The following is a 72,089-nucleotide window of genomic DNA, read 5'->3' on the forward strand; positions in this document are numbered from 1 at the left end:
TTATGAACTGTTATAGAAATAATCTGCTTTCAAACGGACTCTAAATATCTATTTATGTAATGTAGCAGTTAGAAAATTTAGTATGTATTTTAAGACTGAGAGTAGCATACTGTGTTCAACATCTTTGGTTTGTACAGCAGAATATTTTTTACTTAACATATTTAAAAAAACAAAGCAAATACTAAAAGGCCTACTGTGCGCACACAGTGTATTTAAATACAAAGTTTGAGTTGCATAATGAGTCAGCTACAACCAGGGAAATACTAAATCTGACTGTTAGTAAATGTTCTCCTGTGCCTATATGTTATAAAGGTTATTTGTCAATAGATAATGCTGTATACACTACAAGTTGAATGAACTAAGACAAAAAGGTTTCTAATTGGATAAATTTTAAGAACTGGAACTACATGTCAGAGCTACAGTCTGATCCCCTTAGCGAAGCCCATGAGAGGACTCCTCTTCAGCCACACTGTTCAGTTCTGCCTACTCTGTCTGCAGAACTGTTCACAGACTTGGGTGCCTGGGAAACAAGGGCAGTGCCTGTATAGTCTTGCTTTTTTAACAGCAGTGGCTCTTAATGTTGTCCTCTTGCTTTTGAGTCCAGCTCCTGACTCTCAGTTTTGCCCTCTGGGCACTGACTCTGAACTGAGAACCTCTACCACAGCCTCTGGGTGAGGTCATGTATCCCTTGCTACCAAAAACAAATGTGCCATATGAGTGGATTTACCTCTTGTTAGACCATTAATGAATCTTGCTCCAAATGTCAAGTTTAACAGCAAAATTGCAGATTTTTAGTAGATGGTGAAATAATCTTAACATTGCTCCAGGCTTGGATTTGTGGGGTTTTCATGCAATGTACTTCTGGAATGGAGTGGAATATTGTATTCTACCTACTCATTCTTCAGTACTTCATGTAAATATATATTTAAGCATTTGCTGGAGGTAGGGATTTCTTAAATCAAACAATTTATATTTATTTAAACATGGATCTTCTATCCACTCCACCAGAGCAGGTGACAGTTCCTAAGACTGATTATTCAGGATGAACACCTCTCCCTTATTCAAAGCCTATGTGAGTGTGTCTTCTGTACATGCAGGAAAGCATTCCTTCTCATTCTGAAGCGGTCACCACTCTTGCTCACAGATTCTGTCCCTGCTGTGGCCTTGTCACATGGCTTCTTCGGGCAATGCTTGTGCCTATAGGTAGCCCTGGAATCCGTAGCCATAGTGTTGGCTTTGTCTTCATCTACAGCTTGTATGACCACACTGAGAAGCTGCTGTGTGAAATAAAGGCAATGCCTGTCCATAGTCTACCTCAAATGATCTGAGCCATCAAACGATGTGAGTCTGCTGTGTATTGGGCTTGTTACACAGAAGGAGCTGAGATGTCTCAGTGTACCTCAGCTCACCAGGACACAGTGGTGAGAACCCCATCCATATCCCCCCTGCAGGGTGAGTTTATTTCAAGGGTGGAAAGCTGTGGCTTCATATTTGAAATCTGGAGGAATAAACAGCTGAAGTATTTGTCACTGAATTGTATTTCTATTCAGTTTTGAAACGAATATATGATTCTTCAGTGATGTGCTAGCATTGCAGTCTGGGAAGATTCCTTAGGCAAAAGATCTGGCTGTTTCAAAACGATGATGGTACAGAGTAGATAAGTAGAAAATGATAGTTTCATCCTTTGGGCATGTGTCTGTGTAAGCTGAAGAACTTAGTGGAGCTGGTGTCCTGCCTCAGTTTCCTTAATGCCCTGTATGTATTTTGTACAATGTTTTGGTTTTATAAATGGTCATTCATACATCTGGTTTCTTTCTGTTCTTCTTCTGACTCTGGAAAGTTCTGCCTTGTATAATGGGTCTAGAGTTGATGAGATATTAAAGATTTAAGTTGTGAAATATCTGAAATAAAGCACATTTTTATTTAGAAACATCCTCAAAACTTAAGACTCAAGCTATTCTTTGTTTTGAGTGCCTTTTGAAGACTAACTTTCTCTATATCACTGTCTTCTAAATCTCCTGGAAGGAGGATCTGATCACTTGTAGCTTCCAGTCTGTCCTTGTACTAGGTACAGTGCTTTGAGATGCATTGAGGTCATTGGTAATCAATCCTGCATTCATTTTGTAACAAAAGAATTAATCTGACTGATTTTCAGTAGAATTTTGCATTGAGAGAGAACTGAAGAAGTAATGTGAACCATGCACTTTGGCCTTCACATTTTTAACCCCAGTTTGCCCTTGTGCACCTGTCTAATCTGTAAGCATGTGCAATACTAGAGCTTTCTGTGCAAAAAATGTCAGGCAATCACTGAACATATATATTCCCTCTGTCCTCTGCAGTGCATTATGCAAGAGTGCAACATAACTGATTTTTTTCTTGATGCTTTTTCAATTTGTTTTCGTTGAGAAAATTCCTATAGAAAAACCTAGATTGTGATGTGAGTCTTTTGTTTCATTCTGATAACTGTGAGTTTTGAGATCACAATCATATTCCGTATGTGAAGAGCTCTGCAGAAGAAGTGAAATTCTGACACCCTTTGTCACACGCATCTGCTGTAGTTGCTGGTCTTGTCTTTGGCATTTTGATCCGAGGAACACTGAGAGATTGCAGCTGCTGTGGCCATAAAGGGGCAGTTGCAGGAGAGGGTGGAACCTTCTCCCTTTGAGATTTGGAAGATCAATTTGATGTTGGGTCCTGAAACAAATATGGCATGCTGTGTCATTGGGAATATGTTCTTCTTTCCCTTAGTTATAACCTCTGTAGCTTCCTTGTCTGTCGTCTGTCCCAATGTATGGTGTATTATGGTAGTTGATCCCAAAGATGAGAAAAGATGTAGTGTGCTTTGGCCATGACTTCAAGTCATAAGTGACTTAACAGTGGAAGAAGTATTTATAATTACAGAAGCCATGTGGATATCAAGTAAAGAATCCAAAAGACATTTCAGACTGTAACAGACTACCTACCACTTGCCTTTGATTAAAAGCAATATTCACAATGTAGCAAATTCTTTGATACATTCCTTTTCAAGTGTTCACTTCTTCCTTGGCCAGACCTGGGAATCAAGATAGCTCAGTGAAAGTTTCAACTGTGTGTTTGAAATGATGGATGTACAAAGCAGAGAATTGGTTGTGTTTCACAGGAGACATAAAACCTCGTGGTGTTCACTGGAAATTTATCTTCTCTTGTTGTACAGGAGATAATTGAATCTTATCAAACTACACCAGGGAGATGTTTTCAAAGCAGAAGACTAGCTGTCTGTTCTGATCCTATGTGAATGTCTGAGAGGAATGTTTTAAGTCAGGGTAGTGCAAGCTGAGCTCTCCATGTTAAGTCTTATATTTGACTCATCATAGTCAGCTGTAAGAAATTCCACTGCCTGGCCTAGTACCTTTTATTTTGCTATTTATGCATCTACATCCAAGTCTGGTGCTATGTAAGCACACATTTTAAAGGGGCGTTAATTTTCAGATACTTACAAATCCTGTTAGTCAGCTTGAAGCCAATGGGATGGAAAGCAGCTCTGCAGAGGGAGCTTGGGGTCCTGTTGGGCAGCGAGCTGACCATGAGCCAGCAACGTGCCCTTGCAGCAAAGAAAGCCAACAGCATCCTGGACTGCATTAGGAAGAGAGAGATTGAGGCACGTTTCATGTGAGAGGCTGAGAGAGCTCAGACTGTTCAGCCTGGAGAAGAGAAGGATCAGAGGAGGTCTTACTGATGTATAAAAATAACCTGACAGGAAATGGCAAAGAAGACAGAACCAGGATCTCTTCAGTGATGCCCACTGGCAGCACAAAGGCAATGGGCACAAACTGAAACAGGAGGTTCCCTCTGAACATCAAGAAACACTTTTTCACTGTGAGGGTGACTGGGCACTGGTTACCCAGAGAGGTGGTGGAATCTCCATCTGTGGAGATATTCAAAACTTGACTGGATACAGTCCTGGGCACCCTGCTCTGCCTGATGCTGCTTGAGCTTAGGCATTGGACTAGATGATCAGAAGGTCGCTTCCAACCTCAGGAGTTCTGTTATTCTGTGATACACTACATACCAACACACATCAGAGGAAGCCTCCCTATCAGACTTGTCTATCAGTCCTATCAAGGACACAGAAGTGAGTGAGACACTCCATTTACATACATTATATAGTTGTGGAATGACTGAATATGATGCGCAGGTCACGTCCAAAGCACGTGGACTTGCAGCAAGTTGGGTGCAAGGCTGAGGTGTGCTCCTAATGTAGAGAAGCAACTGAAGATCAGACACCTGCTATTTGAATATTTTTAAGTGTATCCAAAAATATTTGTATGTACAGTACACACATGCGGACATTTTTGCTCATGTTCAAAAGCCTGAATGATTCTAGCCTGAAAATATGGCCTAAGACGTACTTAATTCTGGCACCATGTAATCTAGCTTTCCTCCCCTTTCTTTCATATCTTTTCTAACTGTAGTCCAGAATGAATGTAGTGCTTGATCAAGTTGTAACAATTTAGCAACTCTTTCAATACAGAGTTAAACATCTATAGTGCAATGTAAGTAAAGGGAATGACCATTAGAAAATAAAAAAAACTATAGAGACATTATGTATGGCAGTGCTATTTAAGCCTGTTATTACTATTATCATCACCGTTATTGCTATTATGACTCACATAGTTGTTTTTAACATAGTCTGGCTACCATCCTCGGCTGACATTAGGAAGAGTTTGTTGCTTTGGTGTCTTTATGGACACACAACATGACCGTATGCTGCCTTGGCGCCAGTAGGACCAAACTGCTAAGGCACAGCTCACATTCTTCAATGTCCTTGTGTTGCTGCTTTCATTATAGGAACAGATGGCTTAGCAGGAGTGTTCCCCGCCTGGTTTAAACAAAGATGCAGAAGGTCATATGAACTGGCTTTTATTGGAATATGCTGGCTATTGCAGTTAGGTGTTGTTTAACAATCAATCCTAAGTACTTCTCTTCCACTGCACAGATAGGATCAAAGGTCTCAAGTGTGAGAAGTGTGTACAACACAGAAATTAATTGAATGGTTTTAAGAAGTAAGATGCAAACCAGCTGATTTCATAGATGTATATGCATTTTGAGACATTTCTTCCCATATCTGATTCCGAACATGTAGAGACAACATTTTTGTTGTATAGCAATAAAATGACTGCTCTGTTGGCAGTGTCTCATAGTTGCTTACATAAAAGCCATGATGGTCTTGAAACCTTGAATCTGGACAGAGGGATAAAGAAACAGTTATATTTTAAGCTCCTGTTTCAGTGACCTTAGTTCAACAGTGACAAAAGCTTGCTGCCATCTAAATAGGTATTAAATGACCTCGCAAATGTAAAATGGATTTTTTAGTTGCTCAGGTGTCTGCATCACACATGATGTCCTCATGACCTTTCACAGTCTCAGCAGAGATGCCAGTTTTCGATGGTATCTTGGAGGCTGAACTGTGCTTGGCTGTAGAATTTAAGTACTTGTGGCTGGAGAGGTGCTGCCAGGGCCATGAAAGAAATTTGCAGTCCCCTTCTGCTAAGCATACTGTTATTTTTCTTTCTAGCACTTTACATCTATGCCAAAAGGAAAAACGCTTTTATGCTTTGTAGACTACATTCACTGATGTTTGTTTACTGTATTTTGGCCTTGTATGTATGCTACGAGATATAAGCTAATTTATGTCAGCATGTGATTTCTTGTTGTACTTGTTCCTGAAACTGGGGAGGAAAAAATGCTAGGAACGGATCTGCAAAGTGATTTTATCTCATTTTCTCCTTTATTGCTTTCACATTAGATTGATCTACTTTCTTTTCTTTGTTCTGACATGTATTTCCTGGTCTCTTAATTTTCTGCATAAAACTTAGTTACTCACTGATCTGTATATATACCAAAAGGTGAAAGGTCTGTGAAGAGACTAATGATGAGAGCAAGAGGAGAGATTCTTAGGAAAGTATGTTTCTAATTTGATTAGATTTTGGTCCTGGTTCTAAATATAAAATCTTTGCAAACTTTTAACTCCTGCAACCTTGTTAAATTGTATTCACAAACAATTGAATCTTCTGGCCAGCATGCCATTAAATGGACATTTTCTAGTTCATAATTGTAGTAGAGACAATACAGCAGACTTTGTGAGGAAGTCCTTGCATGATTGCAAAATGGTCCATTTTTGTAATTATCTTAATTGGTCTAGAAAAATATATTTCTTTTCCCTACGAATGTTGCCTTAGTGTGTCCTGAAGGCAATCACATCTACAGCAGTATTACTGCTGCTCTGAAAGTCACAGCTGAATATGTCAATGGGAGTCAAAGTAAAAGATGCAATAGAAATGTTATGAATTATTATTAAGTTACACGAGAAAGCTCTGCAGGGAAGAACTGGAACATCTTGGGAAATAGTCTGCAGTCAGCTTGCTGGGAAAGCTGGAGACAGAATGTTAATAGAAATGTTGTTTTTAAAAATCACCATGACATCAACGTTTATATCAAGTGCCTTGTGCTGGAGCTGGTTATAGAACTGTGATTATATTAGGTGTGATAAGCAGCTGTGTAGTGGGAAGGGGCTGTGCTTATGCTGGGGAAGGTGGAGTTGGTAGTGATGCCTGTAGCTAAAGCTGCTTCAGTAGGAATCCTTGTTTTCAGTCCCCTATAACTTTATAAACATTTAGCTGAAATCTTCCTTGCTTGTTTTGTCTCTGGCTTCATAGCTTTGGATTGCAGGAAATGTTAGAACAAGATTTTTAAAATACCTAATTGTGCCCAGTGTGTTACTTATTGCACTAATTAATTAATCAGAGTTTGCAAATGCTCAAAAGGCATTTAGGTGGTTGCAGAAGTATCTCAGTATTCCTATGCTGCGTGTTATCCTGCCCACACATTTGGAGCTTCAGGTTGCAGGACAGAGGTATAACCTCCCCTTTGTAACCTAAGGGAAGGAGTAACTGGGCTTGAGTCTGAGATAGGAGCTACCCTTTTGCCCAGGAGAGTGTTGGTCAGAACGGAGCCACATGAAGGAAAACATCAGTTTGCCTTCTTAAAGTCATACTCAGTTAAAGACATACTAGGAGAAGTTGAAAGAACATGGGACTGCAGAAGCCCTCGGATTACAAAACTCTGAAGTTAGGTTTGCTCCTATGGCCATTCTTCCAGTCCTCTTCTATCTGAGCCCACTATAAACAGTTGTAATCTTTCTCAAGACTATCGCTTATTTTAACCCAGGTTGCCTGTGTAGAGTTATTTCAGATATGTGAAAGAAAGAGAACTTCAAACGATCAGTGTTACCAGTATGGGTGCCAGTAGAATATTTACTTCGGTTATGAAAAAGAAAAATCCAGAACTGAAGTCCCCTAGCATTCAAGAGAAGCATCTTGAGAGAGTATGGTAAGTACTGTACATCATCTAGCAATCGGTCTGGTATTTGCTTGGCAACATTTTCTTCCATTAGTAGGAAGAGAAAGGGAAATGTCCCAGTTCCAGCCTAAGTAAATGAAAACATAAGTTCTTGTCATTGTGAAGGAAAGCGCCTTGGCTGAATTTATTAGTTAGAAGAATGATAGTTAAGAATAACAACATATATAGTCTTTATATGGCAAGTATCTTCTCAAAAGTGGCATAAGCAATTCAGAAGTAGTTCAGGGACTAGAACAAGTGATGAATATTTCAGTAAATGTACTGGGGGAGATACCAGATACAAACATACTATATCCTTTCTCATCCTCTAAGCAATATATGCTTTAAAGCAGATTTCTTCTGAAGAGCCACGGAAGGAATAGGATATAAACCACAGATGCTACTCTGTAGTAGTGTATTTTTAATATTTCATATTTTTAATGACATTTTGAAGGTCAACTGTCTAGGGAGCATAAGGAGGGTTGTGCAAGATGTTAAGAGGTCTGAGAAAGCTCTGCTGTCTTTTCTGAAAAACTGCTTTCATCCATCTGCTTGGCAGGGCAGCTGTGATACATATAAAACCTGTATACACACAGGCTTCATGCGTAGGAAACAAGCTATATGTTTTCTTTTGCAAAATCAGTTTAAAAGTTTATGTCTAGATAGTGAAAATTTGATACTATTCTACTACACTAGTGTATTTATATATTAATATCTGGTTGCAAAAGGTTGTAAAACAGTTCGTATTACTCTCTTGAGTTATATGAATTGTTTCTAGCTACTTACCAAGACTGAAGAGTTGCTGTATTTTTAGATAAAGCAACTGTTAATCAAAGTTGTTCTCATCCCAGTCTGATTCTTGCCCTTCCTCTTTTCCATATATTTTCCATGCTTTCCAGATTAAAAGAAGCCATTATGTCTTTTTACAAAACCTTACACTAAAATAGAATTTGGACTTAAGGCAAAGCTGCTGCTTCTTGGAACTCAATTTATTCACTATAATTATTTTCATTAATTTCTCTGTCACTTTCAATAGCTTTTTCTTCTCTAAAAAGATTTCAGAGGCTCCCTCTGGTGGCTACGTTAACTTAATTTGGCTTTCGGTTTGTTTTTTTTTTTTTTGAAAAAAGATGAAAAAAGCAAAGTACTCCATAAGCCTGAAAGCCCAAACCAAAAGAAACAATAATAATAATGCAACTTTTGTGCAGGAGAAGCCATGTAGATTCATACTGAAGAGAGGGAGGGTAATTTCTTGCAGGGATAGCTGAAGGAATTGCAGCACAATATGAGCTTCAATTTAACACATTCGTACACTGTTGATATTGAGCAGTATGCTCAGATAGGAACAGAACATGAGATCTAATGAGACCTCTCGATTCTCTAAAAAATTAGACCTGTTATCTCACTTAGCATGGGAAACTACTTTGACTTTTTACTTTTTTTTTTTTTTCTTATATAGAATTGTAATGTACAGAGGTTTTTTGAAATAATGAAGTCTGTTGCTCTCCAAAATGCATCATTCAGTTCCCATTAGTTACTTCTTTTGTGTTTATTTTTTCCCAGGCTTTCCAAGCATATGTAAAATAATTCAGCAGTTCAGTTCTGCTGTTTGTTAGGAATCCATCTGGCAAATAGTCTTGATGCAAGAAGTTAAAGCTAATGCATTTCATCTCACGGGTGAAGAGCGTGCAGTCTGTTGCCGCAGCTCAGCTGCCACACACTGCCTAGGTAAGCCTTGATAGATGGATTGTACAGACATTGGCTTAAACAAGGCTCCAGGCAGCCTCTGCCAGCCTAAGAGACAAGATTGACATCTCCCCCAGTTGCCAAAGCAAGGACTGGTTTTAAGTTGTGCCGTTCCCATTTGTACACAGAGCTTATGCTGTCCATCTCATCCATTTCTGTAGCTCATGAACAAATGCTTTAAAGATTTCAGGTTGAAAGCTGTGCTCCCTGCTCTTCACATTCTGCCTCTTCCCTTCCACACTGGCACTGAAAGCTGCCATAAAAGTAGCAGCCATAATTTACAGCAAAATCCCTTTAAATGGCCCACTGGGTTATGCACTTGGCAAATTTCCACTGGTTGATAGAAGTTTGAAGAAACCTAGTAACTACAACATAAATACAACCAAAATGGAGAGATGATTGTGGGTTTTTACTGGATTTATATACAGTCCTGATTCTTGTGAGGATTTCACAATTTCACTGAAGTCTATAACAGTAGGTGATACAGATTAAAATACTTCAGAAGCTTACTCCCAAAAGAGAAAATGTATCATACGATGTCATTACCAGAAAGAATATAATTCTTTATTACTGTTATAAATCACACTGAAACAATTTTCTCCCTCATTTGGGTATGCTGTATTTCAAAAGTAAGTGTAACAAGATGTAGTTTTTGGCATCAGATTAAGTTTACCTGATTACTGATCAAATGAATTTTAAAAAATGCTGATTTCATCCCAGATTGGACTATCTGTTCTTGTACTACTTCCATACCATGTAGAACAGCTGATAAAGTTGAGACAGCATCCCTTGTCACCTAAGAGAAAGCTGAGGTGTTTCAAGCCAGAAATGTGTACAGAGGCTTTGAGAAGTAGCAGTTTCCTCAGTTTCACCACAGGCTGCAGTCATTTTACCTCAGTTTTCACTCCATTTCCAAATAGGCTTATGCATGTGGTGTACTGTATGCATAATTGTATCTATGACATAGGAAACATGCTGAGTTTTAAGATGTACAAGGACATACATATATATAGTTATTTTCATTAAGATAGCTGAGTTATAAGACATTATGTCTAGTGAGGCATCAGGTAAGCTATAGAGTGGATTGTTTTATGAAGCGCTAGACATGTGAGAGCAACTTAGCTTTTGTATTTCCCTCAGAAAATCAGGAGCAATCGATAACATTGCCTAGTTGACATTTTTTCTGAGAAAGTCCCTTTTCAACTGAGTTTAAGAAGTTAAGTTTAAATTTGCAATAGAAATGAATTAGCTAGGCAGGAAGAAGGGTGAAGTCTCTAGAAGAATCCTTCCCTCTGTTTTGATTGAAGCTAAAGCCCAGGGTATGTTTATGTATGTGAATGTGTATGTGTGCATGTGGTGCGTAGGCTCTGTCCTTCATCACAGCTCCTTTCTGAGGGGCACATGGGGTACACAGGGTTGTGCTTACTGAGCCAAGCCTAATCCTAGCATAGCAAAACATTCAGGTTGCTCCTCTAGGAGACCGCTTTGACAAGGGATAGTAAGTGGACGTTTGGCTGAGTAATACCTGGGCTAAGGGGAAAGTTGCCTGTCCCATGTTAAGACAGCTATTAAACGTGAGGTTGGCATTTATCCCTTTACACTTGTATACATGTCCTTTAGCGTTTCATTTAATTTTAACTTTAAAAAAACAATATAAAGTGATCATTCCTATATTCGTGCCTAGTTTCAAGATGATGCTGATAGACAAGATACTGCATTTTATAAGAGCAGTAGGTCTAAACATGTGGAGGACAGGCACGCTTTGTGAGCGGGAAGGATCTTTAGGTCAAGCCATGCGCTTCACACCATAGTGATATCTCAGTGTGGGAACTCGTAACTACTGTGGAGGTCACTCCTGCCTGATGTTTGATGATTGATGCATCTTTGGTGAGCAGCATGTGGGCCACGAAATGGCTTGAGTCACAAATCAAGAGCAAAGGTACTTCTTTTCATACCGGGAACAAGTATTTCTTAACAATAAGACAGAGCAGATCAATGGCAGTCTCTCTGTTTTTAGGTACGGCCACATATTCACAGCAAATTAATTGCAGGTTTAGAAATTCCAGAAGGTACCTGTGGGGTTTTTCCAGGAACACAAAAAATTAATTAAAAGATGAAAATTTTCAGGCCACGATTAGGGCAGACTATGTAAGAGACCACCAAGTGTGGCAAGATGCTTTCTTGTCTTTGGATTTTATACCCTAAACTCAAAGGCCACATGAGGAACAGCCCTCAAAGTGGAAAGCAACTGTGCCTGGCAGAGGATAAATGAAATAAGTGGTGTTTTCAGAAGGGGTTTAAAAGACAACTGGATACGAATGGGGAAGAATGGAGGGATAAGGAGGTGTCATAAAAAGATAAATTCAAGCCTGAGGGAAAAACAAAGCAGCCAGAAATATATCCTGGGGAGAACGTAGAAGAAAGGGAGGGCAGAGAAAGAACCGATGTATGGTGAAAAACAGGATGAGGGGCTTGAACTTCACAAAGAAAGGAAAGGAAAGCAGTGAAGGGAACTGGGTCTGTGCCCTCACCGACCAGGGCACAGTCCCGCAGGGTCTCAGCAGAGCTGAGTGGTGTTAATGGGCTCCATCAACAGCCCCAGACACAGCCAGGGGATGAACCAGGTCCAGGGCCCACCCAGTCAGAGCAGCAGGAGATAGGGCTACAACATGGGTCATGGGTCCACGTAGAAGACGCCAGAGACAGGGTTGGAGACAGGCACACCTACAGCATAGCCCAGGCAAGGCCTGGGAGCCAAGGCCTGAGCTGCCCGGAGCTCCTGGGCCATGGGCAGAACATGTGAGGGGGAGTTCCAGGGGAAGCCAGTCAGTGCCATTAAGCTCTATCAGTGCCCCTCAGGGTCCTGGCAGAGACCGACACGAGAGCAGAGATGTTACTGGGAATAGCGAGGAGACATGGGATTCGAGGCAGTTCTAGAAAGGCAGATTTGACACCAAACGCTAGATGCCAAGTCATGGTGGGTGACTCCCATCAGGTAGAATGGAAAGGAAGAAATGAAAAGATTTTAAGAGAGATTTTTGGAAAGTGGTCCCCAACAGAGCCACAGAAGAAAGCTGGGTGAAGATAGAGGAGATATGGAAAGTAAGGGTTGTTATTGTTCTCAGGACAGTAAGGCTGGTAATGATGAAGAGCAAAAGGCTGAGATAGTGTAATGGTCAGGAAACTGGTGCAGGGCCATATCAATGTTCTTCTTCCACCAGCATTATCAACTGCCAAGTTCAGAGTTTTATTTTAAAACTGGTTTTGAGTTATTGGAGGCAAAAGATACCCATGAATTTCATGCATAACAAAAGAAGGCTATTAGTCTTGCCTAATCCAGCAAGGCCTGCAAGAATTGTCTGACCTTCCTAAAGCAGTTCATCACTTGTCTCAAATGAGGTTCAAGACAGTGTCAGATTATGAAAAAAGTCTTTATAAGGTGGTCAGAAGCTGCAAATGGCAGTATATTTAGGATCATTCAGCTCACTTTTAATCTTAATTTATCAGGCATAATGGACAAGGTACTGTCTGAGGTTTGGATTTCTAATCACCATTCTGCCATTAGCCCATGCTGTTTATGACCTACTTCTGTTTGTTTCAGTGTCCCTCATGTAAACAGGTAATATATATGCCTGTCTTCATTGTAGGGTACTCTATAGTGTGGTTATAGGAGTAAAAAATAGTTTATAATCATAAGATTAGTACTGGCATGCTATAGTCACAATAGCTACTGAAAGGCCATGCCTACTTAATAAGCTGCTTAACTAACTCAGTATTTTGGGCTACATTTATAGAAAGAGGCTATAGATGTAACGTGTAGATATAATAATTAGGAAGAACATAATTGTCTAAATAACCCAACTGCTCTTGCAAGTCAGGAAGCTTAATGTGTTGCTTGTATCAGTGAAGACTGCAATTCACTGAACATTGGAAGGCAGGCTCAAAAATCTGTGCAGTTATAAAAAGAAATGGCTGAGCCAAATATTTTGTAAAAACGAAGTAAGATTTGAAAAGAGAGACCCTGAATTAAATCAGGCAACCCATTATGTGCATGGCTGGAGTCTACAGTGTAAGGAGGGAGCCAGACTCCTGCATTTATTTAAGTCTGCTTACTATATAATTCAGGGTAGCGAGGTGAACTAAGGATGAAGGATTAGCTTCAGCATAGAATTTTTATTCTGATCACTGGAGCCTAAAGTTATTAAAAGAACAAACACAATTATGATATCCTAAGGGACTGGCACACATATAAATCTGGATATGCTGCCTGTTTCTTGCAAAGCGTATGTATGGATCTATGTACCGCCTGCTTTTTATTTTAACTGGGTTTGCTGCAGCTGTTGCTCTGAAAAGAACCATTTGACACTCTGAGGAAAGGGAAGCTGCAGAAATCCTCAGATTAATATCTATTAAGAAAAATAAGTTTTAAATAAATTGCTTGTTTATGTGGCTAAAACTCTTGTCCCTTGCATAAGAACAAAGAGCCATCACTTCGCTAGTTCTAGACCTTTCCTAGCTCCCAGGTAATCAGCTTACAATGCCATAAAGAAAATTAATAACAGCTTATTCTTCCTCTAGTCCTTCAAAATGATGAGAATCTAGTTTCATGGTGGTAGGGATGTGAATACTTTCTGAAGAACAAAAGCCCATAGTCTTTAAATTTAACCAGTATATGTGATTTTCAAATCGGCTTTTATGAAAATATTTTGAGCATCAGGTAGCTCAGCATTACCTATTATCTGTGCACATGAATGCCATAACTCTCAATCTTTCAACTGACTAATAGCGATGTGTATATATTATATAAAGTGTATTAGATTTTATTTGACAGTCTCAACTTCAGTGTTGTCAATGCAGAGTACATTACAGAGTCTGTAGTTTTTAGAGGTGTCAGCAAAAAAAAAAAAAAAAAAAATCAGGTGGTTCTGGTCCAAAAGGATGGGCCATTAACCCTTGAGAAGGTGCTCACAGCATATTGGCAGCCTCCAAAATTGTCCTGCCAGGCATCTTCCTGGCACTGCTGCCCTGTTCTGGCCTCAAGCACTGCCCACCCTCTCAGCTCTGCTGCCTGTGGCTGAGGGTTTCCCTCTTCCTTCCCTCTTGTCCCTCTCCATCTCCCCATTTTAGCCTACTGGGAACCATGTTGGGCTGCTTCTTGTGTTCCCATCTGCTTCTCTCTTACCTTCTAGTGCTTTCACCATCCAAACAGCTGTCAGTCAGCTTCCAGGCTAACATATTTTTGTATGTCACTACATCCAATCTTTGTACCTTTGCCAAGACACTCCTGCTGTTCCTGCTTTGGTTTCTTTGGTTTCTCTTCTGTCCTCAGCTTCCTTCTCTTCTGTTTAAGTTCACTGCCATATCCATAAGTGAAAGGGAGCGACTTCCAGTAGTGCCCTAAAACACTATCTGAAATACTCACAGATTAAAGAAAAAAAAAAAAAAAAAAGGAAAGGAAAGAAAACCCCATGATCTGAGCAATCGGGGACTTGGTTCTTTCACTTCAATAATTCACAGGGTTTTAGAATTTTTTAAGGTAGAGAGATTAAAAGTCTTGAAGGTATGATATAAAATAAAGCATAGATGTATTAAAGAAAGATTGTGTCAGACTAATCTGTTAATCTCCTGAGATGACAGCTGGTTTCCCAGGGAAGGGAAATGCAGCAGAGATTGTCTATCTTGACTTTTGTAAACTGCCACCAGGGAAAGTATATGTGAAAATTTGGATTAATAGAAGAATTGCAGAATTGACAGGAAGCTGGATAGAGAGGAAACAGATTGCATTGGAAGGGAAAATACTGGGCCAGAGGGGACTTTACACACCAGTGATTTTTTGATGATGCCACAAAAATTGAGAGTGTGTCAGTGAAATTTGTCATTACCATTTTTCTGGAAATTTTTTTTAGGGGTTAAATATGATGGCTCTGTAGTGGCACAACATTTTAATTATAAATGTTTCCATCTCGCTAACTAGGTCTTCTGTGACTTTGCTCCTTGAGTTGCTTATTCTGATGCTGCGAGCAGCCTACCATTGCTTTCCAGCCATTTGGAGGCCCTTCGGTAGGAATGCACCAGGAAAATGGGTACATGTGGATTTTTAGTGGAGACAGCCCTGCAACTGAATTATCTGCTGTTACAGTCCCACTTCTGACCAACTGCTTAAACAACAAATATTAGGGGAGTTTTTACCCTGTATTGGGGAATTAAATTGAACACAATTCTGAATCAAAAAGAAAGGAAAAAAAATATGCTTCTACATCATCTTAACCTACTACTGATTTTTCCAGTCTTTTCAGTACAGACAGAACAACTCACAGGACAGAGCATTTTAAATGAATAATTTAAGTACAAACTGTTTTGATATGATGACAGTGCTTCATTATCAGTGCCCAATTGGATTCCTGCTTCTTTTCTATACAACTGTGTGGGTTTGTCTCATTCTTGAAAAATAACAAGCCAACTTTAATTCATTTTTCTTCAGTGAATTCAATCCCATGAAGGGAAACAACGGACTAAAACCTGTGCTTAATGCTAACAGTACTAGCAGAACATAGGAACATATAGTTACTTTTCAATATAGAAGGAAATCAGAAGTTCTCCTTGGGTCCAGATTAGGACCCAAATCAATCAGGGTATTTTTTTCCAGTGGATATTATCTGCCTGCTTTCTAAAAGTTTTGCTTGAATGGAAGTGCTTTGTGGTGTGACCTGAAGCAAATGTGAAAGGCGCAATGGCAGTTCTCATGTGGAAAATTCCTTGTGAACCCACAAAACCACCTTGTTTTCCTTTATATCTTCTAGACCTGACGGTAAGTAATGTCCCAACTTTGGAAGGCTAACCAAATAAGTAGCAGCATGCAAAACATACACAGAGGAAGAGGCAAATAAAAAATGGATGGCTGTGATGAGATCCCCATCTAAGAGGAAAGGTCACGGTTTTATGGGTAGGTGCATATAGAGAAAAATCACTGTAGGGTGCAGGAGCTGTCAAAATATCCAATAGCGTCAGAGGATTTGTGATAAGAAGTCAAGTGCAAAAGCTGGAAGTAGTCTCTGTCTGCTCTCCTGCTTTAAGCACATACCAGCTTTTTAAATCCCTTGTGTCTCAGTCTTCTCTAGTGTGCACTTTATTTAAAAGTTTAATATTATAATATTCACACAGTAATCCAGATTGTCCCTATATCCAATTCTGCCTGTTCTTGGGAAAGTATAAAATCAATTTCTATAGCAGAGCTGAAAAGCAAAAATTGTTGCATTAACATACTGTTGCGTGTAATAAAAATATAGCATTATCTAGGGGAGTCTGTAGTTGATTAGAGCATAAATATCAACCCCCCAACTCATACCTCTGAGTATTTGATTCCTGCATCTTATAGAAACAAGGATCTCTGCTGAACAGCATGACATTTCATTACTTTAGATTTGCTATGATGAATAATATTATATGCTATTGGCCTAGAAGAAATATTACTATAGTAACTAGCCCATGATTCATTTTTTATGTTTTTTGCTATATTTCCTAAGGGATGCCTGTCTAGACTAAAAATGTTTAAACTAACTCTTGGTAACAGTAATTAATTTTTTCCAGAGTGCTAAAAATATGGGACAGATAAACAACAATACTTAGATACTGCTTTTTAAAAACACAGCAGGCCCATAACATTCTTTAAATTATGAGAGTATAGTTTTATTTTATTTGGCACTTTTTTATTAGTAGCTTTCTGTGTTGTTATTAATTCTGTTTAGTGACCTAAGGCTAGATTCCCACATTGACAATATTGCAACTCTAATGAAATCCTTAGACATATAATATATAAAATGTTACATATGAGGCTGAAAATACAAGTGGGGTTGGTTGATTTAAATAAAAGTAATAAACTCACATTAACTTAAATCAGTAAAAAAGAAATCTTTCCATAAGTGATATATTAATATTTTATATTTTGGATTTGTACATATTTAATTCCTTATGATGATTCTTATGGGTCACCAGTCAACAAGCACATGTTGGCAAATATCTTTTTTACAGTGACTTATCAGCATAAGGAATAGGAGGATGTATTAGGTATGTGCTCATTTATTGAAGCGTATATAGAGTTTAATGCGAGTTTATTGCACCTTTGTTTTTATTATGGTAAAAGATGCTGTTTGGTTTTGTTTTTTTTTTTTTAATTAGATTGCTTAAAAACTCATCATCTCTGTCAAAGTGTGTTTGTCTGCAATTAGAATTCATATATACTCGGGGTTCAGATAAGAAGTGTGGAACTACCATTTTAAAGAACTATTTTAAAGTAGCTAAAATTACCTGAAGTATAAAAATAAGTTGATTTAAGCACATTTTATATCCTAATTTCACTTAGAAATGTGAAATATTATCTGTAACAGGGAAATTCAAGAAATCATTCATTCTTACCTGCTGCTTTTTCACAGAATAGAAAAGCATAGTTCTATACTTTTTAAATTCCTTGGTAGTGTTTGCAGCTTGAATAGAACTAGTCATGAAACTGAACTAGCTGAGTAAATGGAAATGAAGAAAATATTCACCTTATATTTGCAGAAAGCTGAACAAACGCTGGCTTCAGGTTTTCAGTTGTTTCTGCCAATGTTTGATTTGAACAGGCCTCAGTTTAGGCCTCCGTGTGCAAGTGTTATCATTTTCAGTTGGCTTTGTTCAGAAACTAAATATCCAGTTTAAATGTTTAGGAACTGGGAGGAGGCTGTGGGATTTTTTTGTGTGATAAATTGGCTTTTATTCACTCTGAATCATACCCCAGGATAGGCATGGTAACTTTCTGTATTAAAAATACAGAAGAACAGAGCTCTGTCGGCAGAAGCAGCAGTAGATTTACTTTGTACTTTTTGTTTTTCATTTAAGTGATGGGAGGTTCAGAGGATCACCCGGTAGCATATGACATTTCATAAGGGTTCATAAATTATGCAGTCAGACTTGTTGGATTACAGAAGCTGGAAGCAACAAGTGCTTCTTGCATTTTAAATGAAATGGCTTATTTATGAAGATGACACATCTATATTAATTGTGAGAAGTTATGATTAAAGGGACAGACCTGAGCTGATTAAGATGTTAATTAGGAGAAACTAATTTTCAAGAAGAAACAAATGCATCTTTCTAGTTTGCTGTGGGTTTACTGAAGTGCTCCGCTGATTGTATTATAAACCATCTTCCTTTTCCAGCAATGTTAAGTGTTTTTTCCTCATGCATTAGCCTAATGTCAAGGCAATAAAAGAATCCTGTATCAAGGTTTACATTCAAAATTAAAGATGGTGATCAGATCCATGGGCAGAAAATTCAGCTTGTTCCCTGCTGTATGACACTGGTCAAGCAGCAGATGAGGTGTGCTATCATCCCTGAGTGTTGAGTGGTAATTGGAGTAACTAATTGGAGGCATGACCCCTGAAATAGAGATGCTGTTATTACATCTGCAGTCATTGATGCAGGGCCCTTGAACCTGCCCTGCTGACACTGCAGCTTTTCCTCCTTTCTCCCTGGTGAGGCTCCCAGGCAGAAGCAGCTCCAGCGTGGCTCCTGGAAGGCCCCTTCTGCCCTCCATGGGCAATTTTTCCTGCTTATGGCTTCTCATGTTCCTTCCCCTGTACCCACTCTGGAGGGAGCAGCAATCCTGAAGCTTTCCAGGGAGATGTCAGTTTGACTGAGCACAGAAGTGCCCAGGGACTTGTCACGCCTGAATAGGGATTTTAAGGTTGAGTTGACCATCACTCTTAGGAGAATCTCTGAGTGAGCGCTCCTTTCCAAGCACACACTGAGGAGAGGGGTAAGAGGTGGTGAGCATGGTGGTGGGCAAGATTTGGGAGCATGGAGGTCTTAACAGGAGGGTGCAAGGGCAGGTGGTGAGTTGGCTTGGGGTGAGTTGGGATGAAGGAGGATGGAAAGCACAGGTGGGAGGCCAGGGTTGGGGGAGAAGAAGGAATGAAATGGGAAGGAAAATGGGGAACTGCAAATGAGGCAGCCTTTCAGCCTTTTGAATGATCAGTTGCCTCTCTTGGAGCCTGTTGCCTTTTGTGCAGGGCTTGCATGTTCTTTTTTTATTGCAGATGGGTGATTTTGATGCTCATGAACTGCACTGCACACTGATTTTCTTCTTTTTTTTGCTATGACACTCTTGGGTTATATGAAGGAGAATGAAGCTTAATGGTGTTCTTGATTTTATAGATCAGCTTGTGGCTTAAGCAAAGTACCCACCCGCTGGAGGTCTTATTTGCTGTTCTGTTTCTCCTACAAAGTGATTTGAACTTCTCCCTTTCTTCCAGTGATTTTTTAGGCTGCCCTGGTTAAGGCTCAGCTGAGTGAGGAGGGATATCCAACAGCACTGAGAGTTGGGAGTATGTTCTGCCAGGAGAGCAAGGGAGGTTGTGATTCATATCTTAAACAGGGCAGGGTTTTACAAAGATGCTGAAGTCTCAGGGAAGCTTAAGCATTAGTGACCTTTAAGCGATTAAAGAGAGTTTAAATTTTAGCAGGCATTTCACTAATGAAATCACAGGTTTATAATCTCATTTCATTTCCAAGGCTAGATGCTAATCGAAGCACATCCTTCCTTTTCTTGTTACAGCAGTATGTGGATAGTTCAATTAACATCATCAACAACAAGGAAGCATGAACACCCAAGGGCACAAAATTCTGTGCCTGTGTGGCTTTCACAGAAACAGGGCAGAAACTCTTAAAGGGATGAAAATGACTTTTCCTTTGTAGGAGACAAGCAAGCCCTCAGCATGTTTGCACTTGTGGCCCTTCTGCTTTAGTTCTAATACAGCGTTTTACTGAGAGCTGGTGTAAGATAACCTGCTCCTGCAGTGTTTACAGACTCCTTATAAAACATGCATGCTGTCAGTCTGGTCCTGCCACAAGCTGCAAAGCCTCTGCCTCTCTCTGCCTCTGACAGATAGGAAGGACTTGCTGATTTAGTGAACCCAATGCAGGTGGTGCTGTGCAGGAAGCCTATTCTCCATCCTACTGAAGACAAATACTGAAAATACTTTATATCTTTAATATTATTACACATTATATGTCACTTTTCCTTCGCTGTGTGTATGTAACAAACTGGAGTGAGAGTGATGTCTCTGTTCAAGAATGAGTGCAGCCATTTCTGAGCTAACATGCATCAGCAGTATGTCAGTGAAATGCTGTATAGCAGTTTTAGAGGCAAAGAAGTCCATCAAATCTAGATTAGAAATCACCTCACCAGCACTATGAATTTACAAGGATCTGTAAGATATGAAGGTGAGGGAAGAGGGAAATAAGGAAAACAAAAGAGGAAACTGAGAAAAAGGTGCAGAGATATAGAGAATGATAGGAAGAGCTGAGGGATTCTTCCTTCTGCCTTTTTTTCAGGCATGTCTGAAGTTCAGTTGTGGCTATCATGATTTCTTTTCATCATAAATATGTCATTTTCCCCTGGCTTCCGATATTTCAAGCTTTTAATCGGGGACAAGATGAATCATTGTATGTTTGAGAACATATAATGCAGAATTCTAGAAATACAGTCCATTCAAATGAATTATAATGGTTCATTTTACAGCCTAAGGAGGGCATTGCTTATTTTTCAGTCTTCTGATTAATTTGACATGATTTTTATCTGATTGAAAATACCAAGTAATTTAGGTAAAATAGGAACCCGTATAAACTGCTTGTGTTTTATCCAGGTTAAGAGCATTGCTGTTTTCTGATGACCTCCTGTTGGTCCAACAGTAGAAATATGGTAAATACCACAACCAAAATATATTCTGTATCAACTGCATGTTTTACTGGTGATGATGATCTTATGTACTTATTTACCTTATCAGAAGGTGTTATTGTTCATTATATTTTACACAACATCCCATAAAGTTGCCATGATACTGAAAGTCTGAAACTTAGTCTAAGTATTAATATATTTTGATTACTGAAATAGTCAGTTCCAGCAGTAGTTTTGTAGTCTTTACTTTAGGGATTGAAAGCCATACAATAGCATCCCATAAAGTTGTTGCTGGCGATGCAGTGTTGATTATGATGGCTGCTGATCTTACTAAATTTTTAGTATATAGGTAACATGAAAATTTACTGCTTTATTTGACAAGTGTGTTGTATAGTTTTTACTAGTATGTACTGATGAATCCCCCTTCCCTCTTTATAACCATGAGAAAACGTCCAGTAGTCAAAGTAAAATTTCATTCTTTTCCCCAAAGACTCATTGAAAGGTTTATAAAGAAACAGAATCCATTGTAGTTCTAAGTTATTTTTTATCTTATTTGATATACTCTTTCCTGCAGGATAATGCCTTTCTAGTATAACCAAAAGATTAGCTTTCTCATTTATGTAACTTTTATGGTTCTTTCCAAAGACTTATCTCGTGGTTCTTCCTGAAAACTGTTTTGAGTGATTTCATCAGGTTCTAAAGGGACCAAAGTGAAAGATGTCCTGTTTATAACGTGAGATTACGCCTGCCATTAGAAAAATACTGTTTCACAACTTTGAGTAGCTACTCTTAAATGCCTAGCTTTGAGAAAGGAAAGAAACTAAAGATTGTGAGGAGAGAAGACTTAATTTACCAAGTTGTATTTCGTTGAAGATATGCATTGACTCATTTTTGATAGGGTGGATCTTACATAGATGAGATTATATGGAAAGGTTTATTATGTAAAAGTTCCAAGTCTGATATCATTAAGGACAACTGGAAGATGGCAATTTTCAGGGATGTTTCAGTATTGTTGTTCCTGAATATTGTACCAGAAGTTTCATACTTAGATTGGAAGAGACTGATGGACTTAAGTCAGCTAAATGAACTGCTGAAATACTCAGCACACCTCTTGTGTAAGAGAGGAGCAACCCTGCTGAAATTTGGAGTAGTTCCTGGCCTCTCTAGGTTGTAATGGCCCCTTCAAAACACCTGTGGTGCCCTCTGGGTGCTGGGGGAGCCCCAGCACAGTGGCCAGCCTCCCTGCACCTCCCTTGCACACGTCCATCTCAGCCAAAGCACAGGAAAAGGTGGCACAGCGCTGGCTTCACCGCTTTGTGCCTGGATCATATATGTCTTCAAAAAGAAGCTTGCTATACAAGTGACTCCCACTGATTTTAGCAGGACTAAGATTTGGGCCAAATCTACTGTTGATATCTACAGAGAAAAGCTGGAGCTAGGGTTTTGTTTGCTTTTCCTTTATGATATGACCATGAGAAGTTACCATATTGCATGTGTAATCTGCCTAACCGGGTATTCCCTGGGACATTGTCCTTATTCCTTGCTTCAGGGAAAGGAAATGGAAATGCTGCATGGAAGCAGTGATCTTGTGCTGATTCCATGTGTCATCTCTTATTCAGTAGCTGAATAACAGCTGGCTACCAGCTTTGTAGAAACTAGAGGGTACATAATTCAATTTTTCCATGTATGTTCCAGTTCCTTATTGGGAATTCCCCTTGGGGATAGATGTGTCTGCTCACAAACTGCACTCAAGAATAAGAACCTAAGAGACCAACTTACTGCAAAATGATCCTTGGGAGGAATGGAAGTCTTTGTTTGTGAAAGGTCACCATAGAAGTGGCAGTAGGGTCACAGAACTAGGCTGCACCAGGGAACAAAACATTTTTGCCTTCTGTACTGACGGTCCCAACATCTCTAACTTTGCATATTTGATTTAATGAAATCTGAGAAATGAGCTTGGCTTATTTTTTTACCAGGCAAATTGTATGTGACCTCAGGACCTCTCTCTTTTCTGTTGTTGCTGAGGCATAGTAGTAGGCAGTTGTGTACTTTTCCCTGATGCAGCTAGTGAGAAAGGACACATATTTCAAGGCGGGTTATAATATTCCTTGCCTGACTGCAAATTCTGAGATTACCAAATGTCACCACAACACCAAAGTAACAAAATTGAGCTAAATGTCATGTTATCCCTTGGATTAGTGGAAAATAGTTAAGGTCATCACTGACTTTATTGAAGGATGTGGGTTTGATGCCTGAAGCATAAGAAGCTTCTTTTTTATCTCCCCTAAAAATGGACAGCCCTTCTCTGTTATTAAGTATTGCCTACAGTGTGTAATCCCATGAACATAATGACTGTATTTCTCCTTGTTCGTCATGTTAGCAAATGATAGTGAGTTTTGAGCAATTTGCACTGGAGGTCTTGAGCCATGCGGCAGATGAGCAGGTGTGAAGTTCAGAGATTTTTTTGACTTGGCTACTGCACTAACACTTCAGTTCTCATGATAAACTTCACTGGATGGAGGAGTAAAACTTCATAAGATCAGATGCTTTGCTGTTCTCGTTCTGCTTCAGCAGAGAGAGGGGAACACTAGTCAAGTCTCTTTAGGTGTAGTGCCCCGGGTATCTGAGCACTGCAGAGGGGCAGAGGCTGGGTGTAGGTGATGGCTCTCTCCAGCATGCATGGTGCTTAATTATTCAGGCTGGGTTCTTGGCCACCAGGTCACCTTCTGGAGATTGTAGCTTGGTGGGGGAGTTCAGCGCAGTGACCTGGACTGGCATAAAAACAGCTGTGTATGGAGTCAGGAAAATGCAGTCCTCTCCAGTGACCCGACGGTGTGTGCTGCTGAGGCTAGTGGGGCAGGTCGTTGGACATACAACGCAGTGGCTTGGTGAGTGCTTCTTGTATTCTCCACTATCAGCCTTCAGCCAAGGGGCTGAAGGGAGAAATTCAGTGTTCAAATGCGAGAGCCCTTTACCACCTTCAGCACTCTCCATTTAGCACAGCGTTACACTGAGCCTTTCAGTGGAGGGAATGATTTGGCCTCAGGAAACGGAGATTTATTTTGAAAAGTCTTCTACTGTAATATCTTCCTTCTCTCTGACTGTACCACGGAGGCATTTCATCCTTATCATGCAGGAAGTAGCTGAGGCTCTCTGATACTATTCTTTTAAAATCAAAACATTAAAGCTACAATGCGATGATTTTCAAATTTTCCAGGCATCCCTCCCGCAGGCATTAATTGCCCTCCTGCAGTTCCTGTTGCAAAGCTATTTGCTCTTTCAGTATGCAGTACTTGTTCAGTGCTGCACTAAACCTTTGTTGCTTTGCAATAAAAAAAGCTGCAGTTTATGCAAATGACATTGAAATGAGTTTGATAAAGTGCTAAACAGTCACATTTTATGATTGCGACTGTTGGGTTTTTGTTTGTTATTTTACAGTTAATTCTGGGGAAGTAAAAGACTTTACAAACTCCCTTCTGGCGTCAATGCAGTAATACAGTACTCTCATAACAGTGTTTTAAGAATTTGGTAGAGCCAACAAGCCAACGTGATAGGGGGATCACATCCATCCAACATCATAATGTCCTTTTTCCCCTGTGGTACAGATCCCTCCCAGCTCAAAATCCCCCCGTACCTAGCAGCCCATCTTTGGTTTTGTTTATTATGTCTTTGGACGGCACTTGGGTTTCATGCCCTTTTCTTTATTTCTTTTTCCTCTCTGCTTCTGACACATTATTATTCTTTCCAGTGACTGTGCCAGACCTCCAAAATCCCATAGTCCACAAGAGTAATTACAGATGCATTACTGTGCAATCCCCACTGGTAGGTTGGGTCAAGTGCTTTATTTTTATCCGGGTCAGCTGCTGAGGAGTGTGGTTGACTTTGCTTCCTTAGTAGCTGCACGACAAGACAGCAGTGTTTCTGTCACCTGAGTATTTCTGCTGTAGCAGGAGGTTGGTCTTCTCCCGAGTCCGGAGTACCCAGTAACCAGGTAGGGTTGCTAGTGGTCATTAGTGGAAGATATGAGGCCCCCATGAAGATTAAACATCAAATGGAAAAACCTAGAAAAAAAGTGCGACTATGGCTCCACGAGGAATAAATGAATACAGTTTGATTGTATCTTTGTCTGACACAGGGTTTGATGACCTACATGCCTGTGCTGATCCTGGAGCTCCTGAACACGGATACAAGACACCCAGTGCAGGTGTTTTCTTTGAAAGTGTGGTAGTCCGGTTTCATTGCCAAGAAGGATACAGGCTTAACGGTACTTCAAAAAAACTTTGTGTGAGACACTTTAATGGCTCCCTGAGCTGGAAACCAAGTGATAAACCTGTGTGCCTACAAGAAGGTAAGTCAGTTTTCTTAAAACAGTTCACCAGTGTCAATTCTTCTCACTTGGCCATGTACCATGTCTTTGTGTCTCAGCACAAAACACACAAGACTGGAGTCCATTTCACTGTGTCCCATTTGATGCATACTTTAGTTTCCTATCCGTTCCATCCATAATCCCCATTTGTCAGTTAAATTTATACTGTGAGAGGTTTTGTGTGTGCATGCATGCATGTGTTGAAAGGGACATAAGAAATCTGAAGAAAAAAAGATATTACATTCCTCCTTTTAACTACTTACAAATTGATGCAGAGAGGAAAAAAAAACCAACCTCCAGTATATGTAAACTGTGTGCAATGCTTTATACAAGCTGCCCATTTAAAACTCCTTTCCACAATATTTCACTAGGAAAATATGATTAATTTCCAATGCTAATCAGGAGTTTTAAACAATTCTATTTTATGACATGTGCATGTTTCAAGTAGGAAAATCAAATATGGATGGACTGCAGAAATTTAAAGTCACAGTAGAAATTTACTTTGAGATAATTCAGACTATTATGACATAAACCAATTTATTTTTGTTATATTGCACTTTTGAAATTGTATTTGGGTTTAAAGAATTAGGATGTTAAATTATTTTCTTCTTCTAGACATGAAATAGAGCAGGATTAATCTTAACGTCATAAGTGTGAATTTTGGCCAAAATATATCCAAGCAGCACAAACTAATTATTTCACCAAGTATTTTAAAGATTTAACTTGTTCTTTTTGTTGATTTATTTTTTGGTCAACAGAGCTATTGAAATCAACAGGCATGAAAAGCATTAGTTGAATCAAGTGTATACATTTTAGTGTTTTGACTTCTCCACTGTAGTCATTAGCCATTGCCTTGTTGTCTTCAAGGTGGAGCAAGATAAATTCTATTTCAGAATGCCTTCCATCATTTAAAATCAGATAAATATATGGACTTCATTCAAAAGTAGTCAAAGACCTACATGACTCATGAACACACTTACTGCAGAGGATCATGCATCACTCAGTGTGTATAAAAGTTGCAAGTACTTTTTTATGGTGATGGAGGATGGGTATGAGAATCCTGTGCCAGGACAGGGGTGCATGGAGGGATGTGCCATGACAGGAGCAAGCGGGGCCTGGGAGGGCCACACTCGGAAGATACATGTGAAGGGAACAACCCTAAACAGTGGTCTGTGTGGAAATGGTGCGTGAAATACTGGTGAGAGTAGCCAGAGGCAGCTGGTGAGTGGTCCATGGTCTTTCAGGTAGCTGCCCTGTTGGCAGGAGAGGTCTTGGCAAAAGAAGGACTCCTGGACATGTGTGAGGCCACAGGCTCCAGGGCTGTGAGGGGCACAGTCGTGCACTGCCTCATGGTATGCACTGAGACCACAGCTGATGTGCAGCACGTAAGGGCAGTGGGGGCCAGTAACACCTGGTCGTAATGATGGCATGGGTCAGCTTCAAGGAAACAACCTGATGCCTGTAAAAATAATGTATGTGTTAAAATCATGCCCTCTCCTGTTACAGCCACCTTTCATAAATGCCCTTGTCTCTCATCTCATGGTTATTTCAGAAAAATACATGTACAGTGACAGCAGCATATGTATAAAATGGGTATTTGATCTACCAGAAAAAGCTATAATGCTTGGAAAATCTGTTTTCTTAAACACTGCAGGTAGCTTCTAGGATTTTCAATGTGCATCTTTGAAATAGTATCTGTATCATATACTGCAGTTGTTAAAATAAGCATTAACATTTGTTGAATATTCAAACCTCTTCCCACGCCCCCCAGTCCACTGGAAATCTGTGGAGGAAATTTCTGATCACAATACCATCAACAGTGAAACTGCCACTGATGTCAGTGTGATCAACACTCGAGCCAGGTGTTTTCAAAAAAGAAATAAATTGGAAGATGAGAATGTGATGGATGATGTGACAACAGTTGCTAAAGAGATAATCATTACTTTACAGCACAGAACACTTAAAAAGGATTGCTAGCCAATGCTCTGATCAAGCAAAGCACTTAAGCTTGAGCATAACTGTAATTATGTGATTAGTCTTGTTAAAGTTCTGTGCTCAAAATTAGGCATACGCAAAAATGCTTTTTATTATTTGGACTGAAGAGTAGGACCCTGATTTAGGATTTAGTGAAGCAAGTGCTTAAGTACTTTCCTGATTAAAGGTATAATGATACTTTAGGTATTATTAAAACAATCCTAGGGTTTAGCAATAGGAAAAAAATAGTTAGATGACAGAAATAATTCTTCTTTCCAGTGCACAATATAACCACTGATTCAGAAGAAATACAAAGCAAAGGTTCAGTGGCAATCTATGAGACCTAAGCATTTGCTTAAGTGCTTTTTAGAGTGATCCTTTTGTGTACTGGGAGCAGAATCATGAGCGAGGGGAGGTAGGCTGTGTAGGAACGTGGCACATCTGGAGAACAGTTAAGGAGAAATTATAACAGGGTTTATAATTCTCAGCTGTCTAATGACATACATAAAAGTCCTCCTTGCAGAAATTCTGTAATGATATATAAAAAGAAATTTTAAATTTGTAGTGTCTACTGGAGAAGTAAGAAGTTAATGTTTTACCATTCATCATTAGCTATCACAAGGTGAAATAAACTTTATGTTGCATTTACCCATTTAAGGCAGGGGCTGGCTGCCATGTGTGTTGTGGTGTGCTATACACGCCTCTCATCCTACTGTATGTAAATGTCAGATACTGCCAGCTTGAACAGTAAAAATGCTCAATACTTTGGAGTTCATTTTAAGTTAGTCTGAGGAGTTTCTATTCAACTAAGGATGGTTACATATAATTTTATGTCTGTATGTTATGTACATTTAGTTGTTGTTACGTGTTTACTAGGACAATCTCCAACCACAAATGAATGCTATTTACCAAAGGAAGTAAAGCAACCTGTTTCAGAATGTAATTGTTTTTGAAGCTAATGCATCTGCCTGGAGCTCTTCATCCAATCAATTTGATTTTATAGGTCTGTCATTTCTTGTTAAGAGGCAGGAGATTCTAAGTGTCAGCATGAGAATGAAGTTGCATGACTAGGTGCCCAACAAATGCCCTGTCAAAAATCTGTGTGGTTAAAGTTATGTTCTCATGTTGATATACAGCATGTTGTGACTGTAACTTCCATCAATTCTAATACGGTTATGCTCATAAATACCAAATCTCTAAGTTAGGAATTTTGTATTTACTGTTTAAGAGCAATATGTCATGTTGTTCACTTTAATCTAATCTTCTCCCACTGTGATAATGTGGCTGCTGAGACTGTTGCCCTGCTTGGAACAAATGCTACCTCTTTCCTATGAGATTGAATTTAAATTTACAGTCTACATGGAGGTGGCAACCAAGCGGAGAGCTGTGCCCTTCTCTCCTGGTGTGTCTGCAGGCAGACGCCTTCGAGATGTCCTCTGTGCCTCATTCTCCCACTAACAGGGATAATAAGCCTGCAGTGAAAGTAGTGGACTAGTACACAGTTTGGCTACAGGTTTTCTGTAGGACATTTAGCACTCAGTTCTCTTTGCCTTTATCCCCGCATCTGTGAGATGACTGAAGTTGTCTTATTTCTCCATCTCTTATCTGTCTTGCCCAGTGTTTGCTGATTCTTAAGCTTGGTTACAAGCACTGTATGATGTTTGCAACCTGTGCTTAGCACAGCGGCCACAGATCTTAGGCAAAGTCTCTGTACACTGTTGTAATACAAGCAAAAACAATAAAGAGAAAGTGCTATTTAATATGCACTGAAATACTGTGTTTGCCATCCACAGAACTATCTTACTAACACAGTACTATGGATCTAACACTAGTGAAAAAGCCCAGGCAATATTGATTAGATGTTTGCTTTCAAGAGGACAGGGTCCAGATGAGCTGTCCCTGCATTCGAGTCATTCTTCATGATGTTCTTTTCATCCTTTCTCCCTGTTCCTCTCCGTTCCAGCCTGTCAGTGTTGTGGCTAGGTGTAGTCTGGGCTAATTCAGAGGCTGCTCCGCAGTGAGATACATAGGAGCACTGGACCTCTGCATTTGAGTTTACATACAGACTAGTAACCAAAACAGTGCCAGAGCATGGGCCAGGGCGCTGCTCTGCAACTGCACATACTGTTACTGTGTTAGAAAGGTCCCTGACGTGGTTTTGGCTGATGTCAGGTAGTACTCCGCGAGCAATTCCTACAAGCACCTTCTGAATTAGCACGGAGTGGGGACAGTTCTGACAGGTGAAAGTTCACCTGCAATAGACACAAGCCATGCCAAGTGAGCTGGTACCCATGGATGGCGTGGCTATCTCCATAGTGTCCACGTCATGCTTTCCTTCTGAGTTGCCTTTATGGTCCAGGTGATCTTGGGAGGAAGGGGGGTGGTCCTCCTTCCCCATGGGCTGGAATAAACTGTTTGGAGAGTCGATGCATGGTTTGCACATAAACTAAAGCACTATAACTATGGTGTTTATCAAATTTTACTCTTCAGACCAGTCTTCCTGTGATGGGGGACACACTCAGTTTGCTAAAGCCAAGAATTCCTAATGTACAAAGCTGCATCTTCATGAGAGTTAGGTCAAGATGAGTCCTTGCACCTGGCTGCACCCCACATCTTTGTGCCTCTGCAAGATAAGAAATATGTTAGTTTGGCTGCCCCATTTTAATATTCACACAGTTGATATAAGCAGATCTTGTAAAACTGCCAGAAAGGAGTGTAAATCATAGCCGTTGCTGTTCCATGCTGGTTAAAGACTGGGTATTCCCTTAAATGGTTTATCAGCTTCCACGGATTTGCTGAGAAGTACTTAGAATAAAGCAGTTTATTTTCTAGGACAGGACATTTTAAAACCAAGACACTTATTCTCAGCTTTTCCAAGCAGAAATTGTGCCAGAAAATGCAATTGTTCGCAGCGAGGCGACTACTGCAATTTATGCCTGACTAAGTGCTAAACAATACAGATTCAGCCAGTGGGAAAGCATTTGCTCACAAGGCATCAGGAAAAAGAGCTGTAATACTGTGGTCCATTGGTCTTGCGTTTAGCCAGGGTTTATAATAGGCCTGTTATCAAAGTCAGCCAGGATGTCGCAGGCGGAGGATGATACAGTGAGCAACTTATCACTGTTCTCTGCCAACATCTAGCTGATTAAAATGATTCGATCTATAGCTGTTACTTGGAATAATGGGGATGAAGTCTCTGTAATAGATCATTGTTACAGAATCAATTTTCCCCCGCTTTGAAAGTGAAATCTCATATTTTACTGCAGTGTATGTATACACATCTCTCTTATTTGTATAGCAACAGAAAGCTGTTATGCCAAGCGAGTGAGCTGTTCATTGACGTTATCTTCTGGCATCCATCTCCAACCTCCTCCTGCGTGGCCATGGAGCAGGATCCCCATCTATCTCATCCCATCCTCGGGAGTGCCCAGGTCAGCCTCTTTGTGACAGCATTCAGGGCTTAGTGTCAGGCGTTTCTTAAGGGGCATCCTCTGCTGTCTCCTCTGCTGATTAACTCACCAGAGAGAGAGAGAAAATGGTCCACTCTTGGAAGGTGATGCCTGCATCTTCCGCCCAGTGCATTTTTATAACCTTCTGTTAGGGTACACATCCTCTCAGACTCAGGCATTTATAAATGAATAAGTTCTACGAAAATGTCTTGCTGCAGGTTCTCAGCCCACCTGGCAGACTGCCAGCCCTTCCTGCTACAAGCGCAACAGGAGGTACCTGCAGCAGCGGCCAAGGAGCTAAAGTAACAAGAGAAATAGGGGAATTTTTGACTAGGAATGTGTCCAGGCCCCATACTAAAAGTACAATGTGTTTTAGAAAACATCCCTATAATGGGGAGGTACACAGGAAAATATGTTTTAACTGGGGAAGCAACACTCTTCCACTTCATATTAGTAAAATTTAGTGGTGGAGTCTCAGAATAATAGATCCCCTAGTTTAGCTAAATAAATAAATGCGTTATGAAATGCATTTGCTCATAGTAGTTTGCGTGTGCTATGCTAAATGACATTTTATCTTGCTTCTAGCTGAGCTTCTAAGCAAACAAGCAAGCAAGCTGTTGCCATCACTTTACTTTGTGCATGCTCACAGTTAATTGCTAAATACAGAGTTTCCTCTTTAGTGAGAATTACCCATGAAAATGGCAGAAACTTTCTCTTTTATGCAAGTCTCAAGGGACTTCTGAAACTTCTTTTTTTTACATATAAATATTGCATTCATAAATGAAGAATATTCTCTCTTGCAGTAGAAGTGTTGGGAAAAAAAAACAGCATAAAACAGGCTTATAATATTTTTACTGTCTTGCTTTTATTTGAAATACTTTGTGAGTTTTGATACCTGGAAACTTTTATTACCATCTCTGTCATGGATTGACTGCTGGCAGACAAACAGATAATTTTGATTATATTTTCCCAATATTTAATCTTTTCCTTTCTTCTGTTTAATGTCACTTTGCATTTATGAGGAGAATGAATGTTGAGTCACCTGGACTATTCCTTCCTATCTTCTTGGCTTGTCTCCTAATTATTCAGTATTAGCAGAGGGATTTTTACCCTGCCTCACCCTTTCCTTCCACTTTCCACATCATCTTTCATTTTTTTAGTCTTCTGGGGTTTATTTTGTATTAAGATGTCTTTGGCACTGGTATATGCAGTGAGATAGATAGAGGACTGTCCTATACATGTATCATAGACAGGTAATAGGGCCCATGCCTGTGTATTGCTAGAGGTTTGCAGTCATTTCCCTTGTTGAAAGTCTTCTACAAGCACTTGAAATGCTGCTCAGGGCCTTAGAAATCATGCCCTCTAAAGGCATATGAATTCAGGCACATAAAATTATCTGATTTAAACCAGAATCAATGAGCTTAAAGTGAAGACATTCTCATAACGAACTCTGTGGAATGGAGCTGAATAAACCCATGTAAATGTACCTGATTTTCATCTGTCTCTGCTAAAACTGCAGTTTTTCTGTGTTCCTCATGCCATATCTGTATTTTATCTTTTCTTTCGTCCTGTCCTTAGTGCTGTCAAAGTCTGCCTTCACATGGGACTTCGGGGTAGTCAGACTGTGTGGTGTAATTTCCACACATGATGAATAGAAGGACAAAGTTAAAAACAGTCTTCCTAAATGCTCTTAATTTTGTTTGTTTAAAAATGTCTGGGGGAATGATCCATTATTGTAGCACATCAGCTTCTACTCCAGTGCTATAGACTTTGTAATGGATGGTTAAATAGGGAAAGGACATATTTACTGAATGCATGCATTTTCAAAATGGTTTAAGGAGAGCACTTACATTAACTAATAACTTTTGATTAAGAGATTGATTATTGAATAGCTAGCCATGTTTTTTTAATTAAGTTACTATCTTTTTTTTCATGAAGTCACAGATTGCCTTGTTCCACATGTTGAAGATGCAGAGATTCATAACAAGACATACAGGACTGGCGATAAGTTAATAATCAGCTGTCATGAAGGATTCCAGATCCGTTACCCTGACTTAGACAACATGGTTTCAATATGTCAAGACGATGGAACATGGGATAATCTGCCCATTTGTCAAGGTTTAGTACACCAGCACATCCTTTTTTATAGCTCATGCACCTTGTGATAGTTTGCCAATTTTTTTTACAGTTGTAAGGTTGTCAGTGATCTGATCAGCTCTACTGTACAGTATTTGAATAGTGATGCTGCTAAGATATTTTTTTTATTTCTCTTCCCTATTGCTCACTGCAGGAAAGAAGATGCAACTTTCTGAAAATACCAATACTTAAAATACTAATTTAAGTACTGCTTTTTGTTTGCTAGTCTAAATCTGGCACAGATACATTGCATTTAAAAAAAAAAAATCAGGATTAAATCAGTCAGAAGTTCAGCAAAAGATCTGATGGACAACTGACATTTTTGCACCAATTAATTTCTGGAAAGATTTAAGCTTCCAACTACAATTTACCTTTCTTTTCCTTGTGCAGTGGGCAGGGGTAGAGGAGAGAAGCTGGAACCTGTTCTTCTATCAGAGTTTTCAGCAGAGTTGTTGATCAGGTTCACAGTCCATTAAACCCATAGGTATTGACTGAAAATACAGGGTGTGCGCAGGAATTAGTAGCATGTGCACATGCTACTAATGCTTGTATTGGTAGTGTGGGATCCCAGCTTTGCTTAGACTGTGAGAAATGGCTGGGGGTAAGCCAGTGTTAATGAATTGAAATTCAGTAACCCTGAGCTGCTATTGCCTTTACATTTTTAACATGCATGTGTTAGTACCACTGTCTTGGTTTTAACCAATTCACATCTTGGTAACAAACCTGACCAGCTGAAAAGCATCAAGAGATTTTAACTGTCTTTGCTAAGAAGACTGGGTTAGTATTAACTTTCCTCAAGCCCATCTGTTGTCTCCTAAAGCTGACACTTCTCTGTAGGGACTTAATTGCACCGTCACATCAATTTGCAGGGTCGGGGCAGGCAGGCAAGGGAGCTGGGATGCTTCTCAGGAGTGATGGTGTCAGGTCGAGACACAAACGTTGGGGCTTGGTGTTTCTGCGGTAAAGCGGTGAGACTGGTGGGCGCCAGAGTCAGAGGTTACAGGAGCTGTTTGTGTGGGTCTCCCCAGTTAGGACACTCGATTTGGGCACATCAAACTGTCCCCCAAGGTCTTGTCTTAGATTATGGCGCAGACATGTGAAAATTTAGGTACATTACAGGCCTAGCTCAGTGTTTTAGATGCACACATTGAATCTGAATAGGGCTAACAGAAAGGGGAGTTTTCACAAACCCATAAAAAAGTGGACACTAGTTTTGAGGTATCTTATCAGCAAAGACATTGTTTGTGGCAGTATGAAGTATACAGCCTATTTTTGCAAATGGGTGCACCTCACACCTAAGTGAGGTAGATTAAGACTCTTGCAGTTAGGTGAGATGAGTACTCAGAAGATTGATTTGCAGGTACTGTATTTGCCAAAAATCCAGGTGGAAATTTTGTGACAGCCAGCATTAACTGGGTAAGGAAAAGTACCCCAAGTACCCCTTGGCTTGTTACTTTCTTTTGTTGCTGTACTTATACTATGAAATACAATTAATTTCTGCTACTCAGTATTTGATATTAAATGCTTTTCAAAATGAAAGCAGTGCTAATAAAAGTTAAGAAATCAATTGCACAAGAGCCGAGTGCTATAGCTACCAGACAGGAAGAGAATAGGCAAGTCAGATTCAAATATCTGCTATATTTTGCCAAAGTCTATAAACCTCTTCCAAAATTGTCTCCATAATTTTCTTTTTGCTGTGTCAAGGACTAATATCAAAGCCTCTTGTCTACTTGCACTAGGTGGGCTGTCAATTACATTTCTATGACGCTTTGATTACAACAAGCAGGGGAGTCTCATGACACTAAGATGCCTTTTTTTCTGCCAGAGCAGTGGAAGGAATTGTACAACATAAAAGATTCCAACCTCAAACTATTTTTGCCACAAGATAATAATGATAATTACTAATCTGAGGTGATGTGAACTAAGCAAAAAAATGTCAGAATTAAGTTTTTGGGGGTCTTGAGATCTTTGGAGACCTAGGGATTTTCATAAACACTTGGCTCATACAAATTTAAGTAAATCTCAGTCCTGCCGTACAAGCAACGCAATGAGCATTAAAATTCTGAGCCAGCAGGACAAAATTTTCCCTGATACAGATCAGAAAAGAGTAAGCTCGGTCTTGCTCGGGCAGTCTGGGCTCTTTCTGTCCCACTGGAGGGTACTTATATCGTCCTGCTCAGTGGGCTGCTCTGCTTGCAGGAACCCTGTTACTTGTGGGGCATACTTGATCAGGGGCACAAGCAGGAGCCAGTAGATAGGATGCTTGAAGCTTTATTTGAGCAGGGAGATAACCAGCTAGTAAAACAGCTATCAAAACCATTGTTCTAGTAGTACAGTGTGCTGTAAAAAGCTTTCAAGCTTTTTCTGTTGCTTTCTTTTACTTTTGTCCCTCTCGCTCAAAAGACCACTGCAAGGAAATAACCACTTGAAGTGCTGCTGGGACTTTTTCTTTTAGATGCCAGTATCTTACAAGAAGTTCTCAGATTGATTTTAGTTTCCCCTTCAGACTTTAAATTATGAGAGTAGTATGAACATCCTTCACAAATTCCTAGTAGTGGCAAGAGACCTATTTATGGATTGCTATAATGCAGCTCCTATTAGTCTTATAACTTTGTAGTATTATTTTTCATTCCCTGATTACTAATCATCTTTTCTCCACATTATTGCAAATTAAAAAATCAACAGTATTAAGTATTTCACAGAGGGACATTTGTAAGGCCATGAGGAATTTTTTTTTTCTCTAGTACAAACTCTTATCTAAATACCAGCCTAAACCAGACTTTGAATATATGTGAATGACAGGTTATAAAATCATTTCATATATCAAATTCACTGCTCTTTCTTGCACCAAATATGGCTGGATAGCATTTAACTGTCACCACTCAGTACCGTCCATGGTACAAATCCCTCAGGAGTAATTCCAGAAGTAGAACATAGTCTCTGACTACATTTACAATTTCTGGTGATAACAGGTACCTTAACTTTCTGATAACCTAATCTGAGACCTTGTTCAGTGTTTTATCATGGGACTGCTCATAGGAAGCCACATCCCTTTAGACGTTCTCAAACTGGAATTTCAAAATCATTGATTCTGTCTGCAAATCTTTTACAGTTGTGTGCACTTTGTCACAGGAGCAGTTTTAATATTAAAGATGGTTTATATGCCTGTCAGTTTTAAGAGGAGGAATAAAACTCATGGTTTATATAAATGACAATCTTTATTTGTTAAAGATTCTACCTCAAAACAAAATTGCCATCTGCTAAACCAGTGAATGTTTGTGAAACAAAATGCTGTCATTTTCAGTAAACCTTTCCTGGATTTGCTGAGAGTGGATCCCACGCTAGCAAAGCATGTGGGCTAAACAGTGAAAGGGTTTGAAACAGGGTAATGAAGCATATGTATCAGAGGGAGATCATGGAGGCATGTCATTCATAGTAGAGAAGATGCAAAATATCACACTCCTCAATTTAGGAATTACAACCAAGATGTGTGAAGATGACTGAGATAAGCACCTTATAATAAAAGATACCTCCCTCTTCTTAATTTGCAGGTTGCCTGAGGCCATTGGTTCTTCCTCATAGTTACATTAACATATCTGAGTTCGAGTCCTCCTTCCCCGTAGGAACAGTGGTGTATTATCAGTGTTTTCCTGGATATAAACTAGAAGGGGCAGAGTTCCTTGAGTGCATGTATAACCTTATCTGGTCAGATAGCCCACCTAGGTGCCTTGATGTGGAAGGTAAATGTCTTATTGTTTGTTTATCTTTCAATTTTGCAAAATCAGCATGCTCTATATGATTTTAACTCAGGGATATAACCACAATTTTGCTATATGTAATGTTTCTACAGGCCATGCAGAGTGTATCTGGATTTTGTTTTGTGCAACCTAATGTGGTTCACTGCACCATTAGCTCTTGGTGTTCCCTAACAAACATTTGCTCTCTTGGTGTCCAAAGTGCGAGAGGGGTAGCTCTTAGTGATGATTGCTTTGCCCTTAAAGTGTAAATTCTTTGCAGCTTTTCTAATGAAAATGCTGAGGAAGTTATGGAATTCACATTTGTGCGCAGATGGTCCGAGTTTCTGTAGATATGGTTAGATATCTATGATAAACTAAAAAATACTCCATAGAAACAGTTTGGGCTGTGCCAGCTGCAAACTTTATTCAGTGCTATGTGATGCTGCACACTTGAATATTTGTTATCTCTCATAGCAGTTAAAGAAGGATTTGCAACTAAAACGACTGAGCCAATTTATTGATTAGGAACATAAAAAACATTCAGTGCGAGACAGAGGTAAATCGTACCAAGCCAAAAGCAATAATCTCTGACGATAGCTGCAGTGCTGGAATGGAGGATATTGTAGTGCATTTATATCTGCATCTCATATATTTAAAATAAAGATACCAAATGGATTGCTTCATACACTGTCAAAACCTTGTGAACTACCTTCCTCCATCTTCGTACTGTGTCCTGAATGAAACATCCTAAGAAGTCAGCAGAATCCAAATACATCCTCTACATTTAATTCCCCTAAAAGGACTACATTTTTGCTCTATTTCAGGCCTGTAAGGAAGCTATCTATATATAGAATTTAGCTAAAAGCAATTATAGGAATTCGTATGTGATGCCTATGTCACTGAGCTAAAGGCTAAGTATTCTGGAAGTGCAATAATATGCCAACACCATCAACAAAGTGATATACTGCACAAAAATAATAAACTGATCCTTCTTTTTAACTGACAATTCAAGTCCCAAAATTCAAAATGCCTTTGCAATTTTGGAATGACATAATAAAATAACTTTTTTTTTTTTTCAGCACATCATAAGAGATTAATCCCAAATCAGCTCTATGTAAGCTGGTTTTGGAAGGTTTGTTTGTTGTTATTTATAGCACAAAAATACATTAAAAAATCAGAAGGGCCCTGTTAGGCTTAATCCAAACATCATAACTGTTTTGAAAAAAAATGGCAATTCTCCAGTTAGGAAGATAAGAGCATTAAAATACAGAAACTCAAGTGTATGAAACAGAAGAAGTTGTGTCTTAACCTCACTTAGCACTGGTGAGAATTCCAGCTCCTATCAAAATACCTGGGAAAACTCTGTGCTCATTGTTTATTGCTTGTATTATGAAGTCATGGAGAGGCTCTTTTTTCTTGACAATTTAAGATATGGGATAAGGACTGCTGCCCTGAAAGTTCTACATTTTAAGTGACTTGTCAGACGTTATCATCCCCAGTCAGCTACGATGATCTGTGATAGAGGGGACCGGTGTGTGCCAGCCGCTGAGCCAGGGCCATCTGGGAGGCCTCCTGAGTTTTGACCGAGATCCAGCCTCCCTTTTAATCGCTTTCATATTACTCTCTCTAAATCTTAAAACTCTCCGTGGTGGTTTCCTGGTGGCGTCCCACCCGTGCATGTGTTGAGCGAACCCCAGAAGACTGAAGCCCAGAGCAGAACGCTTGCACGGGCAGGTTCTGCTCAGCCTGGGGGCCGTCCCTGCTTCGGCTAGGGCGCGGGAGGGAGCAGCAGCACCGAAGGGTCACCCCTGACAAGTCCCCTTAGGAACTCCGGTGCAGGGATGCTTCAGCTAGTATGCAGCAAGCTTCAAAATTGAATCCACGTAAGGTAAATCAACTTGAGATGCCCTCCTTGGAAAGTGTTTGTTCAGGTGATTTATGCAAGGAGTGCCTGTCTCCAGGAATCTTGTTACAATCCACTACTCTTAATTAATGGACAAAACTCCCTCCCTGTGTATTTCTTCTTCTGCACCTTGCATACTGATGTCAAGCTCATTTTTCAGCACTCCTTTTACATGTGAGGTATAATCTCGCCAAGCAGTATTTTTCATAGAGGAAATCTGCAAATAACAAATTAATTCCACTTATTTATTTCCATGATCAATTCAAAATTTATTCTAATGACATTTCCTGCTTAGTATTTTAATATGGTAATGATTAAAAGCAAATGGTTGTTGGGAAGCTATAGTAAACCATTTCAAGAGCTTTTATTCTGCTATAAATAATGCAGTTTACAGCTTTCTTGTTTTGATATATGTTCCTGAAACCTTCACAGAAGGAATTTCTTAAATGTGTGTGTAATCGCACAAATGCTATATGTCAATCTCGTGAATTTTTCCTCCTTTGTTAGGCCAAATAAATTCTGAATGAAGGGTTTGTAGCTCCATTTAAGTAAACAGTTACACCAGGGACCACTCAGCTCCCGTCGTGCAGCATGCTTTCTAATGCTCAGTCCAGTCTTATTCTCAATATTGGCAAGCGCAGAGCTTCCACCGACTCTGGCGAGAGACTGATTTTTGCTGATAAGGAAGCAATTTTTCTGATAATTAAAATCACTGTTGCTTTATCACAGCAGCGCATAAAAATTGTGTTGCCTGGTACTGAAGTGCAGCCAAAACTGCGGAGTTATTCAGTGGCTTCTCAGAAACAGCTGTTTGCATCTGATCAGGGAAGCTGTGACAGCTCAGGCAAATAAGGATACCTCTAGCTCGGATTGCCAAGTATTTACTGGTATGAGATCCTCTTCTTAAATGCTGGTACCTTTGCCAAATTTAAAACATTTGGACTGATTTTTTTATTGTCTGCCTCAAGCTGAATCATTTGGGAAGCTTCAGCTGAAATGGTTCAGCTATATCTGAGAATGACGGTTGAGGAAATGGTGGTGTTTTACCAGTGCTAGAAAATTTTACAGTCATTTAGAGGATAAGATGAAGCATCTTAACACTGAATTTTCTTCTCCTTTAAGTCCTCGATTTACTTCTTTAACTTTCTTAATATCCTTTTTTCTAGTGGAATTCCATAACTATGCAGAAGTTTTTTTAAACTTCCTTTGGTACTGAAGCTCAATTGATACTTCCAAGGATATATGAAAATCTAAGGAAAATGTTATTTTTTAATTTATACGATTTTTTTAATTACCAATTTGGGGTTAACCATCCATCCCATTGCCTTCTGTAAAATCAGATATGCAAACGATGGGTGGAGGAACCCTTAAATTGAAGATTCTCACATGGGATATACACGTTAATTGTAAAATCAGATGGCTTCCAAAAACATTGGAGGAAAGCAAACAGTTGAAAACATACTGGCATGGAACTCTGTGAAATGAAACATATAGAACTAGTAAGTGTTTATGATATGATCCTTTAAGATGAACAAAAACATTACACCGGATTGGAGAAATTAAAAAAAAAGCCTGGCCATTAGTACTTTGGGAATATGATCTGCATATGATTACACACCTTGCCATCTGGAATCTGTATTTTAATTTTTCATGCCCTTTGGAAGACTTCCAAGAAGAGGTAGGGAATAGTTCTTACAAAGAACTGGAGGGGAAAGCAGGCAAAGAGAGGAAGGGCTGGAAGAATTTGATTATAGTGCTAATGCTAGAATATAAAGCAGCTGTATAGATATTGCAATTGGGAATTCCTGGCTTTGTATTTAAGAGTAGAAGGGAAAACAGGTTGATTGAATGATTGAATTTGCAAACAACAGACATGATCCTATTATCTGGAATGTCTGGTTTCAGCATCATCCCAGCTGAACAGAAAAGCTGGTCCTGCAGGAAATCAGATGTACTGCAATATCAAAACTTCATTCTGCATGCCAGGATCAACAGATTCTCTAGCTGAGGTTAAGCTTGAAAGAATGTAAAATAGAAAATAAGTCAAATTTTTGTAGTCAGATTTAAAATTAAAATGAAACTAACAGGAATAGACTTCAAAGGGGAGATTTGATGAGTAGAAGAGAGGAAAAACATAGAAGAAAACTGAAAGCATTTCAGATCTCTGATATGTAAAACCATCTTATTGTGAGGGGAGGTGAAAAGATACAATACTAAGCAACCACCAATTACAGACAGGATCCTGGAAAATTATAAAAACTATGGAAGAAAGGTAGGAGAATGAAGGAATTAAGAAAATTGCACAACAAAGCCAGAAGAAGTGCAAGGGAACGAAGAAAAATCCTACCTGGAGCACCAGGAAATATCTGAAAAATAAAAGGAGGTTGGTCGTATGAAAATGAAAACCAGCAAAGTATGCTACAAATAAAAAAATATTCTGGAAAGACAGGCAAAAATATGAGACAGAGCTCTAAAATGATTCTTCTCGTAAACCTGAGGACAGACACTCATAGAGAGGTTCTGATAATTCTGACATAGAACCTAGAAAATAAAGATCATGAAAGAGTGCTGGAGGAGGGTGATATTACAGGTGCAGTGCCATAGACAATATTTCAAAGCAAAGTAGCTTAAACTTTCTAACCAATTACACACAGGATACAAGTAATTTCAAAGAAGGAAAGCTTCAAAAACGTTCATTCTTATATAACAATTGCTAATGCCATAAACAGTGATTGACACTGAGCTATACATTTAATACACTACGCCCTTAAAATATTTTAAATTCTTGATGCAACATACAGCAATACACTGAGAAAAAAAGACACAAGTCAGCCTGTAACCAGTTTATGTTCAGGAGTCAGAATAAAGTAAGCAATCCTAAGCCTGAGATATTGTACATTGGTACGAATGGATTTCTCTCTGTGTTTCTTTGTTGACATTGAGAAGGCTTTAGATAAATTCCAACATGACAGACTGATGTGTATTATGAGGGAAAATTATGTTGGTGCAGCAGATCTCCAACAGATGAAAATCCTGTAAAGAGAGCAGAGGGCAGCAATACAAGCAAGTTATGAAACACTTCGGTATTAAGAAATTAAGAGGTAGATATCAGGATTCTGTTCTATGTTTACACGTCCTCAGCTTGCAGGCAGGAGGGAGAATAAATTAAATATTGCCCAACTGTCAAAGAGGTCATCCAAGTTAACTGAGTTAATGTTAACATAGGGACACACTGATAGTCTTGTTTTTAATAGCTCTGACTAGAGTGGTGTTTCAGAATATATTCACTGCCTACAGCAATACTTCTTGCAACTCAGGAATGACAACCAGCAGTAAATGCTCAAATAGCAGCAGCCAACAATATATGTAAGCACCTTTACTTGAGCAACACCTTTATATCAGTGATGCCTTTAGCCTGATGGCCAAAGGATGAAATAGGCTGATAGTGTTTCAACCTGGGGGCGATTAAGTCATAGAAAGCAAGTGTGATGAAGAAGTTTAAAAGGACAGTTTTATTTTAAAAAGTCATTCACTAATTCTGTGTGTTTCTGCACTGTAGCCAGTCGATTTGTTCATCACCCAAGAGTGCAGAAATTCAATGCATCTGGCCACCCTGTAGGAGCGTGGAAGTTGAACACTTTAAGGAGAGACTTGGAATAGCTGGATTTTTGTGCTGTTGGAGAATGATGAAATTAATCTGTACGCCTTTACCCACACCTTTACCACAGCTGAAGACGTGTGGAAAAGAACTGAATGCAGAAACAGCGCAGTGACATGTAATAGTAGGCATACAAATCATGTTCTTCTGTGAACATACTGCTTAATAATCATTTAATCTTTAAACTCCAGTGGGTGTATTGCAAAGTGAAACAGAAAGAAAACCATACCACATTTCAAGACAGATTGATACACAAAAGTGAGCTTGTTATGAGGAATGGGGGGTTTAGAGAACAGTCTCCAAGTTGAGGACGTTGTTTGAAGAAGATAAATACCATTATATTTCTAAGTCACTACTCCTTTTTGCATTGCAGAAATCTTCTTTGATCTTGGCTATGGTTGAAATAGATGCCTTCTCCACTGTTCCTAGATTTTCAAGAAAGCAACAGAACAACCAACTTGTAATCTGTTCCTTTTATGTCTTCTGTTTCTGCTTGATGCACAGGACTGTCACAGTAAATCATTGTTTTACACCTGCTTTATCACCTGTGTACCTTTCAGAAACTCCTTAGCATTTCCAGAACCAGCCAGACATCCCAACTTTTTTATGGAGCTATAATTTCTGCCCTGAAGTTCCATGTTAGCTGCCAGATGCATGTAGCATTTTATCCACAGTGCTTTCAATATGCTGACGATTATGTGGGAGAAGGCAGGAAAAATTTCTCCCTGAGGTCTGTTTTGTAATATTAACCTTTAACTGTATCTGGCAGGGATCCTCAGAAAGGAAAAGCACGCTACTACACTGTCTACCTTGAAATCAAATATCTCTGTGCTTTATGGACATGTTCATTAAATTTGGCTACTTCTGTGCGTATAATCACAGAACATCTTCCACAAATGGAGGGAACTATAGCTACAGACTCTATGCATTAGGAAGTCCACTCACTGTATAGGTTTATTCACTTCCAGAGATAAAAAAAAGTACTTAAATGGTGGCAGTTTCACCAATCAGTGTAGGCAAGGACTTGATAACTAAACGTAAGTAACAGAAACCAATACTCTTCCATGCCTTCCTAGTCTTATAAGATGGCTTGTGGTATCAGAGTGCTAAGATCACCTGCTGGTTTTCCTTCCCCTTTTTTTTCCTAGTAGCACCTCATTGGGAATGAGACCTTGTGCTTTTCCTTCTGCCAGGTGGTTTAGCTTGATTTCCTCAGCCTTCACCTAAGCCCTGGAATACAACTTGTCTATTCCAGCATTCCTTCTCTCTATCAACCCCTGATGACTGGTGTAGGTCACACCAGATGGGCTCGAGGGGTTCTTGCTTATAAACAAAGAGAAAAAGCTGTTAGAGGGATTAAAATAACATAAAAACATTGACACATCCAGCTCACAGTGAGTGCTGGCTTCTTCAGACATCCCTGGCAGGTGCTTTTAACTGTCTGGTTTTCTCAGCCAGCTTCCCAACAGCTCTCTCTCCCTCCTCCACCTCCATTCTACTTCTAAGCACTTTGACCTTTCCCATGTCTGGGGTTATCCTGTGACGCCTGTCGAATACCCAAGCCTTGACTTATTTTGAAGCTCTCAAATTCCTTCCTGTTAGACGTCTATGCAGTCCCCAGCATCTGCTTCTCAAAGTCCTAAAAAGACCATTACTGATCATAAAGTCAACCACTCCTGAGAAAAGGAAGAAACAAAACTAGAAACAAGTGATGAAGAAAGCTGAAACAATCTGCTGTATATGAGACCACAGTGCTCCAAGCACTCCCATGTGAATACTGAGCATAAATATTTCCTTAAAGACAATTATGGGCCTCTTGCTAAAAGAACTCCTAGCTCTCTATTGCTGCAAACTCGTCATCAATTTTTCATAGTCTAAATGAAAATTGCAGTTTTAAACTTCTAGTTTATAGGAGAAAGATCACTTGGGGTGTGTTTCATCCCATATCTGTTGTGAAACTGAAGACTTTGGCATTCAGATCAGTGTTTCACAGGTTGCTGTGCTGGGGATGGCAGGATTGTTGACGTTAAGTGTGAATTTGGTATGATGCTCCTGTAGGAGCTCAGCTGACTGGAACTGCAAGATGGGCTCTGTAATTTGTAACTCCAGTAACAAGGAAGCCCTGTGTACGATAAGTGATTGTAAATCACCTCCTGTTTCTATTTGGGATTCAGCTAATGTTAAACTATTATTAAAATAGCCTTGAAACTAGTTTTATACTGTTTCATTTAGGCTCATACAGCTGGTGTCAGTGATAGCAATTTTCACAAGATGGTGTTTGTCAAAGCTAGACCAGAGAAGCAGCTTTTCATTAAAAACTTAATTATTCAATTAATTTCACACTTCATAGAAGGTGAAAAGTGCTTCTCACTGTGTTGTGCACATTGATGGGCCGACCTCGCTATTGTCAGTGGTACAGACTTACCCAGGGGTGATTACCTAGGGGTAGAGCGAGCAGCTTGGAGCCGTGAGATCTGGGGTGTGCTCCTAGCAGCTCAAACATTGACTTGCTGACTGGTTGAGAAGAAGTTGCTTAACTGTTGGGTGTCTTTTCAGAAGAAACATGTAAGTGACATTGTGATGGTGAAGTAATTGAGAAAGATTAAGATCGAAAAGAGTTTGGGAATTATTGGCTAAGAATAGAATATTTTTAATAGTTCTTGCTGTAGGCCTTCAGGAAATAAATTTGCTAGCAAGTTTGGAGTTCAAAATAAGCATCTTGTATCTTCGTTACTTTAAGTAATGTCTACTGTCAGGCTTAATATGAGTTACTTTATATATTAGTGCTCACTTAGTTGTTTCCCCTAAGCTATCTATTCTCGTATTACTATTGGTGGTGTTGTTTTGCTGTGGGAATGAGTAATTAGAAAAGTTCCTCAAAGCATGTCTTCACTTTCAAAATGCAAATTCAATGGCCTCAAAGTTTTTCTCACTTGTTCCAGTACAGCTATAATATGCACTAAATCTCCCTTCACAATGCCAGCAGCGTTTGTTATAGGAATGTATCCTTAGGATATTGTTAAGCTGATGTTCACGATAAATGAAAAGTTACTCTAGTAATACTTCCTGTTCTGCTTACATTTCTGAAGAGTGCCTTTAGAAATAAATTCTCGTTAAGCAGCTGTTCTAGACTGAGGTGTTTTGACAGGGCCTGTTTTAAAGTAATTGGGTTTTCTACTTCCAACTACTTGTTTTTAACACCATTGATGTATTTTCTTTTTGTTTGTTGTTTTTTACAAACTCATAATGATTAAGAAACATTTTCCTTTGTGAAAGGTGCTAATACCAGTGTTCCATCAATCGAATATGGGATATAGGCATTACATTCCCGTCCATACTGACTATCTTATAATATGTTGTTATATGTATGTGAGAGGACGAAGAGCTTCAAATTAAGACTCTACTGTTCAGTGCAGGTGTCATTCATGTGCTGGTAATACTTGTGAAAATGGCCAGGTCTGCCAGGTGAACTGGACAGGAATTGTTGAGGTATGTGAGAGAAAGGCTTCTTGGTTGAGTATTTATTTTAATCTGAATGGTGATGACACGGAAGTAACCAAGGAACCAAGTTTTATTAGCACAATGTTCATAAAGAAGCAGGAAAAGGAAAAAAACATAATCTTCATCTTCTGTGTTCCTGTAAAAAAATAAATTTTCAGATCCTCTGTGCCCATGGATGTATTTATACAAAGCCAGTATATGGAAAAGGACCCTTACTGATGCCCTGGAAGCCAGCCGGTAAAGCCTCAGGTAGGGACCAGGCCACCCTAAGTGGGAAGAGTCAGACCTGCTGGAACGTGTACTCCTGCGGTCTCATGGAGTAAATCATGGCTCACATGAAACATTGGTTGGAATGCAATAGCCAGATGACATATGTCCAGATTTCTGTTGTTAATTAATATCCTGATATATACCAGAACAACAAGTGAGGGTCAGGAGAAGCTCTTGTTCTCTTCCTGTTTATGCACAAACCAGACAATGTGTCTACCTCCCCGATCACTAAATAGTGAGATACACCAGTGTTTTCCCTGCACATTGGAACTGGCAGTTTTTTGTCTGTGTCCTTCTCATCGTGCAGTTTCTTCTTAAGCTTTTCTCACTCTCTGCATAATGAGCAGGCATTCATGGTGTCTTTGGAAGAAGTGTTATTTTTGATCAGGTGCAAATGTCACTAACCCTGTCCATTCCTGTGTCAAAGGGAAAATGGCTGGCCTTACACTGGGTTTTTCTGCTAACCCAGCTAACCAAGCAACTAATGTCCTACATGAAAGTCAGACTAGTATCTAGAGAAAAAAACATACTATGCAAAAAAATCAAAGGTGGAAAATAAGATTCTTGCTTATTCCTGCTCCTTATTAAGAAGTGCCCTGTATTTCAAGACATTTTTGCTTTTAATTTTTGGCTCATGTACAAAAGCTGGGCAAAACCTGAATAATTTACTTCCCACCTACCTTGACCAAAGACTAACTCATCTAGCCATTGAACCGATTGACTAAAAAAAAGGTTTTGAGCACTGTAAATATCCGTAACTCTACTGTTATCTCTCTAACAGTGGCTTTTAAAAAGTGGCGTGACATCTTTATTCTGTGCCGTCAATGTTAATTGAGAATATGCTAATGCCAGAAACTCTTCTCGCCCTCCTACAGTTCTGGTGTCAACAGTTCAATATTACTGCAGTGTCCTCCGGGCAGAGTTTAAAAAGCTTCTTGACCATAATGAGTAGGAAAAATTACTGGGTGAACTCCATTTGCTCCTCCAGTGCTGGGCAGTAAGTGCGCGCAGCCTGCATCACCCTCGCTGTGACCCTGGCCCACGGGATGCGGCGGTTGTGCTGCAGAGGCTGTGATGGAGGGAGCACACCGTGGGGCAGATCTGCCCTTGCCTCTGCTCCAAGTATGTACATGACAGTGTTTGTAACACAAGGCTCGACTCCCCAGGTTTTAAGCTCTTCCTGAGAGCGCGAATCTTTCATTAAAATCAGTCAGAGCAGAAAGCCCATAGCTGATCTCAGCTGCTCGGCTCTGGCAGCTCCTAAGAGCAGGCAGGGAAGTCCAGCATATAAATCAGGAATTCTTACCTTCAACTTCCTTGAGTAATGGGCATCTTGAGTATCCTGGAAGGGATTTGTTTGCCAGATAAACACACTTGTTCTTTTTGAGGAACAATTCTGTTTCTCAGCTGAGCTGTAAAGTTCCTGCAGATCCCCTTACAGTCTGTGGGCAATTGCTCTACAAAGACAGATCCAGAGACCCAGGACCACCAGCAGACACTGCCTGAATTACACCCATTCCTCTGACAAGCTCCAATGTTAAGGACACAGGCATGTGATCTTTTAATGTTGGTCATCAGAAGATACTACTGGAATATCCATGCTGGATGTTGTAACTAGCACAGTAAAGTCTCAAAAGCCTTATAAAATGAAAATGCTGAAAGCTATTGCTAGTAAAAATTTGGTGTCATATTTACAAACAGCATGGCTTTTTTTAAGCTGCGAGAACTTCCTGAAGTAGAATTCCCTTGTTTCTATGATTATTTATCATTCATACTGCCGTCGGCTTTGATTGTGAAAATGCACTTGTCAGACATGCTTTTATTTTAGTAATTTTATGGCTATTTTCATTCTGTGAGCTTGATGCATTTGCCTGAGGTCTATGGCCTGTAACTTCCAAATACAATTAGGGTTTATCACTGGGTATGATAGAGTTTTAACTTTCCTAGAAAACCTCAGTGGGCTTAGCTTTTCCACCTGAGTTTTCTTCCATATTTGATCTGACCCTGTAAGATGACTAGCTCTGCATCTTCTGTCTTTGAGAACCAGGAGTGTTCAGTGGCCCTCCAGACTTTCATAATCTTGCTTTTCTATGATCAAAACTAAGGCCGCTCCATGGCTGTCCTTCCACCAACTTAAAGGATCTTGGGCCAGGATGAGCATGGGAATGGAGCGAGTTGAGAAAGGGACAGGGTGTATGACTAACTGCCCAGAGCTCAAAGTGAGTTCATTTTTGGTTGGTTGTGATGTATCTCATTTGACATGATTTGGAAAAAGAGGCTCTGAACCTGAGCATTACTGATTCTGGATGGGGGCCAGTTTGCCTATGCAAATGTTGAGAGATCCTGAAACTGGATGAACATAAAGTTCACAGGAGGTGGTGAGGGATACCCCAAGTGAGCGAGAACCCCTGACTATGACAGTCCAGTTGATGTAAGAATGAAGCACTGTTTCAATTGAGCTAAACACCCTCATTTTCAAAACCCGCTCCATTGCATCTGCTGGTTGTAAGAATTCAATGCAAGAGCTGTTGGCAGCTATGACCACTTAAAACTTGACTAACTCATGACTAATGCTCAGCAGTGCATTAATGAAATGTTTGCAGAAGTTTCCCGGCAGCACCAATACATGAGCATTTCCCTTGAAATATGGAGAGTGTCAGTGAAAGGGGTGGCACTCTTTTTGAGCACTGGGAACATACCCTACACAAAGAGTGATGCTATTGGTTTCAGGTTTTATAAAATACATCTCCATTTGTAAACAGGCTGGCAGCTCCATGTCTGGGTTGTCCCCACAGTGTATTGTTTTTTAATCTGCCTGGAAATGTGTCATTCCTGAGCTGATGCACATTGATGAGACACAAACTTTGAGGCTTTTTTTATTCAGCAGGCTGCTTGGGCTCTTACTGACATTAAAAGGTTAGGGATGAGGCAGCAGGTACATTGCTTGAGAGGAAAATTTGTTTCTCTGAGTCTTGCTCTTTGTGATAAGGTGTGCTCTACTTGCTCATTGCGAGAAAGGTACTGGGCATCTACACAGCTCTTGCAGCCTGCCGTAGCTTGGCAAAAACTCAGTTGCGAAGAAGCTTAAATTGCTGTTTTTCTTCGTTCTCATGCTCTAAGCATAGATAATAAAAATATACCAGGTTCCCTTATGGCAGGCCAGAATCGTTGCTTTCACTGATCTTTTTCTTTTTAATAGAAGAATGACCCCTGATATGGACAAAAGGTGCTTTCTTACTATTTCAGTCTGACACCTTTGCCCTAGTCTTAAGAAAATTGTTTTCAATCTTGAGTTGACTTCCCAGTAAACCATTCCTCTTTCTTATGGGCCCAGAGACTTTGGAAACTATGCGAAGTACTGAGGATGTGAATTTTTATGTGAATTACTTGCTCTGATTTCAAGTTATTATTAAGCCTTGCCAGTGAAAATGCAAACAAAACCATGTCTCCAGGGGATGGGGAATAGACATTGCTGCACATTGTAATCAGCTTCTCTTCAAGATTCATTTAATATCTTGTGTATTTTTTTATGAAATGCATTATTCATGTAACAAGATTCACAGAGAGAAGCAGCTGAATTGTAATTTCTGGGAAGATTCTTCTTCTGAGAGATGGCATTTTCATTATTTAAATCAATGCAGTAGGTCTATGCCTGCATGAGGGAGGCACGAAGCAAAGGGAACAGCCTGTAGATGGGGCACTGGGCCAGTTAGTTACTGCCTCTGAAGGGAAATAAAACAAGCCATGCAGTAATTTAAGTCCTTTTTGGGTCAGTATGTAGCCATTTGAGACATCATTACACTTTGCAGGTTTTTTTTCCTCTGTGTTAGAAGCACTTAAGAAAATAGTAATCAACTAACACTTACTCAGTGGAAAAGTTTCCTCTCTTACAAAAATACTGCTTGCGAGCTGCTTTCCTCACTGCTGTTTCCTAGGGAGTGCTCCCTCAGTTTTCCACTGAGTTCATCTGCCCAGCCATCCGAGAGGACATTTCGTTTTGGGGCCTAAAATAAAAATTCCACGTGTTTGTATTGCAGTTCTCTCTTATTTACCTAACCTTATGTAAACCACTGTACTTAATTAACACAGGCTCAGCCTCTGTAATATTTAAGACCTCACTCCACCCGCAGTCCCACTGAGATCAGACAGGCTGTTCAGAGATAACAAAACACAAATAACACTGGTAGAGTTTAAGCTCAACTCAGTAATATTACTGTGGTACAGACTGTAAGTGCTTAAGAGGCATCTCTTGCAGCACAGTTAAACTTACTTTTAAAAGTGAATATTTAGGAATTTAATTAGTGCATATAACCATGTAATTATGTTAATGAAACAAAAAATAGGGTGTTACGGGTGAATTTGAGATGCTTCTTAAGGAGAGGTATTCTCCTTATTTTGACTGCCCCCCTCCATCCCCATATAGCCATCCTGTAGGCATGTGTGTCCCCTTTTGTCTTCCTCTCACCCTCCCCTTCCCCCAGAGGGTGGGAAGCTTCCCAGATCCCATCTCAGGCAGGTGACAGCAGAGCTGGCTGGCGTGGGTGAGAGCCACAAGCAGCCCCCCCCCGGCGCGGGAGGTGTGTGGGGGTGGGCGCCTGGCCTCCCAGCAGCGCTGCCCTGGCACCGCGGAGACCAGCCCCAGGCTGCAGGGAGCCGGAGAGGGGAGCCTGAAGCGTGCCCTCTGTGTTCTGACACACTGAAGCTACCCAGCGGTGGGTTGCTGGCATTGATGTCTTTTTCCTTTTCCCTTTGTTTATTTGCCCAAGTTTGTCCACTACCTCCAATGGTGAGTCATGGAGACTACATCTGCCACCCACGGCCTTGCGAGCGTTACAACCACGGGACGGTGGTAGAGTTTTACTGTGATCCTGGGTACACCCTCACCAATGACTACAAGTACATCACCTGCCAGTATGGGGAGTGGTTCCCCTCCTACCAAGTATACTGTGTCAAAACGGGTAAGCGAGCAGCAACAGCATTAGTCCTATCCTCTTCTAGTTCCTCTTCTTTAAAGAAAATTTGTTGGTCTGTAATACCTGGTGAACTTCATCTGTTTCATGGTTAAGTGATGAACGTTGATTTTAAGATGCTGTTAAATATGGTGCATTTCCAAGATCCTGGATTATCCTAAACCATCTCAGTCGTTAGCTCTTCAAATGTATTTTTTAATATCTTCTGGATATTTTTATATGTATATAATCTAAGATCATGATTGCATGTATAAAAATTTATAAAGTCAGAAGGAAGAAGCAACATCCTGCCCCTCTAGCAGCTTAATGTTAAGGTTGCTTTTGGTATAAGGGATTGGGTTCATGTGTGTTTTTACAGCATAGGTGTAAAAGATGTCTTGTCTTTACTGGCACTTCTGAGTATTGTTGAAGTATTAATACAAAATAACAACGGTAACAATCAAGCACAACTCTTGTATTGCCTTTTTGTTACAGAACAAACCTGGCCAAATACACAGGAGACCCTCCTGACTACATGGAAGATAGTGGCGTTTACTGCTACCAGCGTTTTATTAGTACTGCTACTGGTTATTTTAGCCAGGATGTTCCAGACCAAATTTAAGACACATTTCCTTCCAAGGTTTGTACTGTTTTCTTTTTTTTTTTCCTTTTTTTTTTTTTTTTTTTAAGATTGAGGGCCTTGATTCAGTTTTCACATTCAGCATTCCTTGCTGAGGAGTCTCTGACCCACTGGTGTGGAAGGGCACCCCCAAAACCCCACAGCAGTCCTTTCTGCAACTAAGATAAAAGGCAAAGTTTGCCAGATTCGCTTTGGGAGTAATTATAGCTCTGCTACTGAGAATTGCTGCTTCTGCATGTAAAAATAGCTGATAATATTTTTAAATACTCGTTTTCAGGTGCTGGGGGAATTAATTTTTTAACTACTGTAGACTTAGTAATGTAAGCTTTAAGAAATAATTCCTTTTTTCTCTATGGACAAATTTATATTAAAAGTTTGCTTTCCCTTCATGACTATTATTTTCATCACAATTCATAAACATCTCCTACATCTTCCTTTATTTCCATAAAATACCGTGCAGCTATGAGCACTTGTCATTGATTCTCACAGCACTCCTCATGAGACAGGTAGGTGGGTATTATTATTATTACCTTGCAACTGGAAAAACAAAGGCAGCCATGCTGAGTTTTAGGCAAAGCCAGTACTTGTGTCAGGGTTTAGACTTGTTTCTAGTTTTCACTCTGCTCAGCTTGCTATGGACCTCGACTGCGTGACTTCTTTCCTGCGCTTGCTTTTTCTCATGTCTCTATTCTACCGCGTGCAGAAATGAGAGGTGAAAAAGCTGTATGTCAGGAAATATGTCCCCATGTCAATGCAGCAGAAAGGACTTGGTGATCTTAATGTTAAATAAATATGTGTACATAAAAGTATACAGATTATATAAGTAAAACGTAAATTTATATACATATATATATATTTATGTATATATGGTATATGGGGAGCAGTATACATACACATATATAACTAAGATCATCTTTGGGATAATGGGTTGCACTATGGATAGCTTTATAACCCATAGTTGTCTAGCTTATAGAAGTGGCTTTCTGTCCTCTCCTTTTCAGATGTTTTCATGTCCTAAGGATACCTCTGACCAATTCCCTCCTGCTAGGGCTATACTGTGATTTAATTGGCTACTAAACAGATACTTTAGGCTTTAACAGACCGTCCCAATTAATAGAAATGCTTTGTTTAAAAAAAGAAACCAGCTTAGTACTGGTTAAGGAAGCCTTCATCCTTTGAAAGTAAGACCCAAAGGAGGCCACCACACCGAAGCCCTGTCATCCATAGTTGTGGTCTCAGTGCCTGTTTACATGGGCTGTAAATGCTTTTGTGCTCTAGCACACATCTTTCCAGGGGTTCAGACACTTTTGGCTGGTGAACTACATCTGTGATCTTACATCCATGATACCTACTGTGCACAGCACAGCAAATGGTTCTCCTTATCTCTTCTAAGCACCTGTTCTCCTTCCCTTCTTGAAACTGTTTTTCACATTACTGGTTTAATTTTTCCGATTGTAACAGATTCCATCTGACTGTCAACCTGAACAGAGTTTTGCAAACCCATGAGGCAAACGTTTCTGTGAATGTTAATGACCCTGCAGCTTCATTTTGCATGACTAGAAAGTGCTGTGTTTACTTAAGTTCAGCGGTTGCTTCGAGGTGCTTCTGACATGCTCCTGCTCCCTGTGATACCTTGTCTGTGTTTGACGTAGAGGCAACCAGGAGGGCTCCATGGGTGACCCTGACTTTGTGGTGGTGGATGGAGTTCCTGTCATGCTGCCTTCCTACGACGAAGCTGTGAGCAGCGGCTTGAATGCTCTGGCACCCGGATACTCAGCTAGCACAGACCAGGGGCATATTTTGCAGACAGAAGATCAGAATCCTCCTGCTTACCCCGGCCCCAGCATTACAGACATGCTGCCTAGCGAATTTGAGACCTGTGACAGTAGGTCGGGCTCCTCTGAACAGCTCCAAAGTTTGTACCCGTCCCCGGCACGCCAAGCAGCAGTGCTTCCCGGCTCAGACCAAACTGGCACGTCCCGGAGCGCTGCCGGGGAGGCTGCGTCCACAAGCCCGCGGATCGATATTGCAGATGGTGAGTCTTGCGTAGGTGCAATAGGTGAGTCCGTGAACAGGAACCGTCATTTGTTTGTACTGTCAGAGCAGGAATAAACCCCAGCTGACTTGCTCATCCTTTCTCCATGTTTTTGCCCACATCTTAATTTGGACATTTTTTAAACCGTACTACTCCATGGTCATAGATCTTCACGTCTGTGATATGTCCTTGCTAGCTGTGGTGCAAGGGATTCAAATCCCACGCCAGAAGGTTCCTGTCCAGACCCCACACCAGCAGTCTCATCGACAGGGATGTCAGCAAACACCCGTGTACAACAGCAAAGCCAACCATCATCCCGCCTGCGTTGGTCTGTTCATCTGCTCCTCAGCTCCTACGCTCACAACTCCCTCACATGCCATGGCTTTCACAGCAAAGAACAGGATTTTCTCCTTAAAATGGAAAGCGAATCATGTTTTCATACTCAGCCCAAATTAGCCGCCTTTACTAACCAACTCATCATGTCTGTGCGTACAGTGAACTGTTCGGTCTGAGGCATGTACGCATTAAGCCATGGACATGGGAGTCTCAGCATCAGGGCAACGTACCCACAGGACCATGTGTGAGGAAGGAGATGGCCATATATTATCGTCTGCATTTAAATCGAACATGAGCATGCACTGACATAATTTCACTGAGTTCTAACAGAGCTGTACGGCGTGCTGCTGAGCGTGTTAAGGAAACCAGATAGCTTTCCTTGGGGACATTTGTAAGGAGTCGCTCTGATCCTGCTCTCCACAGTCACTGAGAGTCACTGGGCAAAGAGTTAAAGCCCAGTGTCCTAAATTGAGTGTGGGTGAGGTCTGGGTGGAGGAAGTTTTCCTGCTTCATAGGGTTGGGGCTACTTTTAATGGTATCACAAGGGGAAGAGAATGGCTAGAAAGAGGAGGGAGAAATGATGATAATGCCAGTAGAAGTCCCTGCCTACTCTGAATGCTGTTTCAGTGATTAATGCGGTAGAAAGAATGCTTGCATTAGGTCATAGTGGGACTAACTTGTTTCAGAAAATCGGGGCAGTTTTAGTAGGTTAATTTTCATATAGTTGTTAGAGCGTAAGTGGGTCTAAAATTGGTGATACTGTATGTCTTGGTCAGATTTTTGCAGTGTCCAGTTCTGTTGTCGTAGAATTGCTAATACTAACACTCTGAAAAAGCATAAAGGGAAGTTACAATCAGCAATCAATGCTATTTCTTTTTTTCCCCTAGAGATTCCTTTGATGGAAGAAGACCCTTAGCCTGATGAGACATGTCTTCGTCACATTGCACTGTTGGGTGGCATGAATCATGAGGATTTAGAGATAGAAAAGACTATCTGTGGATTTGGGGAGGGTGTTTTCCTACTTATCAATCTTCCATGTGATGATGTCACCAGATTGGGTGTACATCTTAATCCTCAGCGGGGATAACAGCATCAGCATTTGGAACAGCACCAGTTTTATGAATGAATCCTGGGGATTTGATGAGAGCAGATGTAGAAAAAGAACTGTGGCTTTTTAGAAATTAAATGTATATCTGCATCGCAGAAAGTCATATGGTTCTGTAAGAAATGCTATTGGATTTTGATACTAACTGCCTCACAGAAGCATGTCAAAGTATGTAAATTTGCTTATAAAGAAAGACTGCTTTAAATGATCTATGGACCTCTAGTTTATGATGAATCCTTACAAGTTCAAAAAAGTACTAGTAGTGAAACACGAAAAAAAGGAAAGATCCCCTTTGGCTTTCCTATGATAACCAGGAAGCTTTTGATTTAGTTGTTGGTAATTTTGTTTCAGACCATGTCTGCAGAAAATATACGATAAATGATGGGATTCATATATACTTTGATGTATGATAGAAAATATATATAAATATATATATATATATTTAAAAACTCTTAAAGAGAAAGAAAAGGAAAGACTCTCGGGTCACAGAATGATCTTGAGATTTTTTTAAAGGTAAGGCAGAATTTATATCATATACAATATTCAAGGTAAAGTATCAATATTTGTATTTATGCAAGACTTCTGTGACTACATTGCATTTGATAAATCCTGCTATATTATGAGAGATCTAGAAAATGTTAAAATTATTAAATATGTGCTTAAGAAATGTTGAACTGCCCTGCTTCAACCTTCCTTAAGCTCCTACAAATATATATACACTAGAGTAATCTACAGTCATAGCCCAGAGCACTGCCTTGTCCCTGTACGTTGTGGTAGTATTCTGAGCCATTATTGTAGAATACTTTTTAAAAAAATAATAAAGTTCAGTTTCGGTTCTTTTGACTTACCCGACTGTGTGTAGTTGGCCTTTCTTTCCCTTCCTCACTTCTTTCACCAGCTCCCACCTGAAGGCTGAGATGGCAGCAGAACCCCTGCTCCGTGGCATTTTCAGCTTGATATTCATTATCCAGCGACAAACGGAGAGAGTGGTTTTGGTTAGGCAGAGCACATGAAATGGGCGCAGCGGTGGTACAGCTTCTGTAGATGCTACACTGCTTCTGTAGAGGCTTTTCTCCCCCCTGGCAGAGCATTGTGCTAAAGCCTGTACGAACAGTTCACCTTTGCAGGGTTACAGGTTATTCGTTATTTGCCAGGAAGATTCCTGGCTGTTTCACATACTTAATGAAAGCCAAGCAGATTTTCTCGTCTTATTTTTGGTACTGTGCAAATGAAACATATGTTAAACTGGCAGTGTTTGAAGCAAGAACTCCCCATATGTTAATGATGGAGATTGCCATCATGAGGGTTAAGCCAAACCAAAGGAAAAAATTAGACTGAGTTCTGATTTTATGTACAAAGTAAACCAATAGTATCTCTACTGCCTGAAATAGAGGATCACTACAAGTTGCTCTGTCATTTTTTCCTGATTGTTTAATTATTTGTACTGTGGTAGCATCTAGGTGGCCCCAGTCATGAGTCAAGCTAGTAGAATGATACATGTGCAGCAACCATTCAAGAAAGTGTTTATTACCATCTTGTCACCAGCTGTATACGACAGCAAGAAGCAAATGGAGACAAAAAACTGTGTAATGGAGAGGCAACTATTACAGTAATCTCAATTATTCTACAGTATCATTGAGAAGAACGTAGTGATTGATATTGAAAGATGAGACATTTTCCACATTATCCTCCATTCACGCTTCCATAAGATTTGCATTTTTTTCCTGCTGAAATTGCCTCAATTGTAATTGTATCTCCAGGATTATTGAAGAGCTGTATCTATCAGGTATTAGTACTTTCTTTGCTACCCCTTCCTTTTTAGGTCCCATGCTTTCCAGAGGTGTTTGCACTACCAACTGAAGTTCAGGATTGTCACCACAGCAAACAAGACAAGTAATACCAACCTTGAATCGAAGCACATCTCAAGCCTACAGTCAGTTAAGTGATTTTTGTTTCATAATACCATTGAAAAGTATTGGATTTACTTTAGATGCCCTATAAAATGTTATGAAATCTGTCTTTGCTGATCTTCTAACAGCTTGTGAAATTTCATTCCTTATTAAATTTCTGGACTTCCATTTATTAATTTCTGTTATGAAAGATTCTGATTAATATTTGGAGCTCTACAGTTTTACAGATTTACAGTGCTGTATATATTGTATTGCAGTCATTTTGTTAAGGGAGCCAGACAGGGTAACTTAAGAAATGTAAATTTATGGCTTATTAGACCATTTTTATTTTTAAAAGTGCAGAACTGCAAATACACTAGAAAACATTGATGTATTAAGATTGCTGATAGTCCTTTGCTAGCACCGTACTAAATATCACTTGCAAAGGTAAAAGAGAGGGTTTTTTACCATTTTTTGCTTATGATGCACGAGACTTCCTGAAAGGGTGTTTTGAGGTGATTACTTGTGTGGTTGAGTTTGGGGTTTTTGCATGCTTGAATATTTGGGGGGAAAAATAGGATTGTTTCTGCTGCTTTTGTTTTTTTTTCCACATGGGGCTTGAATTCTCATGAGAGGTCTGCCTGCCCCTGTCCTCATCCGTGCCCCGACCCTCAGGCTGATGCCTTGGGCTGAGGGCTGACCCAGGTGCCCCCCAACCTGCCCAGCTCCCTGACCCCCCTGCCAGCCTGGAGAACCCGGCAGCTCACTGGCCTAAGACCTCAGGTCAACCCCGAGCACTCCCTGAGCCCTGCAGCCAAAGCTCCAGGAGGGCGGATGCTCCGAGGGCCCCGAGAGACTCGAGAGCTGGTCAGAGCATGACAGCATGTTTGCCGTGCAAATTAAACCAGATTGAGATGAGCACGTCTTGCGCAGATCATAAACTGTTTTCGCTTGAGCTAACTGGATGTGAATAAGAACTAACCCAGGAAAACAGTTGTTGCTGAGGAGAAGCAGCATGTTAGTGAAGACGGACAACCTGTGTGCCTTCGGCAGAGGGAGGAAAGGGTACATACTGAGAACTTCAGGAAAGAAAAACAAGAACTGGCTTCACCCTGCCAACATTTCTAAAAATGAAGAAGGAGAAGTGAGCAACGTGTCAGCCTTCAACGCTGACTTATGAATGAGGGCTTGACCTGCTGAGTGCTGGGGTAAGGGTGGGGATCTAAGGCCTTGCAGCAGCTCTGCAGGGAGTGAATCACAACCTAAGTATGAGTCAACAAGACCTGGCTGTTGTGAAAATGTTAAATGTCAATACAAGGATGTTTACACAGAACTATAACTTATAAAATGCATGACGCAATCCTTCAGCTCCACTACTGCTACAGCAGTGTGTCAAATGCTGAGCAAATTTTTTCCTCTTCAAGGGAAATGTGAAGTAGCTGGAGGAAAGCCAAGCAGAGAGAATCAAGAACTAATAGAAGTTCGGAAGAGCCTGTCCTCACAGGTCACGTTAGAGATCATGTAGTGTTCAGTGTGAACAGAAGACCAAAGGGGACACAGAAATTTGGTTTTCTGTAAGAAGCATATTTTGCAACGAAGAAAGAATTTATCCATATAAGTAGGACAAGAATAATAGGCTTAATTGCAGCTTGAGGGGATTAGGTTAGATATTGGAAAAAACCTTCTAGCCACAAGGATGGTTACAAGCAGGGAGAGATGATCTGAGGAAGCTGTCAAAAACCTCTGTTCTGAGAGATTTTTAAAGACTGTTTTAAATAAATAGGGACTAGGAATATACCGGGGCAGGATGCGCTATGGGAGTTTTGGGGCCCCTTCTCATTCTGTTTCTGTGTGATTCCCAGCTTGTGAGAACTAAACTTGGCTGATGCACAGTTTTTCCCGTACAGACTAATTTCAAACTGATGGTACTGGGCAAACTGGTCAGCAGTCATCAAAATTGCAATGAGAAATACTAGCTATTCCACCAACAGAAGCTTTTTGTGTACTGTGGGCAGAACTCCAGTAAAATCCTGTGAATTAAACCCTGTTGCATTAAAGTGACATTGATTTCAGAATTCTGTTCTGTGACAAATCCAAATTTGGGATTTTCTGGTCTTCGTGTCTATCTTAGGCAGTTAAATGAATGCAGCCCTTCTAATACTCCCTGTGCATTAGGTGAAGTAAATCCTCTCTCAGCAGTTATCTGAAGACACCTATGGAGTTCAAGGAAAAACAGCAGCTCAGGCACTGGAGCGCAGACCATTGTCATGTTTATGCAAAACTTGCTTCCCGCGCCCCGAAAGCCGTTCGTCCCTCTCTGCACGGTGCTGCAGTTGGTAGCACAGCTTACCGCATCAGGTGCCAGAGGAGGAATAGCACAGATGGGAGAAGCACATCTCAAGCTCCTGTCCTTGGTCTCCCATGGATTCCCAGAGAGCACTCGAGGGCAGGAAGAACTAGAAATCAAGTAAACCTCTGCCTCAAACCCAGGAGCATCTCCCATTGTCGAGGGGCATGTCCAGTCCCTTGGCACAGTTCCCAAAGGAATTGCACTACGGCAGAGGGGAGGCTCTGCGGCGGAGGGGGAGGATAGGCCCTGCTTTGCCTAGTGCTCTCCCAGGCCAGGGTTTGCAGCCAGAATAGACAGACAATTCCTTCTCCCCCAGAATAATGTACATAACTTCCTTCATGCATTATGGATTTCTCATGTCACTACCATTATATAGTAGCATACAGCCCATTCTTCCAGCCTTACCTTTTCTAGGACAGTAAAATACATTATTTAACAATAACAAAAAGGGTATTAGTTTGAGATTAAACTATGCGCTCTCCAGGTGCCAGAGCAGACTTTTAATAATTCACATAGACCCCATACAGAAATTGGACAGATAATGCTGACTGGGGTTCATGAGGCAGCTTTCCTCAGCAAGGCAAAGGGATTGTCCTGTAGGGCAAGGGGGAGCTGCTACATGGGGACATTTTGTAACCCAGGAAAACAGGATTCACCTAATATATTAAATAGAGAGTTGGATAATGAAGAAAAGGTACTTAAATTTTAATAAAGTCCAGGGGACATGGGTAAGTTCCCCATGTTCTCCATTAAGAACATAGGGAGCTATTTTCTTAATACAACTGGTTCAAAAGAAATTCAAGAGGCAGGGAGGGAAGAGAAGCTTCCTGGTTTGGGGGGTCCTTCATCTCTTTTCCATCACCTCTGCATTTCAGTGGCAAGACTGGTTCTGCTTGCAGGAAGGGCTTTGGTTTTGGTTTGGATCCACTTTTTCCATTTTATTGTGTTTGCCTTCTGTTTCCCCTCTGTTTATCCTTCTACTCTGTTTCTCTCTTTGTTTTTTTGTCTTTTTTTTTTTGTAACTAATACTGTTCCGGCTTCATCTTGCTACCACAGTCATGCTGGGAAGTGAAACAAGTTGCTTAATTGCAGCGCAGTACCCAGCAGGACACGTCCCCTCCCTGATAAGAGGTTGCTCTTATTTGCCTTCCTCATTTACATTCTCAGCAGAGAGGACAAGAAGGGACATGGAGCTCCTCACTCTGCTGACAAATGGTCCATGAAAATGGTTAGAGAGGGACACCGAGGGGAGCCCACATTGCTATGTGTGTGATGGATCTAAAATGCTTTGGTCCCAAGCCTGTCGGCTCGCGATCTTTCATTGGCCCAGAGTTCACAGGTGCATGTGAATGTTCCTAGACACAGTAGGCAAGATTTTAAAGAATTAGCTAATATTTTAGGGTGTTTCAAGATAAGGCATTTTGAAGAGACCCGCCTTTCTGAAACTGGTGAGGTCACAGCTTCGGGAAATGGGCACTGATAAGGACCAGTTAGGGAGCACAGGATGCACAGCAGGTCACTTCATCTGTCCGCTTCCTGGTGCTCCAGGATGAATTTCTTGTCCCCAAGACAACCACTCGAACTAAGCAGTTGCCAGTTGCTGAGCTGTCAGGTTCACATCTTTTATTTTTTTAACCTAATTAGGCTAGATTTATTTTTAACGCTCCTTATTACCATCCGCTTCTGACTTCCATCCATCTACTGCTGAGTACATGCTGCTCTTGCCAAAGCAAGTGTCTTTCAGCAGCTCTCCCAGCCCCCTGGAACTGTCCCACCCTGCAGGAGATCGCACTTGCCACCCGTGTCCCTTCTATTAATTCCACGGCAGCACATGCTGTTCGTCTGCCTTGTATGGTGCTCTCATATTAATAACTGTGCAAGTGGTTGTTATTTCTTTCTTAACCATTACCATAGCTGCCTGTTGTTGATAATTCAGGGTTAATTACTTACTAAAAAGTTTAGCAGAACAATTTAGATTCGCTTAGCCTGTTCACTGATGAAGACTATAAATGTCTGCAGCCTATCACTGATACAGACATTACTGGAGTTTGGTATAATTGGCTTTTACTGAAGTGCTGCAGCAAAAATGAGGGTTAGTCCAACTGGCAAAGCCAGCTGCCTGCTTGTACACCTACTGCTTGGTTTTCCATTGGATTTTGGGCACCCACTTGAGAGGAGAACTGCCACAGTAACTCACCAGGCTCACTTATGTATCCGTCCACATTGCAGCAGCACCCAGCTTAGATACAACTACAGAAGTGCTGAAGCCCGGCACTAAAAAGGACATGATGGCAGCTGTAAGGAGTCCAACATTTCAGTTAGGTTTATGGTGCTGGCTTTATCTATCACAAATACATCTTACTGGAGATACACATACCCATGACAAAACTCAGATAGCGTTCTGTTTTATGGAAGAAGTGGGTGAAAAAATTGCCAAGAAGCAGCATCATTAAAGGTAATGATGCCTCTCCAGTCAGTTTCCTCTGGTCTGGCAGTCTCCTGCTCCCTGAAATTTTGAATTGAGGAGCTGTTACAGACAGAAGGCTCTGGCTATATACACTGCCCTCGGTTTCCAGTGAAATGGATGGGAACCGGGACCCCTTTCAGCAATGAGTGCTTTCCAACCACTCAGTCCCCATCTCCTGATTCCCAAAAGCAGAAGAAAGGCCATGTGTTCCCATCCAAGGGAAGGTGAGGTTTAATTAAACTCCTTTAGAGCAAAACTGGACTCTGGACACTCCACCCAGCTCTCTGGTTTTACTTGCATTACACTATTTGCAGCGAGCTGAGGCTGACTGGGTGCATTGTGGTACTCTGCATTCATTTAAGCCTTCACAACATAGGGCTGTGCAACAGGTCACCAAAGGCCTTTGGCTGCTCTGGGCACTGACAAGCAAGTGAAAGCCAAGACAGTTCCCCTCTTAGACACCTTCTAAATCCAGCATGGTGCTGCCTTCTTCTTTAGATGCCTAAATATCCTAAATATGCTTAAATATCTTTGTATTAATTTATGAGCGAGGAGGTGATTAATTGTTCCCTGACCTTCAGTTTCTTCATTGAAACTGTGTCACTAAACTGTATTTTATGTCACTAGAAGACAGCAGATGTAAAACAAATGCCTGCCTGCTCTAGAATGTCAAACAAGGAAGGAAATTACTTCCATCCGTTAATGCAGACAGATTTTCCTGAGAGGATTTTCTGCCTTCCAAATTCAGTTTTAAAATGCAATTTCATCCTCACAGGCCTGCCTGTTGGATTCCAGTGCAAGGGGCATTGCTTCAGTTTGTTGGCAGTGCTGGCAAGAACAACAGCCTGCCACTCTCTCATTTTCTTAATGTTTTTTTTCACTACAGAATTTAAAAACTAATTAAAAAAAACAAAAAAAAAAACAACCCACACAAGATAAATTCAGATTTTGGGTTTCTTCAGAAGGAAAGGTAGCGAGCATCCTTTCTCAAGAAATTAAATGACAATTTAATGAGCTCAAAAGAAGACTGAACCCCATGTACTTTACTTCTGTGGTCCAAGACTAAACACGCAGGAAGTAGACAGGGGACTTTTTTTCCAAATAACCAGCAAGAAATGTCCATTGGCCTTGGGTCCGTGAGAGCACCCGTGTTTGCAGCGCACAGCATCAGCACGTCCTGCAGCCACCCCCGTGGCCAATGCCTCTGCAGGCAAGGGGGAGGGAGCAGCGCGCTGGCCCCGTGCCGCCCCGGCACGCTGGGCACCGCAGCCCCCACTCATCTCCACGTATTTACTGTCCATGGCAGAATGGGCTTCCTGCTGTGCCAGGGCTCTGTAATTCCTTTTCTTTGGTTTGTCCTCTTAGGTTTTTGCATCAGCAGCATTCAACACTATCAGATCACTGTATCAGCACGTTCTTCAGGCCCAGCTGTGTGAGATCGTATTTTCAACTCACATCAGATCCAAAGTGAGTGTCATTGAAAACTAAACAAATTTTTAAAACCTTAAACAAAAACAATCAAGCTCAGGAGTAGCCTTGTTGTCACGTTGTCCCTGTACATTCATTTTTCTGTTCAGATTAGTCATGCACTTGAAGAATACGAAGTTCGCAACAGGGCAGCCAAATCTCATGTTCAGAATTAGGACCCTGGAAAGAAATAACAGCACGTAAACCAGAAAAGTATTAGCCCATGATTGCACTGAAGTCTCAAAGCTTAATGCAAGATGTGTTCATAAGTGCTTTTGCTGGAAAGAAACAGCCTCTGCCATGCAATTATGTATCTGAGCTCTGTGGAAAAGATCTGTTTACTGAGTGAGAAAGGCATACACCCCAGGCTGCTGGTCAGAGAGAGTCCTCTGTAATCATCACAGGCTGCAACACAAATACAACAGTTTCAAGACCTTTGACAGTTGATTAGTATTTTTCTCTTTTACAGAGTGAAGAGAGTTTGGACCTTAAAAGGAAAATGAGGAAAGGCTTTGATTAGCGGGATCACAGAGAAAGAAATGAAGAATGACAGTGGAGAGCAGTAAGTATACGCTGAAATCTTCCAGGGAAACTGTTGCCAGGCAGATTGCGATAGATTTTAAATTCCAAATGTAGATGGCCTCACATGTGCAGATGCCAAACACAGCTGTTTCTCTATGATTCTAAGAAGGTAGGAAATGCCAAAAAATTCAAAAGCACAAATTTGTGATAACTGGGAAATGCTCTACTTGAGCAACTCCTTTACCCCTTGGCATGGTCATAGAGAATTGATTCTGCTCTCTTAAAAACAACAGCTGTTCACTGCTGAAGGCTGTTCCTGGATTTGCACCATATTCGCTAGTGGAAAAGAGATACAAGTTCATACTGTTGTAGCCCATCTGCCCTGGGCCTTGACCCACACAGCTCTGTCAGTACAAGTAGTGGTGCTTTGGCCAGGCAAGCCAGTAGCAAAGGTGACTAAGCACAAAATTCTCTCAAAAGTACAAAGTAAACGAGAAATATCAGCAATCTGTGGCGTTACTGACAATGGCAAGCGTGCTATTTTCAGGCAAACGTGATTTGTGAGGTGATGGTTACTTCACCGGCAGTGAGTCACAGAAGCTTCGCCTCTGCGGCATCTCTCTTTCCCTTCGGCAGCACTTTCCACGGCAGGAACGGGTGTAGATAAGAGCAGTGTTTTAGGGCTTGTGCTGATAGCGCAAAAATGAGCAGAAACTGCTGTCGAGTGAAAACAGGCAGGAGAAATACAGGAAGAGGCCATGGAAAAGTGAAACACATTTCATACCGGAAAGGTTGGACTCTGGGGCGTGGATGAAGCCAGAAGCGACGTGACACCCCGCTCCGAGCGCCGCTTCCTCCTGGCTGGCAGCGGCGGTCGGCACAAAAGCAGGAGGGCGAGCAGCATCGGCCGCAAGCGCGGCTAAACCGGGCGTGGGGATGAGCTCCGGCACAACCGCTGGGTTTTTTTCCATCCTGGCCGGTGAGCCCCCGGTCGATGCGATTACCGGCTGCGGGGCAGGCGGCCGAGCGGCCGGTCGCCTCTGCGGGGAGGGCCGGGGTGGCGGGCGCCGCCGGGGAGCGCGGCCGCCGGCAGCTCCGGGCGGGCAGGTCCCGCTGCCGGCACCGCTCTGGGGTGTCCCCCACCCCGGGCACCGGTGCCCGCGGCCGCAGCAGAGCGGCTGCCAGCCAGCCTGGGAACCTGCGTGGCCACCCAGCAGTCCTTCCCCTCGAGTCTGGGTAGAAGATTACTTCCTCCTGATTCCTGGTAAAAATGGGATCTAGTATCGAGACTTCGGATTATTATTCTGATGCCTGCAGGCATCTTTCCATGTGAAAAAAAATGTTAAGGACTTTTTCTCTAGGATATTACATGATTTGCTATCAAAACACTTTGGAGATCCTTAAAAGAATAACGTTCCTGGGAGTGCAAGAAGTGATGTGCTGGTTTTAGGCTCTCCTCACCCTTAGTGGTTTTGGGTGGTACAACATGACATGTTGCAATTCATGTCATTTTCACATTTGGAGAAGTGGTCAGAATGGAGCAATCCAACCATCCCAGCTGAATACACTGTTGTTAACTGACAGATGCCTCAAGTGCGACAGGAGTCACGAGGCTGTTGTTGAGGTGCTGACTTTTAAATCCCAGTTGCATGCAGAACCTTGGCATACTGTCAGCATGTACGATTTTCAATTTCACAGGACATTTCTTTTGGTGTTACCAGTGGATTTTGTCTTACCTCCACCCTCCCTTTTTGTTAACAATGCAGGTATTATTTGGGGGGGCTCTCTCCTGTCTTACGTGATGCTGCGTGCGCTGTGTGATTCCCGGGGGATTTCTGTGGGCAGAGTCCTGAGCTTGCACGAGTGCATGCATATGTACACTCACATACAAATGCCAGACAACTCAATAACATGAAAGCTCTCACAGGCCATTTTACTACAGTCCCAACATTTGAAAGGTATTTAGGTTAGTATAAAACCAGGTTTCAGCTCCGGTCAGCTTTTCTTTGCAGAATACGGGGAACAGCTGCTGGGCCGGCGCGCGCTGCCTGAACAAAGGTCTCCTTCTGCTCCGAGTGGCCTGGGGGGAAGCTGCTGCTGCGTCTGGCCGGCCTGGCAGCAGGGCCCGAAATAGGGATTTGCCCCATACAGCTGTGGAGGTCAGACAATCCAGGGCTGTATTTTATATATATTTGTATTTTAAGTGTGGGAGTATGTTCTTCTCCTACAACCTACTTAGGCCTTGGAGAGAAGCAAGGCTGAATCAGTTCCTCAGACATTACCCTTTTGCATATTTTTACCTTATTTTTAAGAATCCAAAGCACGGTAAGAACAGCTCAGAGCTTTTTTACCAAGATCTGACCATGCTAATTTCAACAGACGAAACTTTGCTTTTAACACATGTTAAAATTAAAATATCGACATTTTCAAATTAAAATGTAATATGTTGAACTATTCTTATGTCGTAGACTGATAGAGCACTTTCATCAGTTGATGCAACTTCGCTCAGTTAAACTTTACTGATCTTGCTTTTATCTTCTTTGCTCAAATTAAGAGAGTTGTATGTGTAATTGAACTCAGTGGTAGCCAAGGCTATAAAGGCATATAAATGCAAGACCTGCCTCTCCAAAGTCTTCAGTCTCACTAAGAATGAAGCTCCCAGAATCACATTCAGATCAAAATGGATGCTACCTAAATCAGGAAAAAATTAATTTGCAGAGGCTCATTTTGGATCCTTCTATATGCAACAAGGGAGAATAATTATCTCTGTACCTGTAGAAACGTATCTTCTCTTATTCTATCCATTCTGTGGATAAAATGTTGTGTTCACTGCTTTGATAAAAGCTTTCTAAAACACTTTTATAATTCCCCAAACAAGCAACACAACCTACAGCGGTGCTTTTTTTTTTTTTTTTTAAAGCTGGAGGTTTATTAAGAAGTTGACAGATTTTCCTGTTTCTTGTAAAAACCAGGTGGGAAAAAATCAAATAGTTCTTGGCATTTAATATGATAATTGTAACTGAGACTCATAAGGTAAAGGAACTTAATGTCATTACCTATGCAAGATATGAAAATGCGTATCTTCAGAAATAATGACCTTATTACAGTGTTGATCTTGTGTGGGTGGAAGCCTGCTTTAGAAGAAGCCTGTGGGAAATGATCATGTATTTCACCTGCCTATTGTACATTATAGGTGAGCCCAGAGGTACACTAAGATACACATTTGGTAAGTGTCTTACATGTAAGAAACCAGTAATTTAATGCATTAATCACTAGAGTGCAATTATAGACCTTAATTTAGAAGGTATTAGTCATTCACCATAGATAACCTTCAGCGGCTATTAGAATTTCATAGTCCAAGTCCGTTACAACTGGCAAATGTCATTTGCACAACCAGCACACACAAGGGCCTGTTCTTTGGCTGGAAGCATATTTTTTCAGTATTAAATGCACTCCATTAAATACAAGAGAGAGTACCTGTTTGGGTCTTATTTCAATAAAGATTATATCCTAGTTGCATTTTAAGGGGGGCTTATAAAGGTTGCACATTATTAATGTATTTTATTAGCATGTTTAAAATGGAGTGGGATACACTAGAAATATTACAAGCACATCAGTAGAAGACATCATAGCTAGTGATAAACCATGGCAATAAACAGCCTATTAACCTGTTGCAGTCTTTATCAAAATATGAGACAAATGACTATTTGTTACAAAATCCATTAAAGCATTTATTGACCTTCTATGTATACTTTTTATATATGTTGAACTTTCATACGTGGTATTTTCTTGAAATTAGTAACATGCCTAAAATTAGGTATCTCGGTGCTTAATTTCAAGAAGCTGCATAAATCTAGGACACAGTAAAATTCTGTAAGTAATTGTTCCTAATTTTTGGTGCTCTCAGGTGTATAGTGGAGAGGACATCTTTCTTTCTCCCACTTTCCTAATCCCTTATGGTGCCTGCTAGGTGCCTAGCTCGCAATGTGTATGTGGCTTGCATAAGACAACGGAGGAGCAAGAAAGATGTCTCTGCTTAACACACACACCCTGGCAGAAAGACAACTTTCGTTGTCATTTCTTGCAAGTGACAAAACAGCATGAGAGGGCTGTGTAGGTGTGCCTTTTGTCATCAAAATATAACATGCTCATCTGCATCATTTGGAATGACGTTACTTCCTCTGTGCATGGAGGCACTGAAAGATGTCAGCACAGTGCTACAGAAAATACGGCTGCATTAACAGACAACTTGGTTGTTTCTTTTCTCTCTGAGTTACACAAGCACAGTAGCTGAATATATTGGCATCTTTTATTGAGTCCTGTGATTTACACATATTAAACTTGGAGGTTTTTAATAACTGAATCAGAGAGATTTAATCCAGAAGCAAATCTGCAGTTCTAATAATAGTGTGTGAGCATTGTTCGGTGATAAATCAAAGTCAGTGCACCGAGCTAAAAGAAGTTCCAGGTTGGATTTCCAACCATAACTTGGCACAAACTTTTGCAAAAACCACTTCTATAAATTTGTGACCCCTTGTTGGCAACAGCTGACTGTACAACAAGCAGCAGTGAGTACCCTGATTCCATGCTAAAATATACATAATGTATTAAACAAAAAGATGCTTAAAGACTACAGCCATGAAAGGATAGCAGTCCTGCTTACCTGCTGTTTCAGCCACTTCTGAAGTTTTTATTCACAATCTGAAACTGGTTTAACTGGCACCTAAACTGTCACTGGATTCTAGGCCTTTCTTCAGTAACCTCAATATAAAATTTTTCAGCCTTTTATGTATATGGGCAAACAGTTAGACGCCCAAACTGACAGGATCCACAAAAACCTAGGTGTTTTCCACCTGCATCAGCAAGCTACAACAGGATTATAAGTGAGGTATCCACATTAGACACACATTGAGACCTGTGTAAACTGGGGGCAAACACGTCTAAATCCTGATGCTGGTTCTTACTGTCACCACCTGGAAAGAGGTGCTGTGGCAGCAGGCTGAGTAGAAATGAGACTTACTACAGACTTACTGTCTTTTCCTATTAATTACATCTGAGAGTAATCCTGAAAATATTCAGAACTTCAGGTATCCAGTTGCATCTATTCAATTAGAAGTAAGAGAGAAGCAGGACCGAACAGAAAATACGTATTATATATTTGCGTTCAAGTATCGCAACCATCTTCTCACACTGTAAATTTGCATAAAACACTGGGTGCTTCCAGATACTTCTCTAATATCCCATGTGACCTGACAGCATTCTGTAGGACTCTTCCTAAACTGGTTTGTTTGGTTGTATCCAGTTCCCTGCGCTTCATTTAAACACAGTATTCCAAATTTAGCAAAATTACGCCTCTCCAGAAACACAGGTCCTGTTTTCAGTGGCCTTAGAACTATTGTTTCAGTGCCTGAGTGTGTTGTAATCTCTCACCCAATTTAACGTAAGTAGAACATATCACAGGCAACCAGAGAGGTGCATTAATACCATTAAAATGCATATATATGCAATCACTTACAAGTACTTAATACAAGAGCAACGTAAGTATCAGTAATTAAAGGTACATAACCCAGATAAGCATGAAGACGGGCACTTTGGTGTCAGCTCTGGCCCAGTTGATTTCACACAAAGCAGAACAGCCTAAGCAAGAAAGAGTGAGAATTTCCTACCTAGATATCCTCAGGGTCTGGTGGGATGTCAGGGGACATCAGGGACAGAAGCAGAGTTCAGATCCTATTAGGAAGAGAAAGGCTCTGGAAGGAGTGATCTGACCATTGAGTGGAAGTATACAAGAAGGGGCTACAACTTGCTGGGAGTTGCAAGCAAGAGCTGCCTTAAGCAATTAATTCCAAAAGCAGTTGAGAGTTGCAAAACCCCAAGAGAGTGTAGCCGTATTTTATTTAAAATGTGAATCTTAAGACATGACCCTCAGTTCTGCATTTCCAGCTGTCCAGATTAGGTCATGCTTTGGTTAACGTCATATACGTTGTAGATCCAACGCTTTAGGCACCTATGTCTCCCATGCAATGTTACTCAATCCCCAGCTCACTGCTGTGGATATGCCCAGGCAGCAGTGTGCTCAAGAGTTAGCTCAGAAGTGGCCACTTTTTCAAAAAGCACCTATTTCCAGAAATTGTATTTAAGTGCAAAATGAAAATTTAAATTACTATCATTTTTTTAAAATAAAAACTACCCTGTCCTCTCTTTTACCTCCCCTTTTAATTGTTGGATTCCTCTAAGAATTACAGTAACTGGCAAATAAATCACTTCAGCTATAGATCTATCATTCAATCTTAACTTCTTTAGCAAGCCTAAGTATTCTACTCAGTATAAGGTAATGTAGAAAATGGAATATAATGACTGTTAGAAATAGGATAAGAATGTGAGGAGAGGATCAGCTGCTTACGGGTAGCTTGAGTGAGATTAAGGGCACATCAGAGGATCAGCCGTACTGGAGGTAAGAGACGGAGATTGCATGAGCCGGCTCGTTCGACCTGCAGAAGAAACAGCTGAAGCGCCAAGCAGCCGGCAAACACAAATTGTTACCTTGGTTAGACTGCAATAAATCGCTGTGATCATCTTCTACAGACTCAAATGCTCATCTTGAGCAAAGCCTGTAAAAGCTGGCTCTTGTGCCCCAGCTGCACCCCTTGGCCTGGCTCCCCCCTTGCCCGACCCCTTCTCAGCATCCAGCGGCTGGTCCCAGAAAGCCAGGCAGGATTTCCACCCTGCTGGGGAATTTACCTGTCAGTATCTCTTCATCGCTGTCTCTACCTTTTTTCTTTTAGATTTTTTTTTTTTTTTCCCATCCCATAGCCGCACAATCGCCATTTCCCGCCGTCCTTCACCCCTGCCTCACCCCACCTCCGTGTGGCGCTGGCTTTTATTTACCATGGCGTCGCGTGAGGCAGCAGCCGAGGCACGGTTCGCGGTTTCAGCCGCCGTGCAAGCCGAACCTCCCTGAGGGCAGCTCCTTCAGCCGGGAAGCCGCCATTCCCCAGCCCGCCGAGCCCGCCGCTCGCCACCTCAACCGTTTCACGCAAGTTTGAGGTTTGGAAAGCGCGTTCTCACTTCAGCGGGCTGGTCTGTAGGGGCGGGGGGAGGCGGGGGGACGGGAAAGCGAGCGGGGCGACGAGCGGCGGCGGTGCCCTCGGCCTGGGCCCCGGGCGGCGCGGGCCGGGCCGGCGTGAGGCGGCTGCCGGGCCCCGGCGCGGGGGGCCCCGCTGCGGCGAGACCCGAGGGCCGTCGCCGGGGAGCCGGGGCACGGAGCCGCAGCCTCACCCAGGCCCTCCGCAGCCAGCAGCCGCCCAAGCATCAGCAGCCTCCTTCCCTTTCCACCCGCTGCCTTTCCTCTCCGAGCCGCCAAGAAATAAGATGTGTTATCCATCCCAGGAGAACTTTTTGGCATCTGGGTTGCACTTTGCATTTTTCAAAGCAGTTAATGTTATTTAGCATTTTTTTTTTCTTCCCCAAGGCCAACAGGGATTGTTACACTATTTTTCTGGGGAAAAAATAGATATATGGGGTATGAAAGTCCTAGAAGGCATAAAGGAATCTGAGGTAGGCCTTGATGAGGCACAGCCTCACCTGCACCTGCTCTTGGGAGGGTCCAGCTTGCAAGATGTCAGCGGGGTTCCCCACCCCTCACTTCAGCATTTCAGCATGAAACATTTTGCTTTTGTGGCTGCTCAGCAATGCCTGAGTCTGGCAGTTAGTCAGCAGCTACTACACACTAGCTATGTTGCATGGGTGTTTTGATGTAAGCGTACTTCTAGCTCAGACTCAGCCCAAAACACAATAGTGCCTGCTGCTTTGTTTTAAAACGGAGTGCTGAATTGTTACTGTACACCTTTAATTCAGTGGCTTATGGCTAGGAGCGTTCACCCAGGTCATGGGAGAGTTTGTTCCATTCCGTTGTCTGCCTAAGGGCAAATGAGACATATGTCTTCCTCCTAATTGGCAACAGGCTTTTTTTGGTACTCTTCAGCTTCCTTTTGAAGCTGTGTCATTGTGCAAGAACTTCCAGAAATCGATTGAGATGGTAAGAGGCAGGAACTAGAGGGGAGGGCAAGAAGGGTTTCCAGGCTGCTCTCTAAGGATGGTTTCTGGTTTGAACATGTGGGTAGTCAGACTATGGAAACTGCCCAGAGCAGATCTCCCTCCCTTCCTCTTGGCCCCAACCCCTCATTAGGCTGAAACATGTCTTTGATTTAGTGAATCTTGAATGTTACTCACTCAGTTGGAAGAGGAGAGTGCCTCCGGTCCAAAATAACCAATGCTTCCACAGTTAATGGGTATTTGTGAGAAAAAATGGCTTTGGTATTGCATTGTGCAGAAAACAGAATTGAGTGTAGCTGTTTTCCATGACAGATTAATGTGGTAAATGAAGACATTGCTAGCTTTCTCTACAGAAAGAGCTGGGTAGGGACAGAATTTAAAATATAACCTGTATGGGGATTTCCATTTTGGCAGTCCCTAGGTGTCAGACTGCAGGTCTTTTATGGA

General features: G+C 40.9%; 2 protein-coding genes across 3 annotated transcripts in view; both read left to right on the top strand.

Moving 5' to 3' along the window:
* The first annotated feature begins 7,317 nt into the window (after positions 1–7,317).
* SUSD4 (sushi domain containing 4) lies at positions 7,318–55,739 on the top strand. Of its 2 annotated transcripts, XM_009972508.3 has the most exons (9): positions 7,319–7,368; positions 8,941–9,105; positions 24,969–25,181; positions 32,561–32,740; positions 36,310–36,498; positions 50,594–50,785; positions 51,272–51,416; positions 53,069–53,451; positions 54,675–55,739. In XM_009972508.3, exons 2-9 carry the CDS (start codon positions 9,018–9,020, stop codon positions 54,701–54,703), a joined length of 1,419 nt encoding a protein of 472 aa, XP_009970810.2. In that variant the 5' UTR covers positions 7,319–7,368; positions 8,941–9,017; the 3' UTR covers positions 54,704–55,739. The 2 variants fall into 2 exon arrangements, with proteins under 2 accessions (XP_032845323.1, XP_009970810.2); XM_032989432.2 differs by lacking the exon at positions 36,310–36,498 and having other exon boundaries at positions 7,318–7,368.
* Positions 55,740–63,585: 7,846 nt separating this feature from the next.
* The window catches only part of TLR5 (toll like receptor 5), a 22,435-nt gene continuing 13,931 nt past the window's right edge, over positions 63,586–72,089 (top strand). The window contains exon 1 of the mRNA XM_032989438.2: positions 63,586–63,627. Within this exon, the coding sequence (XP_032845329.2) occupies positions 63,605–63,627 (23 nt within the window). The 5' untranslated portion in view covers positions 63,586–63,604. The remainder of the gene's footprint in view (positions 63,628–72,089) is intronic.

Source organism: Tyto alba, unplaced genomic scaffold, assembly GCF_018691265.1.
Source record: "Tyto alba isolate M040663 unplaced genomic scaffold, T.alba_DEE_v4.0 Super-Scaffold_16, whole genome shotgun sequence".
Lineage (NCBI taxonomy): Eukaryota > Metazoa > Chordata > Aves > Strigiformes > Tytonidae > Tyto > Tyto alba.

What these genes read in the sequence shown, in the direction of transcription:
- SUSD4 (XM_009972508.3), top strand. Translation starts at nt 9,018, where the DNA reads ATGCAAGAAGTTAAAGCTAATGCATTTCATCTCACGGGTGAAGAGCGT. An exon ending in TAATCTGCCCATTTGTCAAG is followed by an intron (nt 32,741 to 36,309) that starts GTTTAGTACACC and finishes CTTAATTTGCAG; the next exon opens with GTTGCCTGAGGCCATTGGTT. An exon ending in AAGACACATTTCCTTCCAAG is followed by an intron (nt 51,417 to 53,068) that starts GTTTGTACTGTT and finishes TGTTTGACGTAG; the next exon opens with AGGCAACCAGGAGGGCTCCA.